Raw genomic sequence first — 72,089 nt, 5'->3', positions numbered from 1 at the left:
CAAATTAATCATCAAGCCTATCCAGTAATTTACACTGTTGATAATGCAGGAGTAATGACAGGAGAACATCATACTTTAGACTGGAAAATATTAAATCAGTTACGGAGTACAGTTAATGAGTCAGGTTTACATGGCGAACCTGCAAGGCAAATGTTAAACTATATTTGGAGTAGCGGAATGCTTTGTCCAGAAGACATTAAAAATATAATGAGACTCATTTTGAAACAATCACAACAGTTGTTATGGCAAGCCCATTGGCAGAAACTTTGTGAACTGTCTGTACATATGCCTCGTGCACCGAATGATCGTTTAAAAACTACACCAGCTACGCCCTCATATATGTCAGTCAAACAAGGAAGGGATGAATCTTTTGCCTCTTTTGTAGATAGGGTTACAGATGCTATTAATCGTGCAGATATGGCTGACTTTATGAAAGGACCTTTGTTAAGACAATGTGTGCTGGAAAATTGTAACTCTTATACAAAAGGCATTTTAGTTACTCTTCCTCTGGATGCCTCTATTGAAACCATGTTAGAGCGAATGAGCAGAGTTCCTGTAGGACCCCAAGCTCTGTTAGTTGAAGCGCTTAGAGAGGTAGGGGACAAATTAGTTAAGGCTCAGCAGCAAGCATTTGCAGCCCTCGCTCCACTGAAACCTCCAGATGAACGTCGAGACAGAATACACCATCGAAGGGACTATATATGTTTTCGTTGTGGACGTTCGGGTCATATGCACCGGCAGTGTCGAGAATGCCAAGTATGGTGCCAAAACTGTCAAATAAATAATCATAATACCGCAGCTTGCCGGCGTTCGGGAAACGGGAAGCGGAGCGCCAGGAGTCGCGGCGCGCCGACCCCAATAGCGGCTCCAGCAACCTGCATGCCGATGACTGCCCCCAGCCAGCTCCCCAACCAACAACCAACACCTCCCGCCTTCAACCAGCCACAAATTTACGACCAGCAACCCGAGGGAGCCTCGGATCGGATCTGGCAACAGCAATAGACATTACTCTACTTGATAATCGTCCACAGAAAGTTGCCACAGGAATCAAAGGACCTATAATGATAAACGGACAACCTCATGGAGCTTTGCTGCTGGGTCGTTCTTCCAGTGGCCTCAAGGGACTCTTTGTTTTACCAGGACTTATTGATTGTGACTATAAAGGAGAAATTTTTATAATTGTTCAAACAAGTTTTCCACCTATATATATTCCTAAAGGTAGTCGCATTGCTCAATTAATACCACTCCAACACTTAACTCACCAAATGTCTGCAGTCTCCAATCACGATCGTGGGACAGATTGTTTTGGATCCACAGGAGGCTTAGCGATGTTGACTGTACCTATGAACCGACGACCACTCGCCCAAATTATTCTTGTACATGGGACTGATAAAAAACACATGACTGCACTTTTGGACACTGGTGCCGATATCACAATCATCGCACGTTGTCAGTGGCCTTCTTATTGGCCACTGCAACACGTCCCTGGAGGAGTTGAACGAGTAGGGGGAATAGCGCCTGTTCAGCGCAGTCAACAAAGAATACAAATCATCATAGATGGAAAAACAGCGATACTACATGTTACTGTTATGCCCTTACCTAGTGGAGTGAATGCACTCATCGGAAGAGAAGTGTTGAATCAATTAGGAGTACTACTTACTACAAATTCACCTTTTTAGGAACGGTCACTGTCAATTGGACTTTCCCGATTCCTTTGAAATGGCTAACAGAAGAGCCTGTTTGGATCGGACAGTGGCCGTTGAAAAAGGAAAGTCTGCAACAAGCACATTTGTTAGTTCAAGACCAGTTAACACAAGGTCATCTTAAACCGTCAACCAGTCCTTGGAATACACCGATATTTGTAATCCAGAAAAAATCAGGAAAATATCGGCTTTTACATGATCTACGAGCAGTGAATCAACAAATGCAAGCAATGGGAGCCTTACAACCGGGTCTTCCTAATCCTGCTATGTTGCCCACCGAATGGCATTTATTAATAATTGACTTAAAAGACTGCTTTTTTACAATTCAGCTACACCCCAATGACACTCAACGATTTGCATTTACATTGCCATCGGTTAACAGAGAGGGACCTGACCAGCGATTTGAATGGACTGTGTTACCACAAGGCATGAAAAATAACCCTACCCTGTGTCAGCTATTTGTTGATGCTGCTCTCCAACCTATTCGAAAAGCATGGCCTCATGTTATTATTTACCATTATATGGATGATATTCTATTTGCTCAAAAACAGCCTTTCACTGAACAACAGGAGACCTTTTTACAACGACAGTTAGAGACGCAAAATCTCGTCATAGCAACTGAAAAGGTCCAGCGTTCACCCGCATGGAAATATCTTGGCTGGAATATTACTCAGTCACAAGTGAGTCCACAAAAATTAACCATTTGTAAAGATCTGCATACCCTCAATGATGCTCAAAAGTTATTGGGTGACCTCCAATGGCTACGCCCAGTAGCAGGCATCACCAATGAGGAACTAGACGTGTTACGACCTTTATTAAAAGGAACAGATCCATCTAATCCTGTTATTGTTTCTAAGGATCAACAAGTTATGATTCAACAACTCAGTGAGCGGGTTGTAGAGCGTGCAGTAGATCAAATTGACGCTAATCTTCCTGTAGACCTCACTGTGTTAAATGGTCCCTCACACTTTACTGGTGCACTTACACAGTGCAAAAAGAAAAAGGGGGAGACTGTGAGAGTATTAGAGTGGATCTTTACCAAAATGCAACCAAAGACTACCATCCAAGAAAAAACGCAAAATTTGGCAGAAATCATTCGAAAAGGAAGAACGCGAATTTTACAAATTACCGGAATGGAGCCAAATGTCGTGTATCTACCAATACGCAGAGAAGACTTGGAGTGGTGGTTGCAGAATTCATCAGCTTTACAGTTAAGTTTATTAAGTGAAGCTCTGGAGATTAAAGTTGAGCCTTTAAAAGCACCTATATTAAAATGGATTAGTAATTATGACTGGTTAAAGCGTCCGAAACGAAGTGAGCGACCCTTAGCGGATGCTATCACAGTTTATACGGATGCAGGGAAACGCTCAAGAAAAGCAGCAGCAACATGGCACGAGAACAATCAATGGCACCACCAAATCCTTCCTGCGAAAGCAGGAGATTCGTTACAAACTTTAGAGCTAGCTGCTGTTGTATGGGTATGTACCCAATGGATACATGCGAGGTTAAACATTGTAACGGACTCGATGTATGTTGCTGGAATCGTAAGCCGAATTGAAGATGCTCGCCTTAAAGAAGTGCAAAGTCAACGGCTGTTTGAACTCCTTAGGCAACTGTTGAGCAGCGCACGCAACCCTACTGCGTTATACATATTAGAAGTCATAAATGGTCTGAAGGTTTGGGGGAAGGGAATGCGCGCGCTGACCAGCTCGTGTCTGTAGCAGCTCCACTAAGCGAGTTTGTTAAAGCACGAGAATCACACAACACATTTCACCAAAACGCGCGGGGACTGCATCGACAATTTGACATTACAATGGAAGAAGCTAGAGGAATTGTACGAGCTTGTCCTACGTGCAGTCATCATGGACCGGGACTAGGTATCGGAGTGAACCCCAGAGGACTTAAAGCCAGAGAGTTGTGGCAAATGGATGTCACTCACGTTGCTGAATTTGGCAGATTAAAATATGTACACGTTACAATTGATACATATAGTAAATTTGTATGGGCTACAGCACAAACAGGGGAACGAGCACTCCATGTAATAAGGCATTTAACAAGTTGTTTTGCTGTCATGGGGGTGCCACAGACAATAAAGACTGATAATGGCCCTGCTTATGTCAGTGAAAAAATGAGACGTTTTTGTCAAGCATGGGGAGTGCGACATATTACAGGTATTTCTCACTCTCCCACGGGACAAGCAATCATTGAAAGAACACATCAGACATTAAAGCAATATTTACAAAAGTTTGAGAAGATTACAGATGTACAAGAGAGACTTGCTAAAGTTCTTTTTGTGTTGAATCATCTATGTATATTTGCAGAACAGCAAGAATCACCTGCATGGTTACATGGGTATCTTAAAACATGTAAAGATGATGTTCCAATGTTTGTTATGTACAGGGATCCTTCAACTGGTTTGTAGAAAGGGCCAGCAGAAGTAAAGTATGTTGGAAGAGGTTATATGTGTGTACTTACCCCCACAGGGCCGCAGTGGATCCCAGCAAAATGGACCAAAGCAGCAGTGACTGATGCTCCAGTAACCAATGTCAACTTGTGATTGATTTATTAATATTGTTTTAGCTATATTTTAAGCATAATGTTGAGAATTGTTGTGTTAATTAATTTTGTTGTCTTAGTTGTAGCTTTTGTGCCTAAATCATTGTTTGATTTGCGAGAAAATGTATGGGTAACTTTAAGTAGAGCTATTAACACAACCACGTTTTGTGCAAGTTTGTCAACCCCTAGCGTACCCTTTTTAACTTGTTTAGTAGGTGTGCCATTAAATGACTCAGATTGGATCGCCCTTAACCAGTCTCTTAACCAGATGCCAAAAGTTACCATATTGGCTCGAGGTAATAATATGAGCAGCTTTTTTGAAAAATTTGATAACTGAGATGACAAACTCCCTATTGGTCCTAGCCCTCAAGAAATCGAACTAGTCGATTCACTAAATGCCTCTTATTGTGTATATTTGAATTCTTCCCGGTACCCTTGTGCTGGTGAAGCCTCTAACATGCCTTGTAGTACAACTGCTATCACTCCCGTATATCCAATTAAGAATCAGTTTAATTGGAGTGTTTGGTGTAACCATACCAGTCGAAATCTGTCTAATCCTGCACCTGGAGTATTATATCCTGGGAAATTACCCCCTGGTTTGTTTTTTATTTGTGGTAATAGAGCATGGAATGGAATACCCTCAATGCCTGTAGGTGGTCCATGTACCATCGGTCGTCTGAGTTTAGCCTTACCACATATTCATCCTAACAAATCAAATCCAGTGAGATGGAGAAGAGACACTTCCCAGATCCTTGGTAACACCTGTGATGATAACGTTCAACTTTGGAACAAATGGGAGGTATTTTTTGCTTCGTTATTTATCCCAGGTGCTGCTGCTGCTCAGGCCCACAAAAATTTAGAAAAGCTTTCTTGTTGGGTGGTTAAACAAGCCAACCTCACCAGCAGAGTTTTATCAGACCTAGCTGATAGTTTAACTTTTGTTCAACATGCTGTTTTGCAAAACCGCATGGCCATTGACTTTTTACTATTAGCACGTGGACATGGCTGTGAAGATTTTGAAGGCATGTGTTGTATGGACCTTGAAGATAATTCAAGCTCCATACATAAAGAAATCAAACAATTGATGGAACATTCTCAAAAAATTCAACAAAATGTTGGATTTTTTGGCCTTGAAAGCTTAACAAACTGGCTTGGGATAGGAGGCTGGTTAAAAAGACTGTTGCAAAGTGTGTTGCTTATAGTGATAATTGTTATCATTGGATTTATATGTTTAAGCTGTGCTCTCTCTTGTATTCGAAAATTATTTGAGCGTGTAACTGGACCAGTTTTCCTTGTCCAAAAAGAAAAAGGGGGAATTGTTGCAGAATGGACGAAAGAGAACGGCCACGGTTCCATAGAAGGACTGTGTGATACAGCTTTTTGACATAAGTCTGGAGTGAACCAAGCTAGGCCGCAGCGAGAAATTACCAGACTTGCTAGAAATGGAAAATTACCAGGCTTGCTAAAAATGGAGAATTACCAGGCTTGCTAATAAGGGAAGAGAGATAAGGTTATGCTGACCTTGTAAATAACTTTGAGGAATTCACATAGATAAGAGAGAAAAAAAAATATATGTAGTTAGCTATCCGCAGAAACCGCAAATAGGAGGACGTATGAAAGTGTAATCCTTTAGAGCTTAGCCAATCAGCAGATGATTTGTAGGCATAATTAACTGGAACTGTATATAAGACATAATCGCGCCATAATAAATTGAAGCTTGCTCTATCACTCACATTGAGTCAGCCGCATGCTTCCCCTCGCTCGTTGCACTCTTTGCCAAGTGTGGACTAATTCTACTAACGGTGCTAAACCAGAGGAAGCTGTAAATTCCACCGACAGCGCGACTCTTCTCAAGACACTGTCAGCGATGGCGATTCCGTCCACACCTCCTCTGCCCCCAAAGCTTCTGTCACTGATTGCAGCGACCGTCACAACACAGGACCAAGCACGGGAACAGGACAACTCGGACAATGATTTTATTGACACTGATAAACCTTTTGATCCAGGTCCTATAGATCTGGAAAAGGAGCTAGACCTTTCCCCCACCCCCTTGTCTCTCCTGATGCATTGATTGTATTTTTGGGGAGGGTGAAAGGGAGTCTGAGGGATTGGTGACAGGAATGCAAGTGGGAAACACTTCAGTGATGGGTTTTGGGAGTCGCTATGGCATGTTCAGTATTTTGTCAGACAAATCAACCTGCAGAGTGGCAGCCTGTGCAGTACGAGGCTGTTAAAGAGTTAAGCAAAGCAGTGCGGGAAGGGAGGATTCATAATACATTTGCTATGTCCCTTCTTGAAGCGATGGCAGAGCCTTATACGCTCACACTGCATGATTGGAAGTCATTGCTTTGTATGGTACTAACTGATACAGTATATGATGTGGTTATCTGATTTTTGTGAGCTATGTGTAGTGGCCTTGACTGAAAACCTTAATCGGGGAATTGCTGTTAACTATGAGCAGTTGGCTGGAGAAAATAACTGTGCCGATTCTGTGACTCAGGCAAGGTATCCCAGGGACAACTGTTTGCAAATGAAGGAATGGCTATTAAGGCAGTCAGGATGCGGGAGTCTTGCCACAGTCTTGCAGGGTCCTAGAGAGTCACTAACTTTAATACTAACTTGATTGATTGGCTTCAGAATATTTTGCAACAAGTCGAACATCAGGAAGCTCAAGGGTTGCTTTTAAAACAGCTAGCTGTGATAATGCCAATGAAAATTGTAAACGGGCAACTTTCACAATTGCAACCCCAACATGTGTCAAATGATTGTAACGCAGAACTCACAGCGGACTGTAATTCTCAGGCTGAGTTCTGGAACGCAGCATAACACATTTTTGCTTCTCTAATCTCTTCTGTAAGAATAGTACACGCTCTTAACTTGCTTAGTAAATTAGGCTGCTAGCTTGCTAAACAAAGTAATACTACAAATACTGTTCTTTTTTTTCTGGCTTATTAACAGATGTTGATTCTGTCCATCATATGTTGCTACAGAACCGAGTTGCTATTGATTTTTATTATTAGCACAGGGACACAAGTGTGAAGACTTTGATAGGATGTGTTACGTGAATCTGAGTGACCACTGTGAATTAATTCACAAAAGTATACAAAACTCAAAAGCCTTAAAACAAAGATCTGCAGCAGAGCCAGGGGCGGGAGGCCTTTGGTCTCTTCTCACGGCTGGGAAACTTTGGGCCCTGACTCAAAAGTATTACAGGATTTATTATAATTATCTTTAACCACCTTATCGATGTTTGCCTTATGTCTCCCATGCTTTTTTCTTCTGTATTCATTGTTTAGTTGATTGTAACTTAAAGCAGGTCATGGTCACCCAGCTACACACACCCTTTGCCTTGTCACAATTAACAAGCAAAAAAGAGGATAGAGAATGTCTGAAGAGAGAGATAGGAGAGGAAGCTGGAGAATATTTGACCTAACAAGAGATGAGAGAACAGCTGGGTATTGTGAAGGAGACTAGGAAAGATAAACATGGTTATCTAGTGTCTAATAGGTGTCTGCATGCTTGTAGTGATATATAGCTATGTAACTACATGAACGATTCCTGCCCTGAGCCTGCTGGCGCATACAGCTGCGGTTTGTGTCCGGGCTCAGAGATGTAAATAGGGGCTTCTCTGTTATGGTAAAAGTGTTTCTCTTTGCATAAAAAAGAGAAGGAATGAAGGGAATGACCCCGAGGTATGTTCAGAGAAGGCATGCGATGTTTCGAACTTTTTGACTGAACCAGTTCTTGTTTGGTGTGCCCTTCCACCTATGTATAATGTTAATCCAAAAGAAGCTGATATTGTTTACACTTTGAATGTCGATAATTGTCTTTCTGTAGATGCTAATGTAGTAGGAGGCTATGATGGGAACGTGTCGCACGGTTCTTCTCTTATCCAGAGTAACAGCAGGGAAAGCATTAAAGAGTTAAATCACCTTGTTTGGTAGGCAGTTAAGAATGTGAGTCAAAATTGCCACTGCTTTTTGTTGTTGGTTCAAGGACATGGCTGTGAGGATTTGGATGGTATGTGCTGTGTTGATTTTAGGCGCCCATTGCAACAACATTTTATCAAAATCTGAGAAAATTTCAGCCTTTTTTGGCATCCATTCACTCCATTGGCAGTATTGTTTGTTTGCTATTGCCTTGGTTGCTGTCATGTTTGCAAGGGCCCTGCAGAACATGGCAAACCTGGTACTAGCTGTTCAAAAACAAAAAGGGGAAATTGTAAAATTGTACGGAACAAAGACAGGGGGTTATTTTGACATTGATAATATGTCTTAGTTGGTTTTTTATTTGTTCTATTACTTGTGCCTTGTTTTTGTTCGATTTCAGGGGTTCTTTTTGTGCAACAGGAAGGGGGAGATGTAGGACAAGGCCTCAAGGACAAGAGTCCAAGTACTGATAGCCTGATGAACAGAGACTTGTTAGAACTTGTAGGGCACAAGCCCTGGGAGCAAAGGAACAAGCTAACTGCAGACCCCTGAGCCGTCACAGTTGAGGAGGCAACCAGACGGACAGAGAAACAAGTAGCCAGATAAGGGAACGGATGGCGCCGATATGTAATCAAGAAAGCCGCGTAGAAAGAAACTCCCTAACCTTGGAATAGAAATTACTGCTATGTCAAGATAAACTAGTAAGTACCTATTGTTCTAACGGCGTGCCTTAAATATCAACCAATCAGTGTTTTTTACGCTTAAGATTTAACCAATCAGTGTGTAATATGTAGAAGGTAGAAACGTATATAATTGTGAGAAAATCACTAATAAATGGACACTTGCTTGCATCAAGCGGCGTCCCGTCTCTTCATTCGCCACACCCGGGACCGAGACCCTCGCGGCTCGGGACCGGGACAGGGACAGTTATCCCCGTGGCTCAGACCGGGACTGGGGCCAAGACCCCAGGACCGGGACCCCCGCAGCTGGGGACCGAGACCGGGACCCGGACCCCCGGGACTGGGACCCCCGCGGTTCGGACAGGGACCAGGACCGGGACTGGGACCGGGATTCTCGCAGCTCAGGACTGGGACTTGGACCACTGGGACCCGTGACCCTGGCGGCTGAGGACTGAACCGGGTCCCGGACCCCCGTGGCTCAGGACCGGGACCCCAGGGACACAGACCCTAGCGGTTCAAGACCGGGACCGGCACCCCCGGGACCTTGACCCCCGCGGCTAGAGACCGGCACCGGGACCCTCGGGACCAGGACCCCCACAGCTCGGACCGGGACCAGGTCTAAGATCTCCGGGGCCAGGACCCCCGCAGCTTGGGACCAGGACCGGGATCCCTGGGCCAGGACCCCCGCGGCTTGGATCAGGGACCAGGACTGGGACCCCCGCGGCTCCAACGGGGACCAGGACTGGGACGGCCGGAACCGGGACCCCCGCGGCTTGGATCAGGGACCAGGACTGGGACCCCCGCGGCTCGAATGGGGACCAGGACTGGGACGGCCGGAACCGGGACCCCCGCGGCTTGGATCAGGGACCAGGACTGGGACCCCCTGCGGCTCAGGACCCTCTGCATCTCGCAGCGAGACCAAGACCTGGAGCCCTGGGACCGTGACCCTTGCGGCTGACGGCTCGAACCGGGACCGAAACCCCCGTGGCCGGGACCCCTGCGGCTTGTGACCTGGACCGGGACCCCCGGAACCGTGACCCATGCGGCTCGGGACCGGGTCCGGCACCCCCGCGGCTCAGGCTGGTTCCGAAACCAGGACCACCGGGACCACCGCGGCTCGGATCGGGACGGGGACCGGGACAGCCGGGTCTGGCGCCCCCGCAGCTCGGGACCTGGACCGAGATGTCTGGGCCCGGGACCCCCGCGGCTCGGACCGGGACAGGGACCGGGACAGCCAGGACAGGCGCCCCCGTAGCTCAGGTCAGGCCTGAAACCAGGACCGCCGGGACCGGGATGACTGGGATCAGGACCCCCGCGGCTTGGGACAGGGACCGGGACCCCGCGGCTGGGGACCGGGACAGGGACCGGGATCACCGGGACCGGCGCCCCCACGGCTCGGGACGAGGCTCTCTGAGGTCGGGACCAGGACCGGGACCCCCGCAGCTCAGGACTGGAACTGGGACCGGGACACCCATGGCTCGGGATTTGGACGACCAGGACCGGGACCCCCGCGGCTCGGACCAGGACCGCGACCCCCAGGACCGGGACCCCTGCGGCTCGGGACCGGGAGTGGAACAAGGACCCCCGGGCTCGGACCGGGACTCACCGGACTAGGGCTCGAGACCTAGACTGGGACCGGGAACCCCGGGATAGTGACCCCTGCGGCTCAGACCGGGCCGGGAACCACGGGGCTCAGACCGGGACCGGGACCCCCGCGGCTTTGATAAATGAATTGTAAAGGCAAACCAGCTCGTTTTGTCATGACTTGTGGAAATGCATCCGTATCCTGTGCTGACGTGCTGTTTTGTTTTGCTGCAAACCACACAAGTCTGCATCTAGAGAGGACAACCTATCAGTCATCACCAGTGCCCTTACACAGCCTCTTCACAGCCTCACTGCCGGGACTGCAGGCGTGCTCTTGCCTTTTCCAGGCATCCGAGTGATGGGTTTTGCCTCAATATTGCCTCCACAATATTTTATTTTTCCTCAGTATTTTCAGATGACTCCTAATACAGTTTCACATATGAAGCACTTTACTCACTTGCGTAGATCATTCGAAACAAAAAAACCCCACCCACCCACCATGAATAGTGTATCTACGTATTTTGCCACAATGCAGGTATGGTTTTTAATCATAATTTCTAATTCAGTACCAGAGTTAGTTTAAATAATTTAATTCTTCTTCTAAACGCTTTACCAAAACACGTAACAAATTCTCCCTCTATGAATGCTCTGCCAGCGCATGCTATAAGCTTGGCAACTTGATCGCTTGCTCAAAGTGATGATATATTGAGCTGCTTTTGCTTCACAAAAGTATTTTGCTGAGTTGTCAACCCATGTTTCAGTCTTAATATTTTAACTTTTCTCACTTGTCCGACCAAAGAATCATATTTATCTTTATGTTGAGTTTCGTAGTGTTGACGCAAATTGTATTCCTTGAACGCAGACACTGAATTCTGGCATATCAGACAAACAGCTCGCTCTTTGTACTCCCTGAAAAAATAATCAGAAGTCCACTTTTCTTGGAACACCCCGCACTCGGAGTCCATTTTTCTTTTTTTTTGACATGATGGTGCGCGCGCTTCCCACTGGTGCTGGCTTGCTCGTCCTGCCCGGGAGCTGGAGGGAGGGAGAGACGGGGGAGCCGCCCCCCTCCTCAGCCCGGCCGCGCAGTCCGGACAGGGTGGCCAGAAGGGACTGAAGGGACTTTGCCGCGCCGGGGCTCTGGCGACTCGCCCGAGTTGGCTGGGCCTCGCAGTGCAGAGGCTGCCGGCTGAGCTTGCCCGGCAGAGGAGATGCCCGTGCCTCTCGCCCGCCGCGCACCGCAGAGGAGGAGGAGGAGGAGGGGGGGAAAGGAAAAAGCTCCTTTCTTGAAACTGGAATGGCAGAAGGTGCCATCGTGTTTTAACATATGTGGACAAAATTATTCTTTAGAGAGCCTCAGTTTACTTTTAATGACTCAAGAACCCAAAGCCAGAGTATGCGGTGCATTTGTAGTTTATCAGTTGAGTTTTTACTCCCAGATTCGTTTGGAGCACAAGGCTAAAGTGCATCTGATACCATCAGTACATGCCATTTAGCCCACAGCAATCATCCAGAAAGCATCAAGTAACCTCTCTGTTATTTTCTGGCTGTAAAAGTGCTCATCCACAACGCAAAGCCAAACAGCTTAGCCTGAAACAAGAAAAAGCCGAGAGAGGGTTTACACAGCTGTCACCTAAAGGTTCCCAGCTGAGAGGCACGTCTACAGGTGCTTTCGTTTCTCAAGTCTCAACTAAACTCCTGGCTCACTCTGGCGTGATCTGAAGAGCCCGAGACTGAGCGCTCAGCCATGGTGCTGGAGCAACGCCCACTGGTTTCCCGCTGCTGCCCCGACAGCCACTGCAGCATGAACAAGGCAAGGTGATGCTGAGCGTCTGTGAGGAGCTCTCTCGCTAACATAGTCCCAAGGTCTTCTCAAGGTGGCTGTGCAGACAGAGTAATAACGAGGAGCGGCTGGCATACAGTGCCCGTCTGCCTCTGCAGTCAGCTGAATAGTTAACTGCATCCTTGGCGTTGTTTTACACAATTCACTGTTGTGCCTGGAGGCTCCTGCATCTCTGCTGTACATCTCCACTGAGGACCCAGAGATGGAGACCTGAACTTCTGCTTTGCCTAACAGCTAAATTACACTTTGTATAGAAAACTGATCACGTGGTACCTTTGGTGGCAAGTTGTATAGATCTGTGACCCAATGAATTCAGAGCTGCTCTCCCAAAGCTCTGAAGTCTACCAGCCTTACGGTTACAGAGTCCCTACAGGGATGCACACACTCCAGCTGGGTTCTGCGCTCTCTCCTGAACTATGAGCAAGGAGGAGGAGGAACTGAGCGTAGGGCTTCTCATCTCTTCCCCTTTCATGCAGCACAAGGCACTCCAGAAGCAGCCACGGCCTCACCGAGCCTCCTGGCCAAAAGACTTCGATCTTGAGGGCAAAGGCTGAAGAGTGCATGAAAGTGAGAGAGACACAGGGGCAAGCACTTGTCCCACCTTGCAACATCACTTGTTGGCATCCTCTCATCTGATCCCAGGCTGCAAAGGGTCGCAGCTCCACTTGTGAATTACTGGGTACCCTTACAGCGGTATTATCAAGTAAGGAACAACGTTAGAGTAGCAAAAAGACACGGCTCTGCCCTCGGCTGGGGAGGCACACTGGGACAGCCTCCAGCGCCAGACCATTTTTAGCAAAAGCAATCACAAATACAGTTAACTTCTTAGCTGACTTGTCTACAAAGAGGGAAAGGCTCCATACGATAAGCAGCACCCATTATTACTCTGCTGCAGAATTTAGTTCTTCCAGAAGTAATACACTCTGTTTTGCCAGCATCTAACAGCAAACCATGTAACACAAAGATGCAGAGTTAAGGTACCTGTAAATGCACTGGTTTTGTTTCCCGGCTTTTGTGCTTCCCAGGGCTGTCCTTTGTTGTGCAGCTCTGATATTTTCCAATTTTTTTATATTTGGATATAGTAATTGCTAACACAGAGTCTAAGGCTAGCAATCATAACATCTATTTACAACACGCACACTGGCTGTGTGCACCTATTCCACCAGCCTCCCGTTTGCTTCAAACATGTCAGTCTCCCTGAGGACACGTTCAATGAGAAACCACGCCCCACCCTGCAAAGCCCTGCTTTACTTGCTGCCGAGCCTCCTGCATCCCCCTGGGCAGATTACTTTTGGAAGGCTGGCCAGGGAATATTTACCAGCTATTGAATCAACAGAGTTCAGCCACATGCCAACATTTCATGCTGTTACCTAAACGGTGTCAGAACTCTCAGAACTCCATCAAAACAGAACTGGTTTGCACTTTGGTATTAAAAGTTATGTCCAGGCCTGAACACCTCGTTGAGGGCTGGGCCACACAGCAGGCTCCTCTGGGCAAAGATTTCTTTTCTAAGCAGCCATTACGCAAGTACCAATCTGTGAAAAAAATCTGAAACTCAAAGAGAGAGAACCTTGATTTGACATAGTGCTCTTGCTGCATGTTCCATAGAAGGGAAGTCACCCACATCTTTAGATCTAACGGAAAGTAGGAAAGAAGCACCAAGTGCAAGGTTCTGCATGTGGGCTGGGGCAACACCAAGCACAAGCACAGGCTGGGCAGAGAACGGATGGAGAGCAGCCCTGAGGAGAAGGACTGTGGGGTGTTGGTGGATGAGAAGCTCAACTTGGCCCAGCAACGTGTGCTTGCAGCCCGGGAAGCCCAGGGCCGGGGCGGGTGGAAACTGGGCTGTAAATCCTGGGCCAGAGTTATTTCCTGCAGCTTAAGAAAACTGCGTGGGTCTGGTGATGTCTGGTCGCTGTTTTTAAACCCACACCCCCCCCAGTCGGTATTTCTAATAACAAAGGGTTAAAAGCCAGCAGGCAGTCCCCGCGGTGGCGCGCAGGCAGCAGGCAGGCAGGTGCCAGCGGAGCCCAGAGCCCCCAGCAGCATCAAGGGCAGCACCCACCGCCGCAGGCAGCGCGGCCGAGCAGAGCGGAGTGTCCGCAGCAGCGCGAGCCCCGCGCACCGCCCCCCCGCGGGGCGCCCCCCCTCGCTGCCGCAGCCGCCCCGCAGGAACTGGGACGGGGTGCAAAGGAAGAGCGGCCGCCGGCCTGGGAACTGCTCCGCCGGGCAGCGGCCGCTGGGTGATACACGTGTCAGCGAGAACTGCTGGAACAGGAAGCAGCTGTTTCTTCCAGCTGTGACACACTCACCCCTGGTCATCGAGAACACGGAGAGAACACCGATGCGACACCCGTTGCCGTGCCAAAGCTCCATTTCTTGCAACATCGCTACACGTCTGACAAGGGAAGCCAGCTGGCAGCTGCTGCACATCTGTCACCGCCAGAAAGCACCCCCGCTTCCAAGGGGCGTCCACCAGCAGACGGAGATCTAGGAAGAAAAGGGAACGCTGAGTACACAGCAGGGCCCGGGTATGTTTCCCTCGGCAGCGTACAGAGCAACCGCATTTCTGTCGGGCACTACAAAATACGCTTCCAACGGCAGACTAGAACCTGATCACCTGAGGCCGACCCTGCCTGGGCAGGGGTACAACAGGGCACACACGGGAAACCACATCCCACCCTGCTCCCGGTAACAAGACTATCGGTAAAAACACCTTTATTACAGAAGGTGCTACTTATTTAAAATACCTTATTACAAAACATCTTATTACAAAAGTTATTTTTAAAAAAGTAGTATCTTGTTACAAACCACCTTATTACAGAAGTTACTACTGGTTAAGAAAGATCTTATTACAGAAGCTGTAAGGAAAGGTTTCGCCTCAGTTCATCTTACTGCCCGGTGCTCCCTTAGCACATCCCGGCCACAGCTGGGAGCTACACAAGCCGAGGCGGTCCTGACAGCTTCTCTGCTCCCTTCTCGTGCGTTTTGCTCAGGGCTGGCTCGTATGAACACGCATGAAGCCATTACATGGATGGTTTAGGTGCTCTTCCACATGGATCTCCTGAACACCACAAGTAGAGGATGTGCCCCCTTTATCCTTCAAACAGTATTTTAACATGAACACAAATGTATAGCTATTAAAAACTTAAGATCTGCTATCAACATAAGTACAATCTTCCTCTAAAAGTTTAAAAAATATTTTCAAGACATAATTAGAACAGAGTACTAGAATAATAAATAACTTATCATTACAGATACCATTAGCATCAAAAGGAAATTATTAAACCAGAAGAATTCCCCAGGAACGTAAAAGATCAGCAGCTGTGACATACATACACTTGCTGGTGAAACAGAGAGCTGGTTCAGGAAGGAAGAAGGTTTCCTGGTTAATCACTTAGAAAATTAGCTCATCTTTCCTTTAGCTGCTCTCCTGAAATCTCAGACCCATTCAGACCCAGAATCTTGCGACTTTCCAATGCTTTTGTTTCATACACGATCCCCAGTAAAGGGCCACGGTACGACTGCAAGCAAAGACAGCGAGAGCACCAACCACCACCTATGCCGAGCATACTGTAGCTCCCAACAACGTTAAATAGATAAATAAATAAGTGAAACAGATTCCTAACAGAGCACTAAAACCCATCTGCTTCCCAGTAAGGATGTCTCAAGAAAGTGTTTAAGGGTTCCTGTAAAGTTCAGACTTTCCAAATCTAAAGAATACAAACAGCTAAGGAATTACTTCATATTAATTACTCTGACCACTCGGTGCTTTATAACTTGACAGGTAGAAAATGTAATGAAAGAGGCCTACTGAACAATACCCTACCAAGTTAAAAAGAAAGCAAAAAATAGAGTGGTGTGGGGCTGGTTTTTTTGCTGGTTTTTTGTTGTTTTGTTTGGGGCTTTTTTGTGTGTGGTCTTTGGTGTTTTGTTGGGGTTTGTTTTTTTTTTTTTAAACACAGCTGAAATGATCCAAAGTGGCTGTTGTGGGCAAAGCTCCACGGCTGCTGGAGTCTGACAGGGGAATCCAGCTGGCAGCTGCTGCACATTTGTCACCCACTTCTCACTCTCTTATTTCATCCTCCAGAAAGCACCCCCGCTTCCAAGGTACATCCACCGGCAGACGGAGATCTAGGAAGAAAAGGGAATACCGAGTACGTATCAGTGCTTGGATATGTTTCCCTTGGCAGCATACAGAGCAATTGCATTTCTATCAGGTACTATAAAATATGCTTTCAATGTCAGACTATAACCTGATCACCTGAGGCCTACTGTTTAAAGAAACAGGAATTCTTCCAATTTTTCAAAAATTTAAATATAAAACCCCAAAGCAGATTATAAGAAAAGTGCTCCCCTTCTTCAGTATGTATTATTTAGAAATGCCTTTGCCACCATGGATACCAAAAGCCAAACATTAATTACTATAAGCCCCTGGCAGTATCTACAGAAAGGCCTGACCTGCTTGTGCCATATCCCTTTGTTTACCCAGAAAAGGCACAATTGCCTCAAAGCACACCACAGCCAGCGCCAGGATCCCAGAAAAAAACTCGTGGCGTCACAGAGAGGACAGACAAGAGGCTCCTTTTTTGACAGTTACCTCGATCCACAGCAACACAGAGATACTTCCCACGTATGGCCAGATCTTGCAGGTCAAGAAAGTGAACAAGTACCCCGATAAAGTCACAACAGCGCTACCACTGCAAACATCACCCACAAGAAATTTAACCTCTAAACTAACACATTCACATCTTCCAGCCTCTGTTCGTTCTCTGTACTACAAAGTTCCTGCCCAATAGGCACCACTTTTGCACTTTCTGACACCTGCCTCCTGCCAAAGCAGACTCTGTTGGGAACACATCTTGAAAACGCATAGGGATGGAGAAATGAGGGGGCTTGTAACAATGCACCTCTAAATTATGGCAAGTTAAGACACAGGGTATGACACCCACTCATCCCAAAGAGCAGACTGCCAGGACAGGCAATTTGAAATGCCTTCAATGAATATATAATGACGTCAAGGTAATGGCAACTGAGCTGGAGCAAGCAGCTGCCACTCGGACTCCCGAGAGCAACTTCGCTTTGGGCTTCACACAGATGTTCAAGAGCTCAGGGCCAGGCCTGTCCCCACATTAACTCTTAACACCTTTGTAGGAAGAGATCTCACTGTGACCGGGTAGGAAAACTAAATGAACATTAACAATATTTTTGGCTGGAAGGTGCAGGAAACAGTTCAAGGGAACAGATGTCAGCATGGGAGACCTTGCCTGAATGAAGATTTGCCCTTAGCAATTGCACCTAGAAATCTATTTACCTTGGAGGGAATGAGAGAGAACACACAGCGACACAACTGCAGCGGCATGGGAGTGGGTGGTAAATGTCTAGGGCACCTTGCAGCATAAAAAAGAAAAAAAGTCAGAGAAAGTCATCAGATTATTTGCAGGACTAGACGACTCACAGAAAATATATGGTCAGCCATCGAGAAAGAAAGATTTTTTGCTTAATGTCTCAGCATCAGCTTAAATGCTTCAATCCACAAGTAACAAATTCCCCCTGCTCCATTCTGAGATGCCTATTTCCAGAAAGACGGGCTGCAAACAAAAATTCCTCCCATCAGAATCTGGTCCTTCTCCCGTGCTCTTTTAGAAGAGGAAGCACAAGCCACAGATATTAGGTCCAGTACAGCTGTGCTCACGAGCTGAGTGTGCCTGTGGAGCACAATGCAGAGGAGATGGGGAAGGAGACTCAAAGTATGTACAGAGTTCCTCTCAATCCTTTGTGAAGTCCAAAAGGACTCCTGTTGCAAGTGTGTATGCTGCCAACAAAAGCGGACAGATTTATTTCAAAACTCCCATTTTAACAGACAAGCTCAGCTAGAAAGTAGTGGGAAAAGCAGATGCATCATCAGCACCTTCAAATCTATGTCCTAAGAGCGAGCTTGGGGCTGAAAAAAAGCAGTCCCTGAAAGGTGAACTATTCCTTGCACCTCCGTGTGATAAACACGGCAGGAGCTAGAGCACCATACCCATCGCCTCTCAAGAAAAGGAGTGGGAAGGGAACAGATGGCACAGCCTGTAATCATTTGCAATGATGTATCTTAGCGCCGAGTTAAGTTCTGCACCCTTTGTAGCAGACTCTGGCTCCCGGGAGGACTCAGAAGTAGTTGAAGAGGAGGGTTCTTCACCCGCTGTGTAGTTAATCTGCATTAATGACATTAACTTACAAAAACCACAGTGGATGCTAAATGTTTGCACAGCTTCAAAAAGGGACTCTAAAAATCAACTGAAGGTTACTGAGGCCTTTTCTGCTTAATGGTACAGAAATGCCGAAGACACTGTTGGAGACAGGACAATGAACTAGAGACACCTTTCATCTAGATTCTGCTGGGCAGAATGTTCTTAAAACTGGTAAACTAGAATTTAGCTGAGAAGGCTGGTTAAATACATTGGTTTTCCATTTGAAGGAAGCAGATAACCCATCTCGGTGATTTATGGTGCTGCAGAGATGGGCTGGCAGCTATGGAGGGAAACCCTGGGGACGGTGTTTTAGGGAAAGGACGCTTGTCTTTTCTTGCTACAGAACAGCTGTGAAATGCAAAGAAGTCCAGTCCACTCTTTGGAGGGAAGCAATGCCTTCTCCACAAAGGCGGGTTTGATTCTTGGTGCGTTTTTACAGATTAACAGCTCGGGTTGGGCTCAGAGCTGCTCCCAGTCACTGAAATGTACCACATTATATTGGCTCTCGCTGTGTGGTATCTAGAACTTGGTGTCACCACGTAACAAAGAAAAGTGATGTTAAAGAAAAGTGACATTAACATAGAAAAAAACAGCCTACTGAAATAGATGGAAGAAGAGCCTTTTTCACAGCAGGGTGCATGTATCAAACTGCAGGCTCAGAAAACTTGCAAAGGAGTGCCCAAAGGAAAACAGGAAAACAGAGAGGACTCCATCACACTCAGAGGGCAAGTTGCCAAGAAACACCTGGAAATCATCGTGATGCATTTTAGCACAGAGAGATTAAAAAAGAAGTTGTTTCCAGAGTCTCACAGAGGACAGGAGGTGCTGACAGACAAAGGTGTAGTCAGAGCAGCAGAAGTCAGCTTGCACTTGAGCCTGCCTGCTTCAGGCTTACAGCTGACATGCAGCCGACAGGCTATGCCAGCTTGGAGGCTTCTATCATGCACCCAACTGACTTTGGGCTAGCTTGAGCCTGATCACGTTTGGCTCAGGTGTGCTGTCTATCTCTACCCTTAACACGCACACCAAGCCCCAAAGGTACAACAGTGGAAATGCAGACCTGGATGACCGTCACATTTCCCAGAGAGTAGACTATGCCAATCGTTGCTAATAAGCGTTAGCACAACAGTGTTTCATCCCTGTGGAACAATCCCATGGGAATGCTTTCCAACATGTTCCTGTACATAACTTTACAACTGGCACGTTAAGCAAATGTTTTGCTTCAGATATGAAAGCTGAGAAGTTTGCTAGTTATCTGTGATACCAGGAAGTAATTGAACAAGAACTCTCGATTATGTGTTTTAAACAAAAGCTTGTCTTTTTTCAAGGTGGCATCCCACCTTTTTTCTCAGCTTCCTGACAGAAAGACTTTATTCCTTACTTAAATGTTTGAAACTGATGGGCATTATGAGCTGAACTATTAACCAGCATCATGATCTGGAATCTAGAAACCACCCTTTGAAGTGAGCAACAGCTCTTCAAACCCCACCATCGGCTCTTTGATGAACAGCTGTGAGGGAAACAGCTTCTTAGAGACTTGCAGGCTGAACCAAATTCCCCTCTAGAATGGATCCCAAGTACTTTTTGTGTCCTCTTATGTCTCTCTAATCTGTGGGCATTTCGGTTTTCCCTTCAGTTACTAGATTTGTGAAGTTTTTAGCCTCAGATACTCTGTGGCTTGTTTTTCTCATGTGCTTCAGGACACTACCAGACTGGTACAATGTGTTCAGTGATCTGAGACAAAGAGTTCAGACTTCTACACTAGCTTCATCAGTTTGGTGGGTTTTGCCCCTGGAACTTCCATAGTTACCTCATTACTCAGTGTTTCCTTCACAGCACTGTCGCCCTCCAGCGAACACGTCTATGGACTTAATCTCAGTATTGTGACATCCAGGTTTCTGGCACAACTCCCAGAACTTCAAGTTTTATTTACTTACATAATTTATACCCTTGCCCACATCAGAGTAATTAGCATAAGTGTCTCTATTGAAGTGTGTTGGTAAGTACACTAAGAGGTTGTACAAGTTTAGTATTTTAACGGAAGGAACAATGAAGTACTCACACGGCAGACAACAAGTAAATTCTTCTACTCTCCCCTTTCTGTAATAGTTAGTTTCAGAGTAGCTGTCACCGTAATCTCTGAGAAAACGTAGAATCTTTCTTACCGAGAGAGTTGCCTGTGTCTGAACTGCGTCTTTTCCGGGAGAAAGATTTTACAGATGAATCTGTCTGTTCTACAGATTCGTTCACAGGCTCAGCTCCTGAAGTGAATTGTCTCTCTTCTGTCTCCGATGTCCTGGATTCACTTTTAACACTAGTATTCTCCTTAAAAAAACACAACACAACACCAAAAGAAATAAAACCAAAGATCACTCAATGTTATCTTATAATAAAACTAATATAAAACCAATAAAACAAAATAAAAGCTATTCTTCTCCACTCCAAAAGGGCATCTAACAGGTGGTGAACACTGCCTAGACAGTTGACATAGTAAGTGTTTTTAACTCAGAAGTAAGGTTGCTAAACTGAAACAACCTCTTACAAAACATCATATTAAGCAAAATATGAGATCAGAAAACTAGAATACACAAAGTTAGGGTACATGTCCCCACAGTCTGAACTTTTCCCTCAGTTATTAAAATAGCTAGAAGAAATAAGCTAGAAGAAATACAGGTGCACTCATTCTTACCAGCACGTGTAATAATAACGACAGATCTAGCTCAACTTGACAGAGCTGTGTGATGCAGAACCACACGTGAACCACACATTTCTGGTTGGGAATCTCACCCCACCCCACACAGTCGTTAAGACATTAAGTTATAATGTGTTGCTTGCTTTTTAGAGCCCTCTGCTGCTGCTCTACATGTATTTTGCAGGCAACCATTTGGCAAACTGGTACATTTCCATGATCATGTGGCAAAAACCTGTAGCTTAAAAAAAAAAAAAAAAAAAAGACCCGGACAACCAAGTTCTGTTTCATTTTCACTGAGGCAGTACAGGCCCAAAGTTAAGCACCTGGAATCTACCTTTAGACAGAAAAATTTTCACAGTATCACCTGTTCTAGAATAGTCATCTCTTCTGCAAATATCTTATGCATCAATAACCTAAAGATGAATGACTGCTCAGAGCCTGCAATGTTTCCTTCTATTAAGGGGAAAAAAAGCTTTTGAAAACCATTATGTGCGAGTTTACAGAAGACAAGAGGTCACACTTGGTAATAAGATAGTCTTTCCAAAAATCATGCTCACCACCTTGAGTCTGTCATTACTCAATGTTGAGTATATAACAGGCTATGTGTATACGTATCAATAGAAACACACATACATTGCTTGACAAAGTTGTATAATAACATTCAAAAAGGCCTGTGCAAATACAGTAATGGAGTACTCCAGGGAGAACTAGTTCCCTCCCACACACCTCCTGCACTTGCTGGATACCCATTTGACTCGGTTTTTCCTCTTTGAAATGTGCTGTCTGGATGTATTGCTTTAGTACTGTTAACAAGGCCACGTGAAAAACACGTGGCTAGCAGTGCCTTTTGTCTGATGTCTGAACCACAACTCCTTCCCAGGCACAAAAACAAAGAAGGCAGGCAGGCTGTAGGTCACTACCTTCACCAGCTAGAATCCAAGTCTCACGAGTGATGATGACTTCTCTATTCCTGGTGACATTTCCATAATAGCAAGTTCTAGAAAAATCAGTGAGCAGCCTTCATCAAGTAGTGAGAGAAGGGAAGATTTCTCAGGTAAGCATTCTAAACCAGATATTCCACTGGACAACTGCTCTAGAAACAATTCTGCAAACTTCATTATTTAAAAAGAAGAGACTAATGAAAAGCAATACCAGGCAGGGGATGTAGAAACCAAACTGCAGTGTTTGATAAAGAAAAAACAAGTAACATGCATATTGGGATCACCATTATTAAGAAACCGTTACTAGCCTACGTGGTGAAAGTAGTCTAGACACTCTAACTGGCAGTTCTGCAAAGGACCTGGGGATGCTGCAGTGCCCAGTAAGGCTAACGACACCTTGGGCTACACCGGGACGAGCGTGGCCAGCAAACTGAGGAAATTTCATTCCCCCTCACTGGTGAACCTGTACTTCCAATGCTGTGTCCAATTTTAACCCTTACAGCTGCGTGTGTGGAAACTGAAGAGCAGTCATACTGCACAGCACCCCTTTCAGATTTCTTTTTATCACTGTGTTTATAGAATCTTACACACCAACTCTTCAGTAATCTAATGTAATAGGTAATAATACCATTTTCATCCTAACAGCATCAGCCTAGCCCACACAAGTCTGGTTCCCAAGCTATCCCTTTTTTTTATTGTTCGGTCTTTTAAGCGAACATGTTTCTGACCATGGATTCACCGCACCTGTGGACAGACCCTCCACTCAGGTCTAATACTTCTGCAACTTCAGAGTCCAAAACATTGTTTGGCAGAGAATCAAGCAAAGCTACCAAAGCTGACAGACGTGAAAGTTTTGCCTTTTCACTTCAGTTACTGAAAAACGCCAAAACTGCTGCATCTCACTACTTACATGACTTACGAGACACTGACTGGACTATACCTATACCCAGCTGGAACCATGATGGGAAGCTGAGGTACTAAAATTAGCAACTCGCATGAACGGGGTTTGCTGGATTAACCCTCCCCAAAGAAAGCAAGCGTTTCAGCCTTCACATAGGTATGCTGCCAAGGAGACTTAACGAAATCAGAGGCAAATTCCTCTTGATCAAGCATTACAGAAATGTTCTATTTCCACTTTAAGAAGAAAATAAAACATTTCTTAGGAGTAGGAGTGGAATAAGAGGTGCCCATAGAAGGCCAAAGCCTCTAAAAGTCTAGGACAGAAATTCACTGAGGCTGAGAGGACAACGCTGGATCTGAACTGTTGAATGTACTAACTCTTTTCATGTAAAGAGCTGCTCTTTAATTTGCTGTCTTTTAGGAAATCGGGAAAGCAGAATAAAGCAGGTTTCTACTAAACTGTTACTTCTACGAGGAAGACAGTTCAAGGCTCAGTGCTGGTCACAAGAGTAATTAAATGCTGGGAAATACTGTGAACGAAACAGAAAACAAAACAGTACCAGCTTGGTCAAAAGGTCCCGTATGCTAAAACCGACAGTTTCAAGGGCTGACTTCAGTCCACAGAGCAGAAACCCAAGATGAAGTACACAGCATCATCGCAAGTCTTCCGGCTGAAAGTAGCTGGAATGTGTAAGCAGGAATGCCCTGCTCTGTTTGCGCTCCTTGTTCTTGCTCTTCCCTACACATCAGGTTACAGCTGTTGTTTTGAGACTTGACGCTGGGCAAGACAAACCTTTGATCTGACCCAGCAGAGCTGTTCTGATGCTCTTGTATGAACAGTGGAGGAAATTGCTCCCCCTCTGCTTGTGTAGAGAGGAATAGAGCGGTCTTCTGTGCACGCCCACTATTCTGTCATAAGCTTGCTCTAAAACACATGGTACCAACAGCCACTGAAAGCCTGAGTGCTTCCAGATTCAGGGATGAGGAAGAAAACTGTGCTGGAGCCTGATGTGAGGAGTACAGGCACCGAAGCCTCCTCTGGAGAGTTCTGCACCTGCCATGACCCCAGGCTCTGGACAAGTAGGGTGTTAAGTTAACCTTCCCTCTCCTGAGTTTGGGAGGAGGAGACTAGTTAAAGAGTAGTTCTAACAGAAAGAGGGAATCTGTCAAACAAAACGCTGAACAGTCCCTGAATTGCTTTTCAATTGCTCAAAAAATGAGGCCAGTTATTTAACCCGTTACAGTCCAGGACCAACATCAGGATTCTCACAAATATACAAAACCTCCCTCCCAAACAACTACGTGGTTCGTGTGCTTAATTCCCCCAGTTCTTGACAAGGAAGTTCGGGTCACGGACTCCAAAGGCCTTCAACAAGGGACAACCTATCATTCTAAAAATGCAGTTCCAAAATTCTAAAACTGACAACATTTAAAGTGCGGTCAACACTTAATATAATGAGTGGGCACCAATTAAGGAGTGCTGCCAACTCTATGCACTAGCACAGGGATGTGCTCTTCCCTACACGGTACTGAGCAGAACGGTCTAGTCTAGGCTTGAGCTGTGCAGAGGCTTGATCAGGATACACACCCCTTTCTAGAAAGATACCCAAGAGGAAGATGACTAATCTTTATAACGCTGAAAGCAACAACGGGAGGTTTGCGCCAGCTGATGATTTCCGATCTAGAAACTTCAGTGAAGGCGTCAAGCTACCGACAGAACAATAAGACAGTAGCTTCAATGCACACACAAAAATGAGATTGAGTGCCTACATGCAAGGTAGGTCTCATGCAGCAGAAACAGATGCAGTCAATCTCCTGAGCTTACCTTGTTTTCAAAACAAAACAAAAAAAAAAAAGCAGAGCACGCATTTGCTGCCTTAACAGAGTAACATCTAGAATGCCCCTCACCCCTCATGAGACTTATAATTTTACATACCGGGAAGACCAGGTACAGGTAGACCGAAGTACAATTACAACTTGTTGTACACCACAAAGTATAAACCAATGAAGATGCTTTATACCAGTCAAATGTGAATAAACTATACTTTCCACAGAAAACAGAACTTACAACTATTTATCAGAAACAATCTAACCGTTTATCTAAATTTAAGCAAAAATCTGCCTCCAGCAGCAATTCTCAAAATACCCTTCTTTGTTGGAGATTAAAGATGGTATGTTACAACCTAAAAAAGCATCCACTTCATCACCACGAATACACCTGCACTACGCATGTTTCCCATGCAAATGAGCACCCTAACTTGGCCAACAGGCTGACACATGTCATGCTCATTAACATGGGAAACATGGGATACTTTTTCATTCCGTCTTCTTTTTTATATCTTGCTTTACCAAGCAAACCCTTCACTGTCCATAAAAAAAAAGCCATAAAAAGGCTTAATTAAAGAAGCCTTCAGTTCTTAAGCAGGCAAGAATATTGAAAAGCTACCGGTCCAGACCCTAGCATTACTATCAAATATAGTTAGCTCAAGAAAGATGTTGGTTTACCTCCCCTTACCCCTTACCTGCTCTGGACTGAACAATTCTTCCTGAAAAAACATGAGGGAGAACTCAGCTGGACAGTGATCTGGTTCTTTGCTCCATTTTTCATCTGCTTCCTGTGTGGTCAGAAGTTCCTGTAGTATTTTAGCAGCAGCAGCAGTTTCCATAGACAGAGTGGGATCGGCAGCACAAAGAATGTCAGAAGGCTGTAATGGAGACAAATTCAGTGCTCCATCTGCTTCCACCAGAAATGATGTGTCTGAAGTTACAGGAGTGAGACATTCCAGCTGGCTTTCCTCAGTTGAAGAAGGTGCGTAACTATTAACAGGCGGTGCCTGATTTCCATTAAACTCCAGGATCGAATACTGGCTCTCTACAGGTGCCACTCCCACCTTTTCAGCTTTGCATGATGAATGCACCTCAGCGGCAACCTGAAACGTGGCTTCAAGACTGACTTCTGCCTTCTTGTTTTCTTCAGATATATTACATAGCCAGTCAGACGGCATCAGTTCAGCTTCATAAGATGACTGCATTGGAGGATTCTGGAAAAAACAAAATACAGTGAACTTGTGTATCAAAAAATTACCGTGACAGGATGTGTACTGATTCTGTTTATCCATTTATCCAAGCTTGAAAGATTGTCCGTTATTCTCAGTTAAATAGCAAGTTTAACCAGAAGAAAAAAGAAAAAAGCTACTGCTTTGTCTTGGTTTTCATTAACCACCTTACTCTTGGCACGCTTCCTTTCTTCTATTCATGGTCTACCCTGGAGAGAAGGTTACTTACTAGGAGCTGGTGTATGCCTGCAGATGCATTGTCTGCACACCCTTTGCACCGCAGGTGTTAAATATACCCAAGCATTCAAATCAGAGACTTCTGGTCTTAGTAGGACCTGTGGGGGTACACTAGAACCACCCTCTTCATGTGCCACATACGTAATAGAAAATGAGAGAGAAAATCCACCCGCCTTCAGTTCCTTCTAAAACTCAAGCATTCCTGTTGTTGTAGTATAAAAAAATCAGTATAAACCACATCATTTTTAAGCAAAAGAAAAAGGTCCACATGCTGTAAATGTGCATATGGACAACACAACTTGAGGAACTCACCGCTTCTTAACCAATAATACCATTTTCCTCCTCAAGTGATTGTCCATAGGCACATCTACACAAGGGGTGCCCCCCAGGAACGCCCCAGTCCCAGGATGAGTGGGAGTTCAAATACCGGTGAAAGCAAATACTGCAAAACTGCCCTGCCTGTCACAGCCTCACATCTGGACTCTCCGGTCATGACAGTGTCCCACAGAGGCACAACCCAAAGTCTGCATCGATCTGCATAAAAACCCGACAGAATTTCAGGTCAGAAACACTTCTTGTAGAACCTACAGAGACTGCCTTTGCCATCACAGATCAGGTCTGAACACTACTAAAATTTTTCACTGTAATGACATCACAGGATGACAGGACACAATCAGCAATCCAGTGATGATTTTTTTAGTAGCATTCATATATATCGAATAACCTTTAAAACAGAATGAAGACAATGAAAGAGTTTTTCCAAAGCAGCAAGTCCTACCCAAGTGAAATGATAGATGGCATTTTAACAGCCAGTGTCTGTACTGCTACTTCTTCTGGAGGTGACTCAGTCAAAGGACACTAGAAGGGTCATTTCTTCTGACAAATACAAGTCATACAATGATGTTGAACAGAAACTCAGGTCTATTTAAAATACAGCCTTCTTTTGGAAGAGATCCAGTATGAAGGAGTAGTCCTTAGTGCCTGACTATCCTTAGACCTTTTAGCTGAGGTCATGGTTAATGAAAAGCTACTTCCAGAGACGAGTAAATTAGAGAACAGGAAGCTACAGGATCACCTACTAGGAAAGCCGTATCAGATCAAATGCCAGTGAAGGACTTGGTCTCTCCCTGATGGAGATACCACAAAGAGATGAGATCCTGTCTCCTGGGTGTGTGAAGGCAAGTCCTAGTGTGGATTCGTGTAGATGTGCCAGTTTGCAGATAGCCACAAACTGTGGAGGGTGGGGGGAAACGGAGGGGGAAATAAAACCTGGAATTTGAGAAATTTAGGTTAAGTTAAGCAAAATCTTTTCATTAAAGGCTAAGCCACCTTTATGTTTTTATGAGATAGGTTCAAACATTATTCCTCTCATTTGATTTTTTTTTCAGTTCTATTTTTTTAAAATGTTAATAAGGTGTTTCATTTCTGTTGCATTGCTTGTTCAGTGTCATAAGTAGTCAGGATTCTAAGTAAGATCTGGATTACCAAACCATCCAGGAATAAGATCATCCCTGCCAAAAACCAACCAACCAACCCACCCATACTGAATCTTTTTCTGCCTCTTCTTAGGGGACCTCAGCTTGAAGCTGTTACAGCACATATTGTCCTCTTGGATGCACTACAGGATCTCGTGTGTATTTCCAACAGGAGAAAGGGGCCACACAAAGGTACAATTTAAATCCTTTTAGTTCACCTGGAGAAGGATGGGGGGAGGCAGCAATGAAACAAGGAAAACCGATAAAAGATTGAGAAGTCAGGGCCTGAAAGACTAATAGCTTGCTGGTCATTCAAGCTCAAGAGGAAAAATGGTCTAACTTAGCAGAAGTGGTGAAAGAGAAGACGGGCATTTCACTTACAAGATTAGCGTAGCGTGTGCAGGAATTAAAGCACAACCACACCTTTTCAGGGACCGCTAGGACTACACAAATCTGGCTTGAGTGCTTGGACAATCGGAATTAGTTCAGACTTGATTTCTTTTTGAAATAACATGGCTGATTATCATTCCTTATTACAAATAAAAGCAAACTACTTAGGACTGCTTTTAAGGTCAGAAAGTTGTTCTTTTTTCTTGCACGTTTATTTCTTCCATTTCCCGTTACCTCTTGCTTCAGTTCCACAAGGAAATACCGACAGCTTAATAACCACGGTAATAGCAATAATCAAACGGCAGGGCTGCTATTAAAAAAAAACAAAACGAGGTGAGGGCAGGAAAAAAAAAATTAAAAAAATCGCTGAAATCCAATATGTAGCCTCAGTTCACATCTATGATAAAGCAGCGGGGAAGTATTGAGCTAATGGTTGTGAGCTGCCAGCACTGCTGTTGCAGAAGATAGCAGGAGGTCTCTCAAAAGACTCATTCCTACCCAAGGATACTGATTCACCACACTAATCCAAACCCCACTTAAGAGAACCCAAATGAAAAATGGGTAAGAAGTTGTACCTGAGCTCCCTGTTTTGTAACCAACCGTGATGAGAGTGTAATACAAACCTCTGAAACCCCGATTTCAGAAACCTGGTGAGATACACCATCATCAGCCACCGTGTCTGGGTATAACCACCTATGTCCCCTTGCCATTCCACGCAGTAATTCTCTGTAGCTTTTCCTGGAGAGCAAACTGCAGCCAACCAACCAGTTAGTTACCGGCCTGGTCTGCCCATGTTCCAGTCAGGGTCACCTAACACTTTCAGCAGCTCAGGTGCGTACTGTACAAGCCCAGCAGCTGGCCCCCAAGACCCAGAAACTCCACCTGTCTTAAATCTCTCCTAAACTTAAAAGTGATGCTCTCTGCAAGACCCAGTAAGAACAGCACAAGGTTAGGCTTCCTTGTCCAAGAGTGCCCGCTTTTCCTTCTGAGACCACAAAGCACCGTCTGGATCCAACAGAAACGGGGCTGGTAACCAGCTTGCTGACTACTAGTGTGCCGATACGGTTCGCTGTCTTCGGGACTGGTCCAGCAGTTTCGCATAGGCTTTGCCACTCCTACCTAGCAGCACACAGCGTGACCAAACAGCCTAAAACACCCCGCAAACCACACTTCAACAGCATCGCACTGAATTCCTGCACCTGGTAGAAGGTATCGAGTGGAACGATAGGAAATATACCATGCAATAGTTCTATTTTTTGTGAAGAACAATAAAAATGCTTAGTCAGCCAGGGCTGATAAATTTTACCGCTTTTGAGGATTTGTGCAAGTGGTTACTGATGGATGATCAGTACACCAGCCGGGCAGGATGCTCAATACTGCAGCTTGCCACATCCCCCAGCAGAAGTTTGGGGAAGTATATGCCCCAGAACACACAAAAGGCAAACTGATTATTCCCCACAGCTCAGCAAGAACCGCAGGCAAACTGCTGTCTTCTGTACCACCTGCACAGCCTGTCACCACGTTCCAGGAGCAATGACCTAGGCTATGCTAAGATCGGAAATCTCTAGAAGTCCCGTTGATCCACGCGGTACGATAGCTGTGTTACCCTGCTCAGAGACAGCCGGTTACTGACCTGGTGGAACTGATACAGGGCACTGCTCGCCTTTGGCCTTCTCACGCAGAGGATCGCCTTCCCGCAGTCTGCCCAGATGCTCGGCAGCTTTTTGCTGGGGGTTTCCAGGAAACAAAGCAACCACTAGCAAGTGGCCTAAAGCTCTTCTGACTCCACACACTGCCCATGGACTTGCTTCTCCAAACAACTGATTTTTACTAGACCCTTCGGACACTGTATATTATCCTTCAATCTAGCCACAACACCACCTCTGACAACTCCTTTGGAATGATTTACTATCCCATGGATCTCGGCCTTCCGAGATAAGCTATTTAATTGTGACTGCCCATCGCTCAGATGGATCCTCATGTCCTGGAGGAAAAAAGCAGCTCACAATGAAAGTGAGATGACAAAGATGCACTGTGCAAAAAATAAGTACTACAATATCGACGGCATGACTGGCTGTTGGCTATTTATAGCCTTACACTAACGTGTTACCCTGGCCATAACCTGCCCATCTTGGATAAGCTTATTTTTTAAAAGAAGTCATGAATAAAAGAGAAAGGTTGATATTTGCAAGACAGGAAACTGGATGATCAAGCTTGGGTAGGTCAACCCTTTTTCAACACGCATAAGCATAACTTGCTTTGCTTGTCCTCTGTGAGGGGGAAAAAAGTATATGCGTTATGCTGTAATAAAAAAGGAAGCTCTTGCATTTTTACTTCAGATCTTCTGATATCTGATAAGCCAGGCCCTCCAAATAAGGCGCAGTTTCCACTAAAATTACATAAAGCATTTACAGGAAGTACTGGAGTTATCTTTAATAAGAGATCTCCGAGGTGGGGCCCATTCCACAAAGTCACCTTAGTTTTTCTCGTTCATCAAATCAAACTCAGGACTGCAGGAAACTATCTGAGACAAAGAAGTGGAGCTGCTTCTCAGTATTTTCATAATATTAAAGAATTTCTTTTTGTCCAGGCAAGAACATTCTTCCAATACAAATGCAGGCTCATTAACTAAAAGTGATTCTGGTGAAGTCAAGCAAAAACACTCCACTGATGAGGACACCCACTATGCTGCTACCCTGAAACCTAACCTGAATTACAAAACTACTCGTTTAACATTCAGTGGTTCTTTGAAATAGGTATTTGTAAACCACATCACTTTCACTTTATCAAGCAGATCCATTTTCAAATTTATATCCTTAATTTCACAAGTGTATAAACCTGCAGTTCATTCATACAGTCTCCTTCGCTTTCACCTCCTTTCAGTAGGCTACGCTCACCTGGAGAAAGCTGTCGTGGGTGCACGCTGAAGCAGTAGGACCAGCACAGCCAGCCAGAGGATCTGTGTGGGCTGCTGCTGAACAGCTCTGCGGTGTGGCTGCAAGAATTCAAACACAGCTATCAGACTGCCGGGACTTGTGCCAGGTGTGCAGAGTTCTATTGCTTACTTTGATTAAACATTTCAATAATCACACAGTAAGCGAAATTCCAGAAATTTATTCTTAACCAAGAGTGTATCATTCCGAAGAATATCATGACTACTCCTAAACTACCACTCACCAGAAAGGTCTTCATAGGTAAATGAACCCTACAGCCACAGATGCATTCAAAAGGCGCGACTGGACTTGCACTGTCAGGTGGCACCAATAACTAATATTTCTCACATGGTCTCCATGACTGATTTTTCATTATTAGACACTCTCGGATAATAAAGCTTCAACGCATTTCTTTGACGCGATTCTACTACTGTCAAAGGTTTTGCAGATAGTTGAAAGTAAACAGAACTAAATCCTTAAACTAATTATGGTCTAAGGCTAGTGGGGAAAAAAAAGACTTAGATGAGCGTATTTTATGTTACTGACTTTTCAATAAGAATCATAATGAAAAACCAGGGAAATCTTTTTGTCACGGAAGTTAACAAACAAGTTTGAATACACACAAAAAGAAATCTTTTGACAAAGTTCTACTTTGATTTCATTTAATGGGACTTCAAAAGTGAAATGAAGAGAGTCAAGAATAAGATTGAACATACATTCTTTAGTTCTCTCACTTACTAAATACATATCTTAAGGTTAACTATCACTTTCCAAACAAACTAATCTTGCTGCTGTGCTTTCATGATGAAGGAAACCAGACTTTTTCATGTGGACATTTGAAGAAACACGCCTTCAGCATTCTGTATGTTATAATATATAGAAGAAAGGATAGCGGAGAGATTAAGAGATACACAGGCACAGAAGTAAAACCGCTGAGACAGTCCTAGAGTGACAGTGAAAATTAAAAGATTTATCATACTCCAGTGAAATGTCACTTACACTCTCAGAAACGCGAATTAATTCACTGGAGGTTTCAAACGCCTCAGATTCCCTAAGTTTCTGTATTTTAGTTTTGATTACACCTTGCAAAATTTGGTATGTTTTCACTGCGTTCTCGCACCCACCTCCCACCCGAGAAGATTCTACCTGAGCAACATAGCCAAGTTATCCTTTAAACTTAAAGCAACGAGCGTCATCCAGTGAGAGAGATCTCCATATTCATGTCTAAATCTACGCTGGTCTCCCTCAGCTCCCCTACAGGCAGTACTTCAAAACAGGCACTTCCAGGACACCAGTAATCTTACCCCAAGACAAACTCTAAACCGAGCTACGTGAAATCGCACCCGAGACGCCCCTTTCCTTCCCTTGACTACGGGAGAGGGCTGGGGCCTTAGCTGAGACAGAGACAACTACAATTCATCATGATGAGTTTCAGCCTATGCTCTGTAACCAATAGAAACGCAAAGCGGGGACCACCTCCCACCTTAATGAAGCAAGTATTCTGGATGAGGCTTGGAGCTACCTGGTCTAATAGAAGGTGTCCCTGCCCATGGCAGGGGGGTGGGAACTTGCTGATCTTTAAGGTCCCTTCCAACCCAAACCATTCTATGACTCTCAGGACACCTGCTCCTGGGAGAAGACTTGATAGTTAGCAGCTGGTAAGGCAGGCTCCACACTTTGGCCACCACAGTAATCTCTGCATAAGGGGCACAAGGCAAGGAGCACGTGGCAGAAGTTGCCTGTCTCTTAAACATTTAAGTGTGTCTACAAGAAATGCCCAGCTCCTCAGAACCCTTCCTTGACAAAAATGACGTTACAGAAACTGTTGATTATTGTCCGAAATGTTCTCAGCAGAGGTCTCAGAAGACATGCACAAAAGATGTAATGATTTCACTGTGTAGGATTTCTAAACAGGGATAGATAGCTGTCTTTGTGAAGGTGCGGCTGCCAAAGGAGGAGCAGGCAGAAGGAAAGAATAACAACTGAGCTTTAGTTTGTTCAAGGAAAGAGTCACTGTTCTGAATTTCAGAAGTTTTAGGGAAATTAAAATAAACACCACAAACCCACAACAAATACACCACCACTCCCCAGAAAATAACCTATCATGTGATTTTTCCCATTCAAGGTAAGGGCAAGGAAAAGAACAGTAATTTGCTTCAACTCCTCTTCTGAAGGATAAAAACACTTCAGTGAGACTGATTTACTTTGTAATTGAGTGATTAAATGTGACTGACAATTGTGGCAGAAATAATTTAGAAAAAAGAAAGGAACCAAGACTTTGTACTTTCTAGTTTTCAGTGTGTAAAAAAATACAACATAAAGAAGCTAAGCAAGAAAAAAAATTTAGATACAAAAACAGTATGAGCAGAACGAAATATTCTACACCAGGAGTCCTCAAACTACAGCCCACGGGCCGGATATGGCCCCCAAGGTCCTCAATCCGCTCCCCCGTATTTACAGAACCCCCACACCACCACCACCCCACCGGGGGTTGGAGGGGGAAACCAAGCAGCTGCAGATGACTGCCTGCCACCTAATCTGCGTGCCGGCCCCCTGTTTAAAAAGTTTGAGGACCCCTGTTCTGCACAATACTTTTGACTGATCTTTGAGTTTAAAACCTTAACCTGGAAAAACATGAGACCAAGGCCTAGGATACTACTTCTTAACAAGGTCTCAGTGCTTTAATACCATTGTCCAAGTTTTGCTTAATTAAAAAAACAAAAATGAAAGTTAGCCTCACACCGACTAGTATTGGACAAATATTCTTCTCCTCGCCCTTTCACCTCAACAGAAAGGCTATCCAGAAAATCACCAGGGGACACACAAAATCTGGAGGAAGGACACGAATACCAAACAGAAACTCCTTTTGCTTTAGGTCCATCTTCCTTTTAGACTTGACACTTTCTAATTCTCACTTGAGATATACACATGGTGGAGTATTGTAGAAAAATATTGGAAAGTCTCACTTTAAAATCTATTTTTGAAAAGCAAATGCAGAATTTTTTTTCATACCTGTTGGATAGCAGGCTTGTGAGTACGGCACTGAAGATGCAGAGCTGCTGCAATTTGCAATGGATGCGGCAACGCTTTGAGTCCCTTGCTGAAGTGGCGGAAGAGAAGCCACAGGCTGGAGGGTGTACGTGGCTCCTGTTGGAAGTGTCTGGAGTACAGGAAACGCAGCCCCTTTATCTGGAAAAGCTGGGGAAGCCCCTTGCCCTGGCAGCAACCCAAGTGGTCCCTGCTGGATCCAAGTGGAAGGGACTGGAGTCGGATCTAATCTTTGTGCTGGTAAAGTGCTGGGGGCTTGGCACGAGGTTGCCATGTAGGAGTAAGGAGAGAAAACACCTTGACCGTAAAGTTGATGAAACTGTCCTACAGTCAGCAGTCCTGCAGTGGGTACAAAATAAAGCGAAACAAGTGTTAAGGAAAGGAGTTTTCACAGGCAAAGAAAGGCAATAGGAGGAGCCAAGGCTCTACAACATGATTTGGGAAGACTACCTTTGCTCCAGCGTACTTAATCCAGAAAGGAGACTGTACTCTTAGACTCAAGCATGCACTAACTGCTGTGTGGCACACGAGCGAAGCGCCAACCCAGAGGTGTCTGCGTAGCATTCAATCTCCTTAAACTGGCAGTAACGAGTTACCCATATTTAGAAATGTGCTATAAATCAAAATGTGTAGTAACTTACTAAACCAAACAAAAGCAATTTTGAAAATACTGTGTGTTAAATCAGACAATACATTTTAAAAAAGGGACATCATAAAGCAAGATTTGACCAAACTCCACTACTGACAGCTCACAAACAGCTAAGGGAAGGGCAATGTCAAAATCCTCCAATGGACTTTGCAAGTACTTTATGACAAGTCATTTATTTGGTCAAGAAAAAATTTCAAAGCCAATTTTTTCTCAGTCAGCTCAACTAGTTCAGTGCAGACTAAAATATCCCAGTCTTTGCCATTTTGTTATTTCCTAGACAGTCCTTTTATTCTTCTCTATTATTTTATAGTTTCCTCTCTCAGACAGTTACTGTTTCATGAAATGGCATTTGCTTTTATACCATGACAGCTCAATTTCTGTTTTGGTGACTTTGTGGAAACACTGACAGTAACACCGCAAACGCCTGTGCTCATTGATTTCTGCAAGAACTACTGCATTTGTGACTCCCCTGCAGGATTGCATTTAGCCATGAGAATTACAAGTTTCAGGATGGTTCACGTCAATAGGGTTTATCTAGAAGCCAGGCTTTCTCAGACCTGTAGTTTCCAATTCTCACCCAAAAGGACTTTTTTTAAAAATAGCCTCACATTTACCTCTTGCACTCCTCTGATGAAATCAGTAACATACAGTCATTATTCTGCAAGTTCACATTTAACCATTAAGAATCACTAAATAAATACCAGCTGACCCTGAAGATTTGCTAAGACTTAATGTATAGGACCGTTTATTTCCTGTTCAGTACTTTCACCATTTATAAACAGAGAAGGAACAGGGGTATGAAAATTCTTTTGTTTATATTTTACCTTTGGATAGGGACATGAAGATTATCTAGTTCTAACACGTAAACAAGACACCACGGGATGCCAAGTTACCAACCTCCAGTTGCTGTCCAGGAATTGTTCCTGAATGTTTAACACAGCGTTACACGCTGCAAGACACTGGGAACAGACTGACGCTTTGCAAACACAAGTATCTCTTATCTATCAAATTACCTCACATTTACAGCAAAGACATGCCGCTGAATAGTCAGTACAGAGCGCACAGTGCATTGTCAGTCTGTCAGAACTTGACTGCATAGAAACCCCAATGTTTTCCTTGTTCTGTCTTTCTAGAAAATGAGACTCCTAGAGCAAAAACTCTGAAACTGCAGCCATAAAAAGAGGACAAAAAATGAAAGTGTCATCTCTTTCTAATAATTTCCTTTACCAATGGTCTGCATTACATCAGACAAACCACATGTCACTGAAGTCTGCAATGACTCACCTTAGCCTTAACAAGGTTAACATCAAGTCATTACTTTAAATGCTTCCTAGCCTCCCTACTGAAGTAAGTTCCATCCCTTTTCAGATGCTTCATTTTGCCTTCTTGGTATTGCACGTGCAGTTCCACACACATCACAGAAAACACCACTTGAATTAGATGACAGTTCCTACCCTGACACAGTAACCAAGAGTATGGGGATACCCTACTCTGCTCTAAAGGCCAGCCGGTGCTGCAGACAGCAGTACCGTCAACTGCTTCTCCCCTTCTCCTGGTCGCACAGTCCTGCCGCTTCTCCTACACCGCACCTTACAGCTCTGCACCCATGGGGTGCATCACCCAGGTCCAAGAGCCAGCCAGGCTATTAAAGTCTTCTCCGATCATTGAACTGAACCAACATGTTGCTGTATCAGCTGCAAGGAAGACGACAGTTAACACGCCACCAAGGGAATGGGAAGCCGGAGTGCTCTTCTGGCAGCAGCCCAAGAGCACTGCAAAGCAAGATATTCACATCTTCCTTACACAGCGCCAACTACAAAGCTTTAGGGCTGATATAAAATTTGTGGAAAAATCCTGAGGGCTCACACTTATCTTGGGAAAACTCAGATCCTCTCAAAGAGGGTTAGAAAGAAAGAAAACATGTTCTAGGGCTTTTCAGCAGTATTATTTTCTCATTAGCTCTCACCTACTTATTCATTCCATTTTAAAAACTACATAGCTTGTGAATTCTTTTTCAGGAGACAACTGACAAAAATCTTACTACCAGGTCTTGTCGCCTTTGCACAAAACTAACAGGATGCTCTAGTTATCACTTCACACGACTCACTGTTTCACACACACGTAATGACAGCTTATTAAGCATCCCTACTGATGGGCATCCTTACTGACGGGCAAGAAGCAGTAACGTTCATCTGGTAGAGCTGTGCCAGCTCCACAGAGATCGAGCAAGGGTGTTCTTAGTGTAGTACGCAATGGAGACTGTACTGTAGTCTACAGGCAGCCTGAAATACACGTGAACCATGCTACTCATGCTTACTGGCAGCAGATCTACCTGCATAAACAACAACAGCTTCCCTACACCAGCTGAACTGAGATGCCACCGGCAAGGACAGGTAACCCTTCTCCCTCAGGAGAGCGTTGATTTTCAAATCCCATGCCACCCAGCGCTTCTCAAAAACCCACCAAGGCCCCACATGGCCCACTCTGACTCACCAGGCCTGCTGAGCATCGAGGGCGGAGGCAGCGGCTGCCCGTTCAGTGGCGTGCCAGGCAAGCACTGGAAGCGGTTGGGTGGGCGGCTGGTCACATCCAGCCCGCTGCCATCTTCGCCTTGTTGCCCTTCGTCAGGCGCTTCAGGTGGACGAGGAGGTCGGGGCGGTCGCGGCGAAAGTGGGGGCTGCGGAAGCGATGCAGGGGCCCGGTGCAGTTGCCACCGTTGCCTTGTCCACCCTCTGGGCCCGGCCCAGGCCCGGGCCCCACCACACTGCTCCCCGGCAACATCCCCACCTTGCGGAAGCCATAGAGACTGAGCTGCCGGATGAAGCTGCTGAAGTTCTTGGTCTTGAAGAAACCGGCGGCTGCCGCTGCCCCACGGCCACCCGGCTGCGCGGCGACGGCCGGCCCGGCGCCCAGCAGCTCGCACTCACAGAGCGGCTGGTTGATGACCAGTCCCTGGCCGGAGGCATCCCAGCGAACGGAGCGGCAGCGCGGGCTGTTGACCAGCCGCCACAGCCTGGCGGGGAAGGTGTCGGCACCGACGGGGACGGGCTGCTGCGACGCGTCCGTGTCGGTAGGTGGCGCCAACGCCGCGCTCAACCGCCGCCCCGCTCCTCCGCTTCCCCCGCCACGCGCCGAACGGCACGTGCCCCGCCTGCGAGGCGCCGCCCGCCGCGCGCGGCCCCCGGCCCTCAGCCCCGCCGCGGCGCTGGTCCGCGCAGCGCCCCGGTCCCTCGGCACGGCACGGCCGCAGCCCGGCCCCCCCTCAGCCCCGCCATCCCCTCAGCCCGGCCAACCCCTCAGCTCCCCCTCAGCCCCGCCATCCCCCTCAGCTCGCCGCTGCCCTCAGCCCCCCCTCAGCCCCGCCATCCCTCTCACTCCCCCCGTCCATTCAGCTCCCCAAGTCCCCTCAGCCGGGCCATGTCCCTCAGCCCCCACCATGTCCCTCAGCCATCCCCCTCCGCCCCGCCGGTCCCCTCACCCCGCCGGCCCCTCAGCTCCGCTGCCACCAGCATCTCCCCTAGCTTCCGTGAGCGACCGGGCGGCTGAGGCCCGGGGCCGAAAGTTGCCGCTCGGGGCGGCCCCGCCGCCAGCCCGGAGCCGTCCCGGCGGCAGCCTGGACGTCCTTGAACCACGGCGCGGGCGGGCGCCGGGCCGTGGAAAGCGGCTGCAGGCGGGGCAGAGCGGGGAACACGCGTTCCGCAGCCCCGCGCCCCGCCATGGCTGCCCGGCGCCCCGGGACCGCGCGCGGGAAAGGGGGCGGGGCCGCAGGGCCACGTGACACAACATCGAATCCCAGGGAGGGGAGGGGCGGGGCGGGGGCGGGTTCTGCTGAGCAGCCGGACCTGCCCGGGCGCCGCGGCTGCCGCGGGGTGCGGGCGGCGGGGACGGAGGGGACGGACGGGGGCGCGGGTGGCGGGGACGGAGGGGACGGGGGGGACAGAGGGGGACAGAGGGGGACGCGGGCAGCGTGGGGCTGGGGAGCTGCTCCATGTGCCGGGGGTGCACCGGGCTGGTGCTTACCCCGCCGGGAGGAATGCTGCCGGCAGATCAGGTGTTGCAAAGTGTCGGCTTAAAAACCACTGGCAGTTCACAAAAGGAAAAGCAAATTTATAAGGAGTGCAGAGGAACGCGGAACAAATCGGGAATTGTGTCACATTTGCCCCAAAACCCCCCAGGACCTGTGCAGTTCTGATCCCCACACCAGAACAGATCAAGTGGAGTTAAAATGGGGCAGAGAAAATCAGCAGCGAGGGTAAGAACTAGCTTCAGCGGAAGGAAATACTGAAGAAGGAATCTTCAGAGGGGCAGTTATATAAAAATATAGGTAGTAAAGTTGTAGTTAGTGTAAAGGAGGCAAGCACGACTCATGGAGGATTTCAAACAGGAGAAATCAAATCAGGTACTTAATCACAGGGAAACCGGGGAACTAATTGCCACAGGATGTTTTGGGTACCATAATGTTACTTGGCTAAGGGAGGGTGTGGGGGGGTGCGTGTGTGTGAAGAAAAGAGAGAGGAAAAAAGAACAAGATTAGCTACATTCACAAAGGCCAGAACTCTTAAGCGGCACCTTTGTCACTGCGAGTGCTTGCACTGTGCGCTGGCACAGCTCTGAGGCGGTGCCTGAGCTGCACTGGTGCAGATCTGCCCTCTCCTCAGCCTTGTGCTGTCAGCTGTGACTGCAGGCAGACTGCAGGAACCAGCAGAACCATCCTTACCGCTGCAGAACAGGAATCTGCTACGAACCAACAGGCAAAGAAGAGCAGGGAGCTGGGGAAGGAAGAGTGCGGTGATCTCTCTCTCTGCTTGCATTTGCCCACAGGTCACCAGCAGTGGCAGAAGAAAACGACATTCCTCTGTCTTGGCTGCCCTCAAAGCAAGACAGTAGTGAGAAGACTGAGCACCTGTGTGTTTTGTGACCTCAAAATACATTATCTTGGAGTTGTCGTAAGTTTTCTTAGCAAGAAGGTACAAAACCAAACCTCTTCTTTAACTAAAGTCGTCCTTATTGCTTTGGTTTACAGCACAGCCCCTAACCACCAAGGCAAGTAAAAGCGCAGTAAGTTCCAGAAAGGGAACAAAATTGAATAAGCTGATGGGAAACTGTTCCTATTTTTAAACTGAAAGCAAAATCCCTCTGCTCTTCTGCATAGCTGAAGTGAGGAAAATGATGTTTGGGTTGGGTTGCTTAACAGAGTTTCACACTTCAAATTAAACCAGAAGCAGAAATTTTGTCAGTGTTGTCATATCAAACCTAAAATCCAGCACCACAGAAGGATGTTGCTTTACCCAAGGAATTAATGGCCTACGATTCTAGTAAGCTCATGCTGTCATCTTCCCAAGACGCTTTGCAATTTTTTTCCCCTCGGTAATAACTTATTAAGAATTATGTTGCTCAGTGTAAACAGCTAAAACTTAAGTAAAGCAAATCTGAAAAATCCAGAAAAATGTCCATTTCACAATAAATTCTTCTTGGCATTCCTGAGGTTGTCTTTTGCATTACTTCAGTGAAATGAATCTGGGTTTCTCTCTCCTTGTGCAGCAAGAGTGCCAGAAGACCATGACTACCTGATGGTGGGACAGATGAGGTTTTTAGTGTATCATCCGTAACTCAGGGCAGAGCCAGCAATACGTAGTCCATAACTGAAATGCAGAGCATGATTCCCTAAAACTAACACACAGAAACAGCGGTCCCTTTCGTACCACTGGCCATTCTTGACTTCAGCCACAAGAGTGGATTCATTTGCCACTTCGTGGTCAGTGGGTTAAATTTGGTCCTGAGGACTTTAAATGGTTACTTTAATCGTCAAAGATTGTTATTAGCCAAAGGTGATGGGAGCTGCAAGAATAAATAGCTTATTACTAATTTGTGTCATTGACATATGAACTCAGTGCTTTCCTTCTTGTTCACCCATATGAACTCAAATTGCTGTTAGCCCGCACGCCCCTATTTGCCATGTACCATGGCAGTTACTCTCTGGTGTGTGCCTCTCTCACAGCTGTGCCTTTCTCTGCAGCTAGCTTTCTTTCTCCTTCCCTGCTGCGGGACACCAGAGATGTGTCCATTGTACAGACGAGAAGGGGCGCCTTTGCCAGAAATTCATAATCCTCTTCTGCCAGTACTTAACCTCCATTCCAACCTTTTGTAATAACCTCCTAGTTTTCTACATTTCCCTTGCTTATACATATATATAGTACAAAAAAACCCTACCAACTTAACGATGGAAATTACACATTTTGCAAACTGATTCTGCAGAGCTGAACAAAAATGTTATTGTTAGCTTATCTGCTGTATGTCAGGGCAAGGACTGTATGTCAGTGGGAAGAAAAATCCTTTGTGACCAAAATGTAAACCAAAGACCTGTCTTCCACAAAGTTCAGAAGTCTGTGGCTATCCAACTGCACAGCAGTTCTGTCATCAGAGCAGCTTACCTAAACTCACCACCTGTTAAAGGGGGATGATGAACTTCTGCCCCTTGCTTCCTTTAATTGCACCCTCTATAAAACCGGTTTCATTTCACTCCCTGCTGTTCCCTGGTGTGGGGTCAGCAGGATGCAAACAGCACCCTTCTGTGCTGTGGATTGGGGTCTGATGGGTGAGCAGTCTGCGGGGGTGGGGGTGGGGACAGGAAGGGTACTGAGGTGACACCCCCCAAGCCCAGGGCACACTCGCTCCAAGGACAGGCAGCCCCCCCTAAGTCAGCATTTGAGAACCAGAAGATGCTGGTGAGGGCTCCCAGCATAGGGCTCTACTCCATTGTCTGTGGAGGAAAGAGGGTTGATGACTTTGATGTTTATCAAGACGAGTGCTCTATAAATTCATGCTCCCAAAAATTCATGCACTACTATCATGATTTTGGGGTGCAGAGCGCAGGAATTTAGTTGGTGGTCCTAATCCAAGCTAATGCAGCTTCATAAGATACTGTCAGCTGAGCTACGGTAGCAACGGGTGTGCTCTGGTCAGCCTGAGTTGCAAAGCAGTTTGGCTAGATAAGCATCTTCTGATACAAAAAGTTTTAAGGGTAGGACAAGCCTTAAATGACTGTTTCTTGTAATTATCCATTCACACAGATCATCTTTTTTGACATACTTTGGAAAAATTTTGATGTGTTCCCAAGATGTAGGACAAGTGGCTGGATCGTAAGAGCATAGATATTTCAGATCCAGGTGGATAAGTATCTGAACTACCTCAGGCAAGATAAACCCAAAGTTTTGGTCCTCACAAACCAATCACAGAAATGAAAAATTACCGTTATTGTAATATGACTATATGTAAAATGACAAACAAAATATGACAATAGGGAAGTCAGTGGCTTTGTTACATACTCTCATAATCTGGTCCTTAAAAGCTATCTCCTGGCTACATCATTGTTGCAGTGAAATTCATTGCTCTCTTTACACATCTTTGAAACTCTCATGTATCAATGACTATAAGATCAGAGTATGATCATCTTCAAGGAAGAGTTGGTAGCTCACTCTTCGCCAAGGTTGTAGAATGACCAAATCTGGACTTCTGCACACATTGTCAGGAATTTTGTCTGATTTTCTATATTGAGGGATGTGGGGTGGGATTGTGTTTGTGTCGCGCAGAATGTGCTCTTAAGTTCCTGTATTCAGTTAATGCTGTGATCATGCTCAGGAAGGTCCTCCACTGAAGTCAGGGCAGGTACAACAAAATGAGAATTCTGGATTTGGCTTCATTGTCCAAATTCACAGTGTCTGGGAGATGGATAAGCCAGGCTGATACTTACAATGATGCGTAGCCATTCTCAGACAGTTTAGCATAATACGTTATTCCAAAATTCTTTTGAACGTGCCAGCATTTGGACATTCATAAGGTTTTTAACAAAGAACTCTCTAAATGCATTTAAAACCATTTTAAGCCTTGTATCACTAACAAGAAGACCGGAAGAATTAAGTTGCTGTGACTTTGCATTAGTGGCTATGACAGCATACATTCAGTTCTGACATTTACTGTTATTCCCATGACACCCATAAATACTGCAGACAGCTAGCTGGCTGATCACACATTGCTTGGTTTAGCTGCTTCTATAATTTAGGAGGGGTTAAGTTAGCATTTGGAAAATAGAAACTTTTTTACATTTCATATTTATTACTTTGCAATTTTCAAAAGGAAAATCACCCCACACACACCATGTTCTGATCCATCCAGTGAAAAGTTCCTCAAGGACCAATAATTCCTATTGTTGTTAGTCAGTTCTCTAATATTACAGATTAATGTGGAATATCTTTTTCTGACTCCTGTTTGTGGCCTTGCCCATGTGATTTCCTTCACGATATTTTGGGATGTGTCATTTAATCATTCAAGGTCATCACAGGCATTTTGCCTCCTGCAGCAGTGAATCCCACAGTTTACTTACACATGTTAAATATATTTCCCAATAATTGTAAAACATGCCGCTTCTTTCCTTTTCTTTCTCTCCATTCGCACTGCCAAATGTTACAGTAAAAGGAACTCTAAAGCTTATTTTTCCTGCTACCATTTCAGCTAGTCCCTGTGTCTTAAAATCTTTGCTTTAGCAAAGCATTTCAAATACAACAATAGCATTGAAGAATATAAAGATGTCATATGTTTGATTTTCCTCTGCTCATTTAAAAAATGTGTTATCTGTATTTTCTGTAATTTCTGGTGGAGGCTGGGCAGAAATCGATATTGCTATTTATGTTTGCTCCTACGGAGAGGTTCTGCCTACCCAGAGCACAGTAATTGTGCTAAGTAATTGAAGTATGGGATTATTTTAGGCTAATGTGTGTTTACTTACTCCAAGTTAAATTTCATCACTGCTACTTCTATTTCCGTCTGAAATATTTCTTAATCCTCCACAATTTTTCACCATCTCTGCTGAAGCACTTCTCCAATAGTATTACTGACTGCCCTGTTTCTGTCTTCTTCCTTCCGCACATCAAATGTCTGGGATTTTTTGGTGTTATCTTAGAAGTTTAATTTCTATCTAATGCAGATTTGGACCATTATATCAGATACTGAGCCAGAGTCATGTGGCTTTTGTGATGAGCAGTCCTGTCTCACCAACCTGCAGGTTCTAGGAGTTGACAAGCATATTGATAGGGGCTTGACTGCTGGTTTTCCAGAAGGCTTTTGGCAAGGTCCTTCACCAAAGGCTCTTAAGGAAATTCAGACATTATAAGGAGGAAGGCAGTTGCATGGTTAAATAACTGGGTAAAAGACAGGGAACAGAAGATAAGGATAAACGTTCAGTAAATGGTCAGAAGGCTGTTTTTCACCTTCATGAGCAACTTAGGAGTAGGTATCAATGACAGATGAGGAATCGATCTTTACAAATAATATGAAGTTATTCAGGATGGAGCAACTGTCAAGGACTGCAGAAGCTGCTAACAAAACTGAGAAACTGTTTAGATATATTTTGCACCCAGTTATTAAATGTGTTGCTTTATTTGCCTCATCTCATAAAGACAGAGTGGGAAAAAGCTCATAGGAGAACAGCAAAGATCAGGGGTATGGAGTATCTTCCATGTGAAGGAAGACTGTGCAGACCAGGACTCTTCAGCCCAGAAAAGCTCCAATATGTGACAGAGGCATATAAAAGCACAAATAGCCAGAGAAGTTTATTGTTTATTTTCTTTCCCTGTGGGACAATTAGGGTTCAGCCAATGAAGCTCGCAGGAGGCAAGTTCACACTGAACAAAACCGGGTGAATCTTTATACAATATGTAGTTAAACTGGTGGAAAGCCTTGCTGTAGGATGCTATGAATGATGGCCATTTACACGATCTCAAGAGGACACTGTGTAAAAGCCTGGACAGGAAATTCTGTTGAGCTAATAAATGCAAAGATTTTCCTGAATCCCTCTGGAGAGGTCCATAAGCTGCACATTCTTGGCAAGAGTGCATACCAGGACGTGTCACTGGAGGCTTTGCATCCCCAGGCACCTGCTGGTGGCCACGACTGGCAACAGGACACAGGGTTAGACACCGTGCAGCCATTTCTTATGGTCTGCTCCCCTCAGGACACTTGGAACAGCTTCTCTTCTTAAGCGACAGCAGATGTTGTGCCTAACTGATGATATCCCAGTCAGCAAAGTTACAAAAAGACCCGTCAGCTGTATATTGAGGCCAAGAAAGTTCAGGCTGAGACACAGGTTTTAAACACGTAAGGTCATTTCTGTTTGGAAGCCTTAGTCCAGCCGCAGCACGCTCCTGCTCACTGAAAGCTTTGGAAGCAGCTAAGATTTCCCTGTGGCTGCTGAGCTCAGCAGAACGGGAACGGTTTGCTCCTGCGGACTGTCCTTTCTTTTGCTAGCTGCATGCTTCCCAAATCCCTCCCTGCTAATGAGGGCCACAGAGAGGCCACCAGGACCCTTCTACTTGTGAAGGAGAAGTTGAGTAATTGCTAGCTGCATGTGCCCCTCTCTCCGTACCCTTCCCAGCAGGTGCACTGGCTCTTCCCTTGCTACGCAGCCCCTCCTCGCTTCCCCAGTTGCTGCATTGCTGCCCCTACCAGATCTTGGGAGCTCTCCTGATGTTGTAAACTGAAGGAGGGTGGCTATCCTCATTTCCCACTCTTACTATTAATCCTACTCCTCTGTCCTTGTCGAGATACTATTTCCACCTTCGCCCTGCTGATCTCCCACCTTCCAGGGCCGATGTCGCCCATGCAGCCGCCCCTGCCAGGCACCACTGCCTGCACCTGCCTGTGGCTCCTGCTGCTCTCCGCAGACCTCACCTTGCCCCCTGCGGAACAGTGGGGCTTGCTGGGCGGCTTTGCCTCTTTGCTCTGTTTTCTTCTGCCTGAGCTCTAACCGTGGAATTGTTCCTTGCTTTGTGCTTAAGGTTAAGAAGCTGAACTAGTTCCCCAGGTGTTCCTTATTGAAAATGTCCCAAACCCAAAAGTAGTTAAGTATTTATATGCCCCTTGTTACTCCTGAAAGCGAAAGGAAAACACACTTTCCCTACCGTTGTCCCTGTTTGACATTTGCCATAGCAAAATTTACAGAGGAGTTTGGTGTATGGCCCATTTGTGCATCATATTTTTAATTTGGAAACACAAGAAACCCAAAGCCTCATTGCCATGAAAAAGTAATGCTCAAATCTGTAAGAATATAAACTATACTTTATAAAACAAGCTCTGCTTTTCTCTCACAGCTCCCATCTCAGGTTGCTTTCACTTGGTCCTTAGTGATAAAATGGCACCATAAACTTGTTTTATGTCCTGCTCTGTAGTAAAGCACAGTGTAGTAGGTGGCAGACACAAGAAATTTATATTCTTAGTCACTTCACTGTGAAAGGTATTGATCACAAATGAGCGGTAGCCTCAACATGTCAAATTTATAAACAGCAGAGAAAATGGAGACGGACCAAAGTAAAGGTATGAAGAAAAGTTCAGTCTTTACCAGCCCCTGATGACTGATGGTGTGATTTGCCTCTGAGTGGTGGAAGGGAGTCAGAGAGGGTCTTGGACTTTCTCTTGTGCTATCCTCCTGCAGATGGCTGGGCTCGGGGCTGGTGGGTGTGCACGTGTTCTTCGCAGAACTCTGCAAGGGAATGCTGAGATGTGGTGCTAGAAGACATGAAGCTCGGTGCACGGCAAATGCTGTGTCTGCAGCTCACTGCTTGCAAGTCCCGATGCAGACGGAAGTGGAAGGGTGAATGATGCACCTGATACTGCAACTGTGACTAGCTGTGGCTTTGGAAAGAGCAGAAAACTAGTCATGCAGTAAGTGTGCCTGAAGCTTTGATCTCCCTATAAAATTATCACTTTTCTCCACTATTGAAATAGACGTACCACATATGCATTAAGCCAAATGGAAGAGAGCATTAGTTTTTGGACTGTCACCGTCTTTAAGCACCAGCAAGAAAAGAGGAATTTGTTTTCCTGCTTCAGATACTACAGATTCTGTGGGACGTTGACATTTTCTTACAAGCCGTCTGTGAACTTACTCAAGAGAAGGGCAAGCTAATGAGGCAAACATTGTTTGCCTTAAGTGTCTGTTTCTCCTGTGTGTCCGGGGGCTGTGACACAGTCCTGCAGACTTAAATGCAACCCCCAACAAACACTAACGATAAAAAAGGAAAGCAAACAGAAAAATACCTTACCGTCTCAGAGATTTGCTTTTCCTTGCTCTTTCTTCTTACTTCCTCGGTGTTTTCCACATGAAATCCCGTGGCTTCACTGTCACACCATGGGCAAACAAGCAGGGCCGGTCTTTCGCGTTCCTGCACTCAGCATGGTCCCCAAAGCTATTTTGATGGGTGGGCGGGAGGGGTGGGCTGAGCTTGGGTGGCCGCTCTGGCTTCCAGATGAAGCTGGATCTCCCTGGTACAAGAGGCAGTCGGCGGCTGCAGAGCCTGGACAACTGACAGACCACCCTAAGCCCCTAACCAGAGAGCTCCAGCCATGGGAGGGATAATAACAGACACCCAGTTGCCTCCCTCTGGAAAACTAAAGGAAGAGGAAAGGCTAGCGCAAAGTTTCTGGAGGTCATAATCTGGGGCATCCTGCTGTCAGTGGGAAGAATTAGTGGCTGCAGAAAAAAAGGATCAATGCAGAGGTCAAGAGTAATGTGGAGAGCTACACACACGGAGGGGAGAGGAGGGAGGGCAGACAGCCTGGAACGTGCCTGGGTCGCAGATGAGCATGAACCAGGTTTTGGTTCGGCCTTGTGGACATCAAGAAAATGATGTGGCCCTGTTGTATCCTGCACAGCGTGTTGTCGGTTTTGTGCGTTGCCTGTGCTGCACCTCTCTGGCCCTGGCTGAGTTAGTGCACAGGCAGAGACCCCCTCTCCTGTCTGGCACGCCACATCCAGCACAGCCCGGACACAGCCTGCCTGCTTCTGGTTCTGCAGAAGCTCGTCTCTTGCCTGTGTGAGACCCTCTTCGGAAAGCTGGCCACCAGAAAAGGCAGTTCTTCAGTACTGAGAATCCTTCCCCTACAGGTCAAAGAACTGTAATTTTGGATTCTCTGCTGTCCTGGGTCTGGCTGGGATGCAGTTTATTTTCTTCACAGCAGCCCACACAGCACTGTGTATTAGATTTCTGACCAAAACAGTGTTGATAACACACCAGATTTTTACCTAGGGCTGAACAGCGTCAACAACTTCTCTTTCTCACTTTGCCACAACCCACACAAGTAAGTTCAGGGTGGGCAAGAAGTCAGGAGGGTACACAGCTGCAAGAGAAAAGGTGGAGCGAGAAGCAGGGCAAAAAATCCTGAGATACCTGCAGTGCAAAAACCTGAGATACCTCACCCTTTTTAAACACATGAAATACTTCTATGCCTGTGCACACACTCATGTAATTAATCAGAATTTGTGCACGTGACCTTATCGTTAACTTGGCCAGCATGCTCAAGGCACTCTAAACAAAAAAGAAGTGTTTGTCAACACAAAGCGCATCAGGTAGTGTGGTCACACGAAAGAACAAGAATCTTCATATGCATCATATTTGCCAAAAAAACTGAAACACAACAAAACCCCAAACTTGCCTCCAGCTCTCAGGTCAATTTTTATCAGTAAGTTGTATTTGTAACATTCCTTATATGCATACCTTCCTTCATCCTCAGATGTTTCACTGGAAGTGCTATCATCCGGTACTTGACCATGATTGCCACTGGAAGAGCTCATCTGCTGATGAGCCCTCTGCTTTGAAGGCTGTCTTTTACTTTTGTTTGCAACTTTGGCATTCAGGGCAATTTTACTGCATTAAACAGAAAGAAAGAAAAAAATCACCAAGTGAGTAGGTTTGCAAAAAATATTTCTGTGAAACAGATATACTTAAGATGATGTCCAGAAACAACTGAGACAACAAATATCTATGATAAAATCACAGACCTGACTGCAATGATCATGAAAGATACCCAAGTATTTAAAATCCTTGCCCTAGGAGTCAGGGGGACACATGGAATCTGAGCTAGATCCAGGTTAAGCTGGACTATATCCAAATAGCCACAGTACAGAAAGCATCTAGAGCAGAGAGGTTCTTCATCTTTGAAGAACAGACAGGAAAAAACTCCTGCTTAGGTTTACATTAAAATATGTGTGCCTTCTTTAGACTTTTGAGATTGGTTTGATACTATCATCTTTTCCTGACAAAGGGCATATTAACTTAATGAAAACACCAACTGCACAGAGATCACTAAAATCACCTAAAAAAGGGAGTAGTAGCAAACCGCAAGTTCCTACTTTTCTTTTCTAGGTGGCCATTTCCTACAAAAATAACTGCTTTTTCTAGTCTTCAGTTCTGGTTTTGAAGATGCATTTTGCCTCAGTATTGACAAGGAAATCACAGGAATTTGGGTGGGGGTTTACTTTTTTTTTCCCCTTTTCTTTTTTTAGAGCAGGCAATAAATTTGAACCTCCATCATGCACTTCGTGTTTTCTAAAAAGAAATTTTCTTCATTTTTTGAGAAGCAGTGGACTACTCACTATGGCTTTCACCACTGAGGAAACTACTTCAACTACTACAGTATTAGAAAACCTAAGACACTTACATAGTACTACAAATAAGAATTAGAGATTATTTCCTTAGCTTACCATTTCATTGGCATTTTAATCAATTTTGAGCTCTCCCCAGATGAAAAACTCTTTTTGTCTTTTTCTTCTATCGTGTTTTCATTCTCCATTTTCAAACAGTCATTCTTCCTTACAGTAATCTTTTGTTTCATTTGCCGATTAGTGATGTTATTTAATTTATCCACACATTCCTGTTTTGCCACGGCCTGCACTTTTGAACATCTTTGTTTGCTTTTTTCGTTCTCAACCTATAAAAACAAAGTTAAGCTTCATGTATTTCTAGAAGACAGAAACTCCACATCCAAGATTGATTAATTCAGGGTTTACCCCTGAAATAATCTAAAATGAAATATTTTTTTTAATTCATAGAGAAGCATTTTCACAAAATTACACTACAAAATGTATTACGCCATTGAAAGTACTTTGAATTCACTCATGATGCAAGACATAACAAAAATACAGCCCTTAGAAAGAAAACAGTATCTTAAAACATGAACAACAAAAAAAGTGAAAGCATTACTGATGGACAAAGAGTTAGGAGGACTGCACAATGTTAGTTGTAACACCACCAGAAAAAAATCAAGTGGAACTGTGCTGGGCTACTGCTCCCTGAACAAGGGGAGGAAAGAAAAAAAGATCCCAAACCCACAAACACAACTGGTTTCACAGGAAAGAGGAATTTTAGTGAAAGGCAATGAAGACACACCATGCAGATATCACAGCACATGAATTATTAGTCAAGACCCTGTTCAGAAGCTATTTTCATTCTTTGATTCAGAATCAGAACCGATAGAATTGTATGGATTTCTTTTTAAGGGAATGAAGTGATAACTACTTGCACTGGAACCGAATGCCACCTACTGTTAAACTGGAACAATAATGCATTCCGTTTTCCAAAAATGGGGAAAAAGACAACTCTCCACTGCCCTCTTTATTCACCAGTCACCTATTTCCATTAGAACAAAACCCGGTTTGTAGGAAGCATCTTCCCTTCATGAGGAATAGCTCAAGTGAAGAGGAAATATTCTGCCTGGCTCCAGAAGGCTGCGGGTCTCCCCAGGCTCTTTTACACACGCTCCATCGCTGCTATTGCTTCAGCAGCGGTTTTACCTCCCAACAGAGACCTCCTTAAAAACATGTTCTGACTTTCCTGAACAGTGGATTGTATCTCACAGTTTCATTGATTTGCACAGCAGAATCCTGCAGTTTCCATTGAAGCTAACGAAGACTGTGTGCTTTCAAAACCAAGCACGTTCAGCACCTCCATCATAACTCTGAATTAGAGCTATTGCCTAAACCACTACATGCTGCACACGCTGCCCGTGCCCGCCCTGGCTAGCCCAGCCCTGTTTTACCGATTCATCCAGGCACTTGCATCAGTGCGTCTGACTTGGTGAATTTACACATGAGAAACCAGGCATTTCTGACCAACACCCATGCTCTTTAACTGCACTGGTTATTTTTAAATTGATGACACATTACTAATAGTCAAAATCACATACACCACAGATTTTCCCTGAATTTCTTCATAGAATCACCTGTGATTGCTGTTGTCAAATAACATGACTGCTTCTTTCTTTACCTGCAGAAAGCTTGGCACAACACGTACAATACTGCACAACATACAGCTCCATCTGACAGTCAGACCAGAATGACCTTCCTGCAGTGCAGGCGGGCTGCGTATCTCCAGTAGCACCCACAGCCCCAGCCTGCACTGCCTTAGAGACAGCAAAGATCCGCGCTGACGAGAAACGCTCTCATGCACATGGCATTTCACCTTGTCCACGGATTTGAAACACGGGTTGCTTTGCGAAATTTAATTTTATAGTTTCGTTCCAAGGCAAAACAGACTGTCCAACAACTTTTGACTTACACTAAAAACCATAAATATTCACCTTCCATATGAACGGATACATGCCAGGATATGTACGGCTGATGAATTTTTTCGCATGTTGCTGGGGAGCAATACCTGCACGTGTTCATCTTTTTGTCCATCTCTACTGGGATTCCTTCTAGCTGGGTACGTTGCATCTCAGGGTTGTATGGAGGGGATTACCTCCAAGCAGCGGGACAGATCACCAGCCACCCCTGTCGCTCCTAAACTGCCTCTGCTGAGCATCTCAGTGCGTCCCAGAGTGGTGGCTTGCTCAAGAAGAGGTGGCCTGTGATGGCTCCTCTCCAGTGCACATGCCCACAGGACCACCGAGCAAAGGACTATCCCACACCATCCTTCCCCACTTTGAGAAAGAAAGCACGTACGCATCTATGGCTAATCTCCCTTCTGAAGCAGTACAGCTCAGCTGAGACCTCAGACTGCTTTTCTGCAGCACCTGGGATTCTTACCAACACTGTCTCCATGAACTCTACCCGGACTCAGTTTTGTGCAGAGGAGGTGTTTACTGCCGCATGCACAAGAGCAACGGCAAGGGCAGGCAGCGCAGCGATCTCCTGTTACCGAACGTGCTGCTCTGGGACTCCCAAACAGGCGGTCAGTTAGATCCCTGGCAAAGTTCTCCAGCAAAGCCACCCGTGATTTGTATCCACCTCAGCTGTACAAACACGGTGTAAACAGAAGCAGAGCGGCTCTTTACCTCCAGCACTGTATGTCCCTTTCCTTCCCATGTCACCACCACCTGTAAAAGCGCTCACGGAAATGAGCAAACCCCACCCGCCAGAAAGAGGCAGGGCTTTCAAAGGAAAGGAGGGTATTCAATGGGAAGCTGCAGATGTGCCCTGCCTGGAGAAGGCACCACTGGCAACCCCTCCTCCGTGAGCTGGGGAGATGCAGAGGGGGCAGGAAGGCAGGCGTCCGGGAGTAACTAGAAGCCCTGGTTTGCTACTGCTGCAGTAGCCCTGGCTGTGGGGACAATAGAGCTCGCCATGAAATGACGATCAACCAAAATATTTCAGAGGGGCACAGCAGGGAGCACAAGCTGCTGGGCGTCAGCAAAGGGCTGTGCTCAGCTTTTCTGCGGCACGTTGTCACAGGCAAGGTGAACACGAAGCACAGGGAGGATCTGCAGTTCTACCTGCCTTGCAGGGGCTTGGCCTGAGCTCCCCCTTTGCAAACCAAGTCACCCTCCCACCACACGGCACAATCTCTGCTTAATGTATGTCCCAGCAACTGGGGTACCCCATGCAGAGAAATCTGAGAGGTCCCCCCTGGTCACAGCTCTAGTCATCAGTGGTTCCAACAGCGTCTGATGCTCAGGGTGTCCCCTGCGCCAGTGGTCCTCCCTCCAGGTGCCCCTCCTCCTCTCCATTTGCCCCGGAGTAGACGAACTCAACATAACACCCATTCTGGGGAGATTTAAGCCCCGAAGAGCTCAGAACTGGCTGAAGCCAGCACAAAAGCCTATCTTCTCTCTGAGAGTTGCAATGTCCTTACACCCTCCCTGTCCTTCCCCTCTAGATCAGAAACCAAACAGGGGAAGCGGTGCACGCAGATACACAGAGAATACTGAATGGGACACACTGGCTCCTCTTCCAACTCCTTTATTGTCTCAAAGGTGTTTTCATTCTGTTGGAGGAAAAAGAGAGAAATATGTAGAGTCCCCAGGTTTATCCCTAGTAAGCACTTTCACATGTTCATTTAGTAAAGCAGATTAGATTGATTCCTCAGATATTTTTTTTGGGGGGGGGGATTATAATGAACTCATTCAGTTTTTAAATCAGGCTTAGGAGCCGTGACTCACTGGCTACGAATACATGTACACACATGCGTGTACAGGACAGCACAGAATACTCTATTTACTCATATGGGTCTGAAAAGACATTTTTTTTTCTATCATTTTTTGTTCTGTGCATCATTTATGGCTGGACTGCATGGACAAGATGGTTTTCTTAATTCTGTGAAAACACTTGCATCTATTGACGCCTGCACCTCTAAACATAGTGATATGGTCATACAGCCAAATTTGCAAAGCCGGTAACTGTTCTTACACCATTCTGGGCATAGCAGACACACCCATAGAAACACCCCTAATGGTCATGCCTATTTACACATTTATTTCTGCTATTTCATCATCTGTAAAGAACAAGTGCTCCTTTCCTCGACCTGTTTCAGAAGAAATCTGAATATTTAAGGAATTAAAAACAGATGAGTCGGCCAAAGGAAAATTTAAACATACTTACTTTAACAATGCCAAGGTGTTATTACTAAAATGCAAGCACTTTGACAGCAGGTATCTTATGAGCGCTGTGCAAAGTGACAGAGAAAAGCCTCAAGAAAAATCTACCAGAGTTTGGGTTAATACACTAAATCCCAGCACAATGGTTCAAGGGTAAGGGCACTTTAAAACAGAATGTGTCCTGAATCATGTTAGGAAGAAGACAAAGAACATATCCTGCTGGGAAGATCATTAATGATTAGGAAAACTTGACCAGGCTACTATAAATTTGTCCCAGGTTAGAAAAAGCCAAGAATCTTTTAAAGGACACTACAAAAAAATAACATTTAAGACAAAAGGCAGCGTAGTAACAAATGGAATTAAAAGGAGTCCTAGAAAGTAAATCTTTCAGTAATAAGCAAACAAAGCTAATAACAATCTAGGGCATAGAAAAGATTAGTTCAGCAGCAGGATGCACAGCAGATAGGAGAGCAAATTAGTTCTGTTTTACCAAAACGTAAATGGAGGGGGGAAAAAAAATTCAGAACTTAAGTGTTTCTCTTTATTTTTCCTGCATCTAATTTTTAACTGTTAAGAGAAATAACACAAAAGCTTTATTTTTGCTAATGCCAGGCAACGGGAATCTGGAATTTAAATTAATCCTTCACACACTGCCATTTGGGGATCATTTCTACCAGATCCAACAAGGATACAAGGGATAGGACAAGAGGAAATGGCCCCAAGTTGCCCCAGGGGGGTTTTAGATTGGACATTAGGAAAAAATTCTTCACTGAAAGGGTTGTCAAGGACTGGAACCAGCTGCCCAGGCAAGTTTCAGGGTGGCCTCACCATCCCTGGAGGCATTTCAAATATATGTAGATGTGGTGCTCAGGGACACAGTTTAGTGGTGGACTTGGCAGTGTTAGGTTAATGCTTGGACTCAATGATCTTAAAGGACTTTTCCAACCTAAATGATTCTATGATTCTACACTGTTCAAAATTACCTACAGTCTTCCGTCAAAAAACAGGGTTTATACTGCTGTTTCAATTGTACTGGTTATCAGGTAATCCAGCCTCGTAGCACTCTTTAATTTAAAGTTTACAAGCACCAAGATATCCCCCAGTGACTGCACTTTAGCTAGTTTGATATTAAGCTATACATTTTTCTTAACGTGATTAGCAGCATATCTCAAGCTATGTTTGAACATATTCTTAGGTGAATGGGAGATACTATCAGCTTTTCATTAGACAGAACATGTGAGTATTTTAAAAAGCCAAACTCCAACAGAATACACAGCACAAGCATGTGTTTCTGCCAAGGTATTTTCTATTAAGCAAATCAAATGCACATGTTCATTCTCTCCCTCTTCTGTCCATACTTAAAATCCAGGCAAATTTGCAGAACAGCGCAAAGAGCAAGGTGTTAGAACTTAGAGAGAAGACCCACAACTTCTCTCGCACATGCTCTTCTGCTACCTGTAGCTACGTGCTTACCTTTGCACTCACATTTGTTACACAACACACTTTGGTGCCCGGGAATTTGATTGATTTAGATTCGCCCTGACAGAAGCAAACCTTTTTTTTTAACCGTTTGACCTTGTTTCACTTCTAACTGGAAGATCAGTCCTGCCAGGAAGGAGAGGTGAAACCTCACGACAGCTAGAGGGTGAATAATCTCTCTTCAAACTTTAAAACTCTGTGTATGAAGTTTCCTTTACAATTTGTACTCCACCTGGCTATTAAAAATGTATGAAAAGCACAGCAAGAAATCAAGCCGACCGTTAGTACAGAAGGTGCCAGCAGTTCCTCCTCGTTTCGCGAAAATCCAGCCCTCACCCTGAGGCTGCGGGACCAAATCCTGTGCAGCTGGAAGCGGCAGCGAGCCCTGGCCCCGGGGAAGGGCAGCTCAGCACCCTGCAAAGACGAGGCGCATCGCTCCGCTCCCCGCCACCCCGGGATGCCACACAGCCCCGACGCCGGGCAGCGGCGGCAGCACGGGCTCGCTGACGGTAACGGCGACCCTCCTGCCTCCCCCGAACGCGTAACGAGAGGCGAAAGCACCGTCCGGGCCGGCGGCCAAAGCACCTGGAGCCGCATCTCCCACCCCGGCAGGCCCGCCACCCGCCGGGCCGCCACCCCCCTCGCACCCAGACGGGGGGCGAGCCCCGGGAAGGGCCGCTGTCGCACCGGGACGTCGTGCAGCCCCTCCGAGCACCGAGGCCGGCCGGGGCTGGCAGCGACCGTCTCCTCGGGACCTGATGCTGCCGTCCAACGGCCGGATCCCATCGCCCGACGTGCAACGGATCGAGCACCTGCACGGCCGAGGGACCAGCTACGCGTGTCTGCGGGGACGGGAGCTGGGGGGCAAACCCACAAAGCTAGCACAGCTCTTTGCAACAGGAAAATACTTTATACACCTGGAAAAACCGTTTACAATGACCTTTAGTCACACTTAATCCTCACTGGGTCTTACGAGCCTCGTCCCCATTTAAAGGCACAGCGGTCTTTACTTTCACTCAAGTGTTCATGCACAGTTCAAGTAATTTCTGTTTGGTCTCATTACCCAATTGGTTCTCCCTGAGCTTACCTTATGCCCCAGCTTGACCCATGGCGTCTGTTCCCTCTCCCGAGGCCGTGTGCTGCCAAGCGCCTGCAACACACGCTGTCCTCCGGACCCTCTGCTGTGCTTCGCTGCAGGCCCTCACATCTTTTCTCTACGTCGCCACTTAAGGCGCAGAGCTGCCTTCTGCTGACCACCTACGTGCAAGCCGTCGGTCCGCAACGCTTCCCGGGGCGCCGGGGGCTGCCTGCGGCGCGGCGCGGTGCGGGGCCGGGGGCGGCTCTGCGGGGCCTGCCGGCGGCTGAGGCGGAGCCGCGAGTGCGGAGCCGCGGCGCAGCCCCCGGGTTCGCCCCCTGCGCAGGGCTGCCCGCTCCCTTCCCTGCGCGCTCCCCGGCGCTCGCCGCCTCGCTCCGGCCTCTCCCGGAGAAGGGGTCCGCTCTCCGGCTGGCCAACGCCTGCCCCGAGCCGGGCACGGCCAGCGCCGCCGTCGCAGGAGCGTGTCGGGGCGAGGGGCGGCGGCGAAACGTCTCGAACCTCGGCAGCGACAGCCCCGACCGCGCGGAGACCCAGCAGTGAGCCCGGGCCCCCCACGGGAGGCGGCTCCGGCTGACCGGCACCTTCACGCCGCACTCGCGGCCTCTGCCGCGGTCGTGCCCGTCCTCCGCAGCCGCTCGGGGGGCGCCCGTCACCCGCAGCTCCCCCGGCTCGCCCGCGCCGCTCCCGCAGCCGCCCCCGGGCAGGGCGGGGGGGGGACGGCGGAGCCCTCCCCGGCTGCCGTGCGGGGTCTGCGGCCCGGGCACAGCGGCCCCGCCGGCGCACCCCGCAGCGAGCGCACCGCGGCGCCGGGGGGCGGCCACCGGCTCCAGCCGCCAGCTGTCCCTGACGGAGGGGCGGGCGGGGTCGCTCCAGCCCGCGGCACCGGTGCCGGACCGCCCGCCGGCCGGGAGGGGTGTCCCCCCGCCCCGGGTGTCCCCCCGCCCCCCGAGCCGCCCCCCTCTCGCAGCCCGGGCTGCTGCCGAGCTCCGCTGCCGAGAGCCCGAGGGAGATCGCTGCCCCCCGGGCCCCGGTGCCCACCCGGCGCTGGAAAAGCGCAGCCCCCTGCGGCGGGCTTACAGGCACCAGGGGCTGGGGGCTGCCTCTGCCTGCCTGTGCGGGTGTGTACACCGCATAACCTAGCGCTGACCCTAACTGCATGCACACGTGTGTGTGGCGGGCATGCCCGCTCGGCACGCGTGTGCCCACTGGAACACACTTTCTTGGCCGCAGCCGGGGCGCGGGGCTGCAGCAGCCTCCCCTCTCTCCTGGGCTGATACCTCTGGGAGGACAGATTTGCCTCCAACAACGAACATTAAAGGTAATGCTGCGGAGAGGCAAAACAGTTCACTGACTTACACCCAAGCTGGTATTTCTACTGCAAATGCCTACTCTGTTTAAATCATTTCATTACATCATACTGACGTGCGGAATTAGACTCTATAACTCGAAAGTTATAAAGTAGGTATGTTTATTGAGCACAGATGCACGGGGGATCGCTCCTCCACAAGCGTGCATGCCTGAAGTGACGAACCATCTCACAGTTCGTTACCTAAACCCGCTTACTCTCACTTAGTATGTTAATTAGCTTATCAGTCCGTTGCCTGGAATGTGGTGGTCTTGCAGGTTTGTAGGTGATTCAGTGAACCTTTTTTACCTTCTTGTTTCTGCGCAGACTCTCTTCCTCGATAGACTAATGAGCATGATTCAAATTCCTTGTTTAGGTAGCGTTATATACACAACAGAAACTTAGGACCAGATGGCCCTTATAACAAATCCAAGGACCTTGTGTCTAGTACATCCGTGGTGCTGACACTTAAGGGTCTTGGTGTATTCATCATGTTGACAATAAGGGTCCTTGAACACCTCCCAGCTTTGAATAATTATATATAAGCACATCATTTTCTAAAAAAGTAGTATACCATTCATCACTCATTGTACGTAGCTCATTATTCAATCCCCCCTGTTCTAAAAACTATCATTATGCTCTCTGATCATTATGCTTTCTGATCATTCTTCGGCAGCACCAAACAGAACATTGAAGTAATAAGGAGTATGTAATTGCCAATCTATTCCCAATACTGTACTCACTTGTTGTACTATTTTGGCACAAAAGTGTGAGTCTCTATTGGAAGAGATTGTTGCCGGAACCCCAAAGCGGGGGATAATTTCATTTAACAATCCCTTCGTTACCTCTCTTGCTTTATTTGTTCGACAAGGAAAGGTTTTTGGCCAGCCTGAAAACATATCAGACATAACTAATAAATATTGGTACCCCCCTTTTCTTGGGAGTTCGGAAAATCATCTTGCCACTGTTGTCCTGGATAATTTCCTCTACTAATGTTCCCTAGTTTTATTTTATTTGCTGTATTGGGATTATTGTGTAAACACATTTCACATTGTTGAGTCACCTGTTTTATTACAGTATACAAGTTTCCCCCAATCAATTTCTGATTTAGACTTTCATATAAAGTATCAGCTCCCCAATGCGTCTTATTAATAATAGGGCTGTGGTCAATATTAAATTGGATGGTACCACTATACGACCATCCCTTAAATAAGTCCACTTATTTATTTTTATTTTATCATTCATGTCCTGAATTACCTTTAAGTTTTCTTTAGAATAGTTTGGCTCCTGATCTGTACTTTCAGTTTGGATTTTATCATCTGGTATTAAGGATAATTCCTCCTTTCCTACCTCCTCTGTTACTTGTCTGGCCTCATGGTTGACCAGGCGGTTTCCAATTTCCAAATCAGTGCCTCAATGGGCCATCTTATGTTCTTCCTTCCTGGATGACCCTCTTATACCAGCGAGGGCCATTCCTCACATCAAGGTCTGGCATGGCACATGTTCCCACCACTCGGCACCTACTGGCTTGCAGCCAACAGCAGAATTCAAGATTCTTCTTGGTGGCAAACACAGAGGCCAACCCAGTCTTGCCCTTGACTACGGTAGGAGGCACTTGACCAACCTTATTCCTTGTACTTTGTTGTCAATGCAGAGTTTCATCTGCGCATCCCATAACAAGTCGCTGCCATGGCAAAACACACAGATTTACATTGGTAGTAGAACCACTACACAGTGCGTTTTATTTCAGTTTTTGTGCCAATATCCCCCACAGCCCTGCTGACCACGGGATATTGTTTTTATCTGAACTGGGCAAGCCTCCCCCTTATCATTTTTACTGTAACAGGTAAAGCATTTTTCACCTTTCCTGGAATTTATTTTCAGATACACCTGGTTAAAAATTTCTTTTACTTCAGGGAGGTCCTCTTTTCCTCTTTTCTGTTGAATTGAAGATAAACTCAATATTTCAATTACTTGATCATTTTTAACTTTTAGTTTCATTTCTCCTTCTTTAAACGCCTAGATGTTCTAATAAATCTCATCCCAACAAAGATTTTGGTGAATTTGGCATTATTTGTTTTCTTAGTTTGTACTTTAAAGGTTTCAGGATGTTTTCCTGGTGGCCAGCAGCTCCCACAACTGTAACAAATTATTTTTTTTTACTGAAGTTTAACAAATAAGTTGGTTTTGTATTCACTAAAATTCCACCTCATACCCATTCCCTGCCCTAGAGGGGCCGTTACCGGTCCTGTTGTACTGCAAATGCTGCAGCAATTGGGGTGACATTGTCAGGTCCTTCTGCTCAATTGTCAGCAACAGCAACCCCCTCCTCCTCACCACCAGAAGGGTTCGGGGCAGGAGATGCTCTTCCTGCTCTGCAGGTTACACAGGCCTGCCTCTGCAGCAGCACTTCTGTTTTAACTCTTTCTTACCCTGAATGCAAATCTGCTACTTGTTGCTCTGTGTTCTTACATATCACGCCTTCGCAGGCAAACAGCAAACACCCTGCCATGCGTCCCAGCATGATTCAGTCGCACCTTCGAGGGGGTACGGGGGTTTGTACAAACTCACCCCAATACTTCAACACTTTCACAAGGTCTTTGATTCTCCACCACCCCCACCCCCCCGCCTCAGGTTTTACATACATTAGTACAAGTTTTTATCTTAACAACGTGTTTCATTCTGGTTGCTCCACAGAAGGAACCACAACCTGGGCTTTTTAATACAAAAATTTCAACAAGAACATCTTTCTAGTTTAGGTCTCAGGTGTTTTTCCTTATCCTTTTCTAGAGCCATAATCAAAGATCAGGTGATGTTAATCCCGCACTCTTTCTAGTGCTAGTACCATAGGATCCCGAGGGGGTACTAATCCACAGTCCTTTTGCCACTCGGGTTTGTCCCGGAGGACGAAGAACATGTCTGCATATGATACTTCGTCCCATTTTCCCTCTCTCCTCAGAAACAACATTAATTGCAGGAGAGTGTTGTAATCTAACGTTCCTCCCTCCTGAGGCCATTTCGCATCACTCTCCAATTTATACAAAGGCCACCACTGATTACAATATTTAATCAACTTCCTTCTATTTTCGGTACCACCCTGTCCTACAATATCCCTCCAATGTTTTAATATACAACCAAAGGGCGATTTTTCACAGGGCTTACTTCTTCCATTTCCCATTTTGCAATTTTAATTACTTTGTTTTTCTCCGGCCGCCTTAGCCACCCAAGGTCGGAAACGTGGATAGAGCTCCTTACTTGTTTTGCACTCAAACACGTGTCTCAACCACTCTTGCACTCACACTCAGTCAAAATAACTAAGCTATACACGGAAAATCAAAATGTGCATCTCAATCACACCATTCACACTCTCCGGGCAGCCCTCAGTCACACAAGCAGTATGTTATACGGTACCGTGCACTTACGTACAACTTTTAGGAACACTGACAGTTCCCAAAGTATGCATTTCAATGAACAATTGCCAAAAAACAAACAACAAGCAAAAAACCAAATTTTTCCTGGTCTTATGCAGAGTTTAAAGTTTTCCGCTATTTGCCTAGAATTACCAGAATATTATTATTTTTCAACATACATTTCATAACTCCAAGTTTTGAACATATACAATCACAATCGATGTCCATTGTCCCCATTTCACACTATTTCTCCATATCAATACCTCAAAGCATTATTTTCCTGAAGCCAAATCACGACCAAACACACGCAAAAACTACGCTGACCTTAACGCGGAGCGGCTCTGCCTTCCGGTAGGCAAGCTGTAGCGCTCAGGGCTGTGCCCCCCCGACCCCAGACCGCGCGGTGCCCCCCGAAAGCCGGGCTGCAGGCAGGAGCCGCCCCGGGGCCAGCAGCCGTCGGCAGGCGGGCAGGAGCCTCCCTGCCTGCGGAGAAGGGCTGGGGCTCGGCCCGCTCAGCGCCTCGGGGGGCAGCCAGGGCAGGGGGAGCTGAGCCCCACCGGCGTGGGAATACGGAGCCTGCTGGCAAGGGCCTGCGAGCTGCTGGAAGAAAACAGGCTGCTGAAGGGGTAAGGCTCAAGGACACCAGGGTACAATCACTGTGGTAGGGGGAGATCCCGACCTCCTACTCAAATGGGCCCCCTGAAGAGAGTGAATCTCCCCGCTCGGGGAGCACGGGGAGTAAATTTAAAATGAACTCTACCTTTAAATTGAAGCAAGAATGCAACTAACCAATATTTAGCTCGTAGGTGTAGACTTTGGGCAGAACTAACCAACTTCACTGTGTAAATATGTATCGTGAGTAAAACTACGTGTGCAAGTCAGGAGGAGCGACCCCCCTTGCACCCGGCACCGCAATAAACACCCCCGCTTTATAACTTACCCTGGGTTACGGAGTTTAATTCCGCACGTCAGACGGAATAAGCAGCCTTTTTACTAAGCAGTTAGTTCTTCACCTACCATTTCCCCAGCTATTCCCTCACCTGAATACGCTCAAACATCGACCTGTAATAAAACTTCTGCAGAGCCTCTGTGCCTGCTCTGCAGCCTCAGGATTTCAGGCAGGGAGAGCAGTTTGCTGCCGCTCCTCTCCTGCCCCTCCAGATGCCTTTGATCCTGTGCTCACTGCCTGCTGCCCGGGGGGGATGGGGGCGGGGGCGGGGGGGTGGTGATGGCTCACTCCCACCCATTGCCCTGCAGGACAGAGAAATCCACCGCATTACAGACAGGGTCGGCCCGGCAAGTCTCTCCCTCCTCTTTCATGAGGTCAAGGGTATCGTATAGGAAGTTTTCACTGTATTAACATTTCTCTTAATACAGGAGATAGGACTTCAGTAAGTTCCATGCTACTGCCAATAGTGTTGCACTGCAATTAATTTGAGAGAAATCTCAAATAATATCCTGCAGTAGGAGAGAAATTATTTTAAAATTTGTTTTGATTATGCTCAACTTACTTGTTCAAGATTTTGTCAGCAAGCAAGCATTGCTGTTTTTCAGTCTTTGACAAAGTGGAGCTCTCCCATTACCATTCCTCTGTCAGAACTCCAAGCAAGGATTACAAAGTTCGGGAGAGAAAAAATCCTTTAATAGACTGAACTGACAGGATTTTTTTGTGTGTATGTTTTCTCTTAAAATATAGATATACAGTGAATGCCTGATGAAAAGGTATATAATAAAAGGATTACCAAAGTTAGCATGACATTCAAAAAACAATCAAACTCTTTTCTCTTTCTCTAAGCATTAGTTCATATAGTAGCAGTACTTTGAATAAAAATGAATCTTGACAATAGTCATACTATAAACAGTGGAAATGTTTATTATTTTTCTTGTGCTCACTGGAATCCGTATATAATACAAAACACTAACAGTCAGACCACAGAGGATGCCATTATGATTTGACATAATGAGTAACTGCTTTATCTGTCTTTGTCCAGGCGTTACTGTACAATACAAAATTTGCATGTGAGTCCAAAGAACAGCAGACGTTGATGTTGGGATGCTGCATATTCAGTTGTTCCACTTCAATAATGAGCTAAGTGGATGCCAGGAAGAATTTCTCCGGATAAAACCTTAAATTTACCAGAGGAGGGACCTAATTTGGCAGACTTTTAGTTACCATGCCTTATCCTTTGGTTTTTCCTGTGTTCCCAAAGCCTTGCTGATGTTACAGATTTTTTGTACTTGAACATGACTGTGAGCAAGAGTTGGCCATCAGGCCACAAATCAATAGGCAGTACTAATCAGAGCAAGAGTCAAGTTGAAGTTGGTTCAGTCAGATTAAGCTTGCTTTTTGCTTAGCATGGTAAATGTTGATCTGCATCGATCATCAAGTTGTGTTCAGCAATCCTCTCAATTCCTCAGGACCGCTACATTCAAACAGACTTTGTGCAGAAATCTTCAAACAAACCCAAAACCCCCAATCCAAACAAAACAAAACTTTCATCAATTCCAACTCCCTAACGTTTGGAGATTGTATTAAGATATTTTTAGATCTGTGGGTGAAAAATTGGCACAGTGGCGCAGAACATCATCACAGATGAATTATCTTATATGTCTGATTTATTATTTTTTTTTGTCTGCTTGCAATTTCAGATTTTCCGGAAAGGAAATTGGTTCAGTATGTCTTCCAAACATTCTTGCTACTTGACACAGTGCTTTGCAAAGAATGATGAAAACACAGTCTATGCCATAGGAGGCAGATGATTAAAAAGAAAAGAAGCTTTGATCTGTTACTTCTGTGTCATTCAAGAGTAATACCACTGTAAATAGTACTAAGATGTTACAAGAGTGTATATGAAATCAGAATATGTTACAAATATCAGAGGTAGAGACATCAAGGAGCAATGAGAAAAAGGGAAAGAGATAAATGTAAAAAGAACTTTTGAGATAGACTAATGTTAGCACAAAGCAGATTAGTAGTTCTTAAGGTGGTGGGAGAAAAGATTCTGTTTAGTAGTATAGCATGTTCCAAAATAGAAATATTTTTGTGGCTACAATTTAAACTTGGTAAAATAGATTCATTAGAGCTATTTGTTCATCTATGTAAGTGCTTTGTGAGCCATGTAATTTTAAAAAAAGCTTGATATTAAATATATCTTGAACCTATGAGTTAGTAAGATCTATCCGATAAGTCACGTATACCTAATTGCATACCCGTAGTTTAAACCAAGCCTCATCATTGCTGTTGGGGCAATGCACAGGACCTTAACGAGCTGTAGGTGAAACCCCAGGATGAGTTGTGGAGTTTATGTTTGCTTTACAGAGTCCATGCTGACTACCCAAACATCCCAGCTATTTCTGCAAAGCGGTGTTGGGGTATGCTTCCAACAGAAACCAGCCTAATGGGTATTTTCTAGGGTAACAGAGAGAGCGGCGTGTACTAATCAGCTGCCACTTTCTGAAACTCATTATAGTTCAACAGCTACATTGGTAACTGATTCCAAATCTTCAGCTGCTGTTTCTGAAATGCTGAACTGCATTTCAGTCTTTTTCATCTTGTTAGCAGCTCCATCTTCATCATGGCACAGGCCAACAAATGCCCAGATACAAAGTTAAATTTCCACTAGTAGATATGGGAAGCATCCTTTCTTTTTCTTTTTTAAATCTGCAGATCCATTTTTCCAGAAAATACAGTTCTTGATTTTTTATTCCTAATCCTATTAATCAAGTGAAATATTTTTCCCACTGCTTATTCCAACAATTTAAGGAAGTGATCATGAATAATTTTTGCTGGCAACACACATTCCTTGAAAACAGAAGTTACTGTCCATATGCCTTTGCAGTAAAATATGTCTACCTTACAGAAAATAGGAAATTAATCTTTTTCATCTTCTCACATTGAGCAAATCTCACATAACAAAATATTTAAAGAGGTACATTGGAACAGGATCTTGTTGAAGTAATCCCTTCCAGGAGGAAGTGATCATTACCTTGAGGCCACCCCCTTTATAGAAATACCTATATAGATTTCCAGATATATATATATGTGGAATATATACATATATATTACACACACACACGCATGCATGCACATTTCCACAAAGAAATCTACAGGTACAAATGGCTTATATCACAAGCACATATAGGCACAAAAGTTCAAGGGGACAAGGCACTCCCCCAGATTATAATAGCAATGATGGTAGCGAACCTCATTCTAAATATGTTATACTTCCTGCATACTCTAACTTTTTGTAAAACTCCATCCTCATACACGCTTAGGCAATGTTGGCTGCTCTAAGCGACATAGTTTAACACTAGCAAACGTATGCAGGCAGAGTATGAAATTATTGAAGGGGATTCAAGGAAAGAATGGGCTATACTATACAGAAAATGTGGAGAAGTAGGGGAGACATGCAGAATTATTCACAAGGTGAAAAGGGGAAACTATTTCAGGCACTGTGTTTCAGAGACAATTCAGAGAAATATTTTAACAGTCTGATTTGATAAATAACATCAAGCATACACACATAAAAAGCACACTAAAAAAGCATACTCAAACATACTCCTGGAAGAAGATGTATTTTGGACTTTCATACCTCAAACAGCCACACATACGTTAGTAATTACATATGCATTCTCAAGTTCATATGCGTTCTGCTGTGTTTTGGAGGTTTATCTGATGAACTCACTGTGAAAAGAAGGTTTCATATAGGCACTGGGATCTGATAACATCACTAACAACAAAAAGCAATTCTTACAAATCAGTTCCAGTTACTTCTGAGCTCCAAACATTAACTAAAGACTGTTTAAAGAGGCTCCTGAGAAGCAGAAATGCTTTCCAGCTGTAAAATCTAATATAGAAGATACAGCTCAATGCCCCAGGCTGTCAGCTGGGAAAGCTCAGGTCAGAATTTAGGGAAGCCTAACCATAACCTTCAGATAATGGGTAAAAGTCACAGCTTCAAGAAATGAACAGGATCATCTCATCAATGCAAACAGGGCAGGCAATGCTTCAACAGTAGCTGAACACTTGTCTCCTAAGGCAAGACAGGGCACGGAAGGAAAGGCCAAGGAAGTCCCTAGACACAGGAGGGAATGCGGTTTGTTGTGATTCTTTTGTTCTATGCGTTGGAACGTACCATCTTCTTCTAATCGCATACATTTAGCTTGATTCTTCATACAGTTGTTTATGACACACACTCATCTCAGGAATGGGAATGGAAAAAGAAACACCGGATATTGGTACTGCAAATTTGCGTAAGAAAAAATACTCAGGTGTAATGCATTTAGGATATGGGTGAAAGAGAAATTCTTGTCAAGATGTGCAGTGACATAACATCTAGATTAATTTTGTCTAAGAAATTAATAAACTAATCTGTTTCGGTTATTCAGCAAGAAAGATGACTTTTCCCCAAGACAACCTGGGTTCATAAAGAGTTAATGTCTGTGACTCTTTCTGTGAAAACAATAACCATGAATAGTTTTACACAATTTTTATAAAAGACGATTCAGCACAAACAGTGGAGTAATTATTGCCTTCCTCTATCTGTCTTTTAAAAAATAAATATAGTCAATCTTAACCTGTAATAGGTCGAGCACATTTGCAGAGTGGGACTGAGAAACAGCCAGTTTGGAACATTCTGCTATAACTGCAAAATTAAAACACAAATGCACCGGTTTTTCTTTAAAAAGCACAGGAAAGAAACTAGGGCTTACAGCACTGCAGTTACATTTTCCATACAGGATTTCTAATACCCACAAAGCTCTTACCAGCTACTATTATTTCTAACAAACACCAAAGCAACGTGTAGCCTTTTTCACTTAGTGATAATGGATTAAGTCTAATTCCTACACAACAGCAAAGATAATTGGGAAAATCACCACATACAGTTCACCAGCTCAAAGAATGATGAAGATAAGGTGAAACTAAGAGACTCTGATCACAGTATCAAAAAACCTCAAACGAATTGCTAAGAGACAAGCAAAGGTGCAGAGTGAAACAAAGACATGATTAAAGGGTGTATTAACAATGGCCAAGAAAAAATGGCCTATTAACTAACCATTTACCTACCTAACATTTACCTAGGAGACTGACTACCTATTTCATGAGAAACATTTAACCTATGAATTAATGCCTGCTTCAGTTCTGTGGCAACATGATGACGACTAAGGAAAAAGAGGTATTTCGAAAAGCTGTCGGTTTCCACTTCTAGGACATGGGGATGTAGATCAGAGCAGAGCAGGTACGTTGTTCCTGCTACCCTTCTGCTTGAAAAATCACTAGAAGTTGAAACCAGCTTTTCTAGAACACTGACAGAGAAGAAAGGTTTGATCAATAAATTTCTTAAGGCTGGACAAGATACATGAAAGCTTATGGGCATGTTTTGTGAAAGAACACTGAGAATAGAAGGCTGAAGCTTGAGCAAGTTTTGGAGCAGCTTCTGTTCATCTGTGTAGGACTGCAGAAAACCCACTCCTCTCTCAGACTCTTTCTGAAAAATTCTTATTAAGTAGGAATTTTAACTGCAACTAACATTCTTGATCTGTTCCTGTATAGCAATGTGAAAGTTTATATATTAAGTTCTGATTTGGATAGCTACTTAGGAAAAATAGCATATTTCCATATTGCAATGTTTAACTTTGTTTTTTCTCCATCTACTCATAAATATTATTTACTACTGGTATTATAATTGCTTTATTGTAACTAAACCAACCAAACAGCAAATAAAGTTTTCTATTTCACTTGTTAAACTCCTGAATTCATGAAGCTGTGGTCTGATTTCCTCCAAAGACAAACAGGCTTGAAACAGTAATTCATGTCCTGTAGTAACTGTGCTTTATGCTTTTCATATGCTGCCTGCAGGCACAGCGAATAGGAATAAAAATGGGAACACAACACCAACAGATCTTGTTCTGTTCTCTGTATCTATGCTTTTAGCTCCCACACTCTGATTATTTGTTACAGCTCCTAGACTCTGGGAAATGACAGACTCACAAATATGCTGAAAACAGCAGCCCTCCTCCCTTCAGGGTCTCGTTCTCAGGGCGAACGGAAGAATTGCAGAACCAGCGTGCCGTTCCCTTCCCACCTCAGAGACTGAGATCAGTGGCCCATGGAAAATTTCATACCAAGGAGGTCACAGGCAGGAGTTACTAGGAAGTCAAATGACAACGGTGGATGAAGATACATAATTTTGTCAACTAACTTTTGACATTCTATTAGTATATTGTATCACTGTCCTCTATATCACTTTGTTTCTTACAGCAAAGAAGGAAAGATCCTTCCTATAAAAGCAAAGTGATTCTATATCCTGCATTGCCTTTTCCCCTCTTACTAACCAGTGGGCATGAAAGTTCTCCAAGTAAGCTCCTTTCTGCAAATGAGGGAAATGTTCCATCACCTCCCATACCAACTGGAAACTGGATGGGCATCGAGAATGCAGAAAACAGCTAGCGTTCTGCATATACTTAATACTGAACCTATCGTTATCTTCTCAAAATGGAAGTTTCCAAGGAAACAAGAAGAAAAGAGGATATGAGAAATGTAAATGTGAAAGAGCAAAAAAGAAAAAAAGTGGTATTATTTTTTTAATTTACATATACATGTACACTTATTAAATTGCAATTATGATCCATAGGCTTATCATTTCATTCATTTATTGACAGTAATAGCTACTTGGATTACCAAGATCAAGCTTCAGTCGTGCTAACAACTGCATATTCACAAAGGAATTCCTGTTCCACAAGATGTATTCTCTAAATAAATAAATTTAAATAAATCTCCTTCTACGACAAGGTGAGCCACCCAGTGGACAAGGGAAATGCTGTGGGTGGTGTCTACCTGGACACTGACACCGTCTCCCACAGCATCTCCCGGAGAACCTGGCTGCTCCTGGCCGGGCCGGGCGCTCTGCGCGGGGTTAGGAGCTGCCTGGAGCGAGCCCAGAGCGCGGTGGGGAATGGAGCTACATCCCGCTGGCGCCGGGCACAGGGGGTGTCCCCAGGGCTTGGTGGCGGGGCCAGTCCTGTTCAACATCTTCACCGACGGCGCAGACGAGGGGATGGAGCGCACCCTCCGTCAGTTGGCAGAGGACACCAAGCTGGGCAGGAGCGTCGATCTGCCGGGGGGGCAGGGGGCTCTGCAGGGGGCTGGGCAGGCCAGGCCGAGGGGCTGAGGCCACTTGGATGGGGTTCAACAGGGCTCTGTGCCGGGCCCTGCCCTGGGTCACACCAGCCCCAGGCAGCTGCAGGCGGGGGGCAGGGGCTGGGTTGCTGCTGGTGGGAAAGGGCCTGGAGGGGTGGTCAGTGGCCGGCTGGGCACGAGCCCCCAGTGTGCCCAGGTGGCCAAGACGGCCAGCAGCAGCCTGGCCTGTATCAGAAACAGTGTGGCCAGCAGGACCAGGGCAGTGACCGTCCTCCTATACCCGGCACTGGTGGGGCCGCACCTGGAATGCCACGTTCAGCTTGCGGCCCCTCACTGCAAGAGAGACACCGAGGGGCTGGAGCGTGTCCAGAGACGAGTAGGGGGCTGGGGAAGGGGCTGGGGCACAAGGCTGACGGGGAGCATCTGAGGGCACTGGGGGGGTTGAGGCTGGGGGGGTGCTCAGGGGGGACCTTCTCACTCCCTACAGCTGCCTGACAGAGGCTGTAGGCAGGGGGGGTTGCTCTTTTCTCCCAGGTAACAAGCAACAGGACAAGAGCAAATGGCCTCAAGCTGCACTAGGGGAGGTTTAGATTGGATATTAGGAGACATTTCTTCACTGAAAGGGTGCCCAAGCATTGGAACGGGCTGCCCAGGGAGGTGGTAGAATCACCATCCCTGGAGGTGTTTTGAAAACACATAGATGCTGCGCTTAAGCGACATGGTTAGTGGTGGGCTTGGCGTGCTGGGTTAATGGTTGGGCTTGATGATCTCAAAGGTCTTTTCCAACCTACATGATTCCATGATTCTAAACAGACAATATAGACAATAAGAAGCATCAGCCCCATGTTGACCTAACTGAAAAAGATAATGATAATAAAATCAAATAAATTGTTAAAATCATAGACAAAATCTGTATCAGTCAGGAACAGGACACAGATCTCCTTAGACTGCAGTTAACTGGCATAAAGACTGTGAGACAACCGCACGAACTGCAGGGTCCCTGCTTGAAAACGGCTTCCCCAGAAATTTACAGTGTACCTATAGCTTTATTGTTTATTGTGATAACATAGTGTATTTTCACAGAGGTGTCTGGTTTTGCACTTTCTTAAGAAAGTCTCCAAACTATTTTGACTAATTTTGTTTTTCTAATCACCCTTTGTTACGGCCTGTAAACAGATCCCTAGCTCCAAACATAATTTAAATATATTGGGCTGCAAGTTCAAAATAATAATAATAAAAATACCACCAAAAACCCAAAACCGTAAGGAAGGAAAATTGAATTTCAGATAGTCTTTACTTACTACTAGACAAGGACTGTTCATCCAGCTTTGAGCAGAATAGTGGAGTAGATGGCCTACTGCAGTTCCTTCAAACCTGAATTACCCTATTACAAGATTCTTGGTTTTGGGTATGTTTTCAGAAGTCCCTTATGATTTAATTTACATGGAATATCTTATTACTGGCTTCCTTCAGACTGAGTGGAAAGTCAATGGCTTTGTGACCTGTAAAATCACTCTCAATGTATTGTTGGAAATGATTTTAATCAGTTCTCTGGGATGTACATCTTATTTTTCTTGGATGAAAGCCCATGATTAGGAAACAAAAAAAAAAAAAAGACATGGACCTGGAGGAATAAAGACTCAAAGTCTAAAACTCATAACAGAAGAATGAGAATTCTTAGCCTGTACAAACTGCTTTTCATGTGTGGCTCTCAAAGTACACGGCAATGAGAATTCTTTAACCACTGTGCATGAAGCCAAAAAAAACCCACAACAAAACAGGTTTATTAATGTGCAGACTTCCCTCAAACACTGCATTTTGGTGCAGTTTACACTGTATACAAAAAAGTTATTTAAGCTATTATTAGCAGCAGAACATATATTAGTGCAATTGTATATGACTTTACCTTATCAGGAAATGCATAACTAAAAGCAGCAAAAGCTATAGTTCAGATGGCTACTTAATTACTTGCTATGAATAGATCAATAAACAGCTTTGATTCTGATTTGTTTGAATATGTTAATTGAGCAATTTATCCCTGAGCAGGAATGATTTTGCAAAATGCCATGATCCCCAAGAGACAAAAAGGTGCAAACAGTTGAGCTGCTGCACTATTTTCTGAATTTTCTGTTCTCTCTGATGCAATTTTATACAAAAGGGCTAGTCTATTCTAAGTGGTTGATTGAACATCTGAAAGTTGTAACAGAAATGGTTCAACCTAGAAAAGCACCGGTGGTCAAGGCCACAAATGTTATCCTGACCCCAGGAAATCTATAGAGGTTTTACCATTGGCTTCAATACAACCAGGATTCCGCTTCCTGAGGAATAAAAAAATGTAGTTGTTTTTTTTTTTATTTGCTTGTGTGGGCACCATAATGGAAAAATTTATATAGAAAGCTCTGTGGTGGAAGAAGCCATATGAGCACTTGGAGCGGTGCTGTGAGATGAATAAGGTGTCATATTTAGCAAATAAGGCAATCCTCCGGGGTGGGGAAAAAAACAAAACAAAACAAAACAGAAAGGTATGTAAAATTAGTTCCTTAGCTTAGAAGCTACAGACTGAAACCAAGAATACATAGCTTAGAAAGAAAATGTATTGGCCTCTTCCCTATGAACACACAAGTCATTGCTGTACTATATGTACAAACTATTACAGGTGTTATGCGAACACTGCGGTGCAATTTTTTGTTACTGTCTAGCTTAAAATGCTTTGTTGTTTCTTTCTCTCACTTAAAGAAAAAAAAAAAGAAAAAACAAACAAAACCCCCCCACAAACAACCCATCTCAGAATATCTCCAGAAACCTACTTTCCAGCCCAAAAAGCTGGCTTAGAAGGAGTTTCTAAGACAATTTATCTTTCCATATAAAAGGTGAAAATGTGGAAAGGTATCTGCAAAATACACCCAACCATTTATAAGAAGCTTAAAAATGCAAATAGCTGGAACTGACTATTCCTTAAAGAAATCTTCATTAAGTTATTATTTTGTGTGCTGCTTAATTGGTCCTTTAAATCTAGAAGCTAGGGCAAACACCTGCAATTACAGTATATATTTCTTTTATTATAATATAAATACATCCTAACAAGTACAATTTGGTCCTGAAATAATAGTCTTATACATTTAGAGGAG

General features: G+C 45.3%; 1 protein-coding gene and 2 long non-coding RNA genes across 3 annotated transcripts; all 3 read right to left on the bottom strand.

The window, feature by feature from the left end:
• Positions 1–13,265: 13,265 nt before the first annotated feature.
• LOC129737257 (heat shock factor protein 5-like) lies at positions 13,266–37,402 on the bottom strand. Its single transcript, XM_055725677.1, has 7 exons — positions 37,346–37,402; positions 34,168–34,542; positions 31,120–31,217; positions 25,587–26,105; positions 20,697–20,856; positions 14,608–14,785; positions 13,266–13,843 (listed from the first exon to the last, which is right to left on the bottom strand). The coding sequence occupies exons 1-7, from the start codon at positions 37,359–37,361 to the stop codon at positions 13,804–13,806; spliced, it is 1,386 nt and encodes a 461-aa protein (XP_055581652.1). The 5' UTR covers positions 37,362–37,402; the 3' UTR covers positions 13,266–13,803.
• Positions 37,403–37,444: 42 nt separating this feature from the next.
• LOC129737261 (uncharacterized) lies at positions 37,445–38,587 on the bottom strand. Its single transcript, XR_008734940.1, has 3 exons — positions 38,331–38,587; positions 37,640–37,865; positions 37,445–37,529 (listed from the first exon to the last, which is right to left on the bottom strand). It is a non-coding gene; the product is annotated as an uncharacterized LOC129737261 (long non-coding RNA).
• A 9,813-nt stretch (positions 38,588–48,400) lies between these two features.
• Positions 48,401–56,328, bottom strand: LOC129737260 (uncharacterized). Its single transcript, XR_008734939.1, has 3 exons — positions 56,058–56,328; positions 49,383–49,609; positions 48,401–48,546 (listed from the first exon to the last, which is right to left on the bottom strand). It is a non-coding gene; the product is annotated as an uncharacterized LOC129737260 (long non-coding RNA).
• Positions 56,329–72,089: the final 15,761 nt, after the last annotated feature.

The sequence above is a fragment of the Falco cherrug genome, chromosome 13 (genome assembly GCF_023634085.1).
Source record: "Falco cherrug isolate bFalChe1 chromosome 13, bFalChe1.pri, whole genome shotgun sequence".
Taxonomy (NCBI): Eukaryota; Metazoa; Chordata; class Aves; order Falconiformes; family Falconidae; genus Falco; species Falco cherrug.
This window is presented reverse-complemented; position numbering and strand designations above follow the sequence as displayed.

Excerpts from the sequence above, each read along its gene's own strand:
- LOC129737257 (XM_055725677.1), bottom strand. Across the intron at positions 31,218-34,167 it reads ACAAGCCTGCTATCCAACAG|CCACACCGCAGAGCTGTTCA; the intron begins GTATGAAAAAAA and ends GAATTCTTGCAG. Across the intron at positions 14,786-20,696 it reads AGACACAGGCAACTCTCTCG|ATCTCCGTCTGCTGGTGGAC; the intron begins GTAAGAAAGATT and ends TTTTCTTCCTAG.